The following is a 72089-nucleotide window of genomic DNA, read 5'->3' on the forward strand; positions in this document are numbered from 1 at the left end:
TTCAGTTCCCATTGCTGGAATGAGTTCAGCTTCCTGCTCAGTGAGCCTGCTAGACTGTTTTTCTCTCCTGCGAGGAGAAGGGCTGGGACATGCATGTGATTCTGAATCCACCACGCCCCAAAGTTGCCTGGCTTCTTGGCAAAGAAGGCCTGATCTCCGTGTCTGTTTATGTAATGTGTGTCTGTGCAATGGTCCCTGAGAACTTGGATTGAGGAATCTTTTATGATGGGAAGAAAAGCTTTGCAAGCTAATTTCACCCCAGGGCCCTTAACTAACAAGCTACTTAAAAACCCGTAACAAGTACACTAGCTACTAAATATAAACAAATTAATTACCAGCTATCAGACTAAGTACTAAGTACCCAGATTACTAGATTGTTGGGACTCACTGCCTAAGGAGGTTAGGAGGATTCTGGGTGACAGTTGGGGTGACTGTGAAATGAAATGACAGCTGAGATGATTGTATAGTCTGACTCCAAGAGCTGGAGATTGAAGAAAAAACACCAAAGGTCAAACCCTGGCCCTGCTCAAACCAAACACTTGAGAGGGAATGGCAAGAGCTGGAAACACTAAATCTCCTTCTGCAGAACCAGACTGTTGGCCAACATTTTCCTCAGTTCTTGCTTTTTCTTAGACAAGGCTGAGGCTGGGAGAAGGAGGAAGCCTGAGGCCTTTGACCTAGGGGCAGGGAGAACCCTTCCTCTCCCGCACCCTCCTGTGGGATAAAAGGGTGGGGAGGGGGGAACAGGAGTGAGGAAGGGTGGGTCTTCATTTCCTGCCATCTTCTCAGTAGTTCCTCCCTCTGCCCCACAGAAGAAAGGCAACTTTCAGTACTACTGCTCATTTCCCCTGGGCAACTTGGCTTTCCTGGGAAAGTGGGAGCAGGCAGTGGGGGCAAGTGCTGACAGTTCCCCCCCGGCTGGCAGTGCTGGCCCAGATGCACTTCCTGACTTCAGCGACAGAGAATGGAGACCCAGCTGGTGCCAGTCCCCTTTACTGGGATGAGGGAAGCAGGTGACATCAGAGTTCGGACTAGCTTCCACTCCCACAGCTGTGTGAGGGTGCTGGGGAGGGAAGGGAGGGGATGGTACTCCCAGGGCTGGAGCTCAGGAGTGGCTGTGACTCCCAGATCTTAAGCAAAATTAGGCAGGTGTGATAGAAATCCACTCTGTTGGTTGCCTGCTATCACACACAAGTAGCTGGCTGACAAAGAGGTTTATATACACGAAAATATTAACACTCTATTATGCTGATATTGGCCAACCGAAGATCTAGCCCAAGAAAGTCAATATCTTGGCTATCTGAGGATATACGTCGCATCTCAGGAAATACAGCTCACACCAGAAAGCATGGTCAGGGCAGGTGGTCAAGCCAGTGTTAATTTAATCAAATGTAAGCAAACCAAATGCCCAGCATAACAACCTTCGGCATCTTGGAATATCTGTGCCTCTCTCCTGCATTCACAGAATAAATCCTGGGAAATGTAGGTCAATTGGTTTCCATGCAGAAATTTGTGAAGCAGTAGCAAAATGGAAGCACTACCCTGAGAGGGATTTTAGTCCCATGCTTGAATGATGATGCGGAAACAGTGACAAGTATTTAAGAACATCATAAATACTACACTTTACATGCTGTGCAGACTGTGCTTCACTAGGCACTGGAGAACCTGGGACTGATGTGTCCAGAAAGAAGAAATATTATTGTGGGGCCAGTCTGGGGAAGGCACAAGCATAAAGCCTCCAGTTGCATGGAAATCGATCCATTTCTGCAAATGAAATGGAGCCCAGAATGCTCTGCCAACCCTCCATGGTGGATCATGCAACAGATCAGCGGTTCAGCCCAGTGTTTTCCCTTTTGAACACACCCCACAAAAAACATATTAATTTCTTTAAATCAAGCAACTGAATTCCTTAAAGGGAATAAACATAATCCAGGCAGACGCATGATATCTATGATGCTTATCTGTTCACGCCTAAAATTATTGCAATTGAAAGGAGAGAGAGAGAGAAAGTTATTCCTCTGGGGTTCTCTGTGTGTGTGTGTGTGTGTGTTTATTTACGTTTACTCTGGCAACACTTTGTTGCCTTCAGCTCCATTCTTTCCTCTGTACAGTCTGTTGGGGTCACATTTCCAGAAATACTTCAGGGTGCTGAGGGGCTGACACACCTGAGATTTTCAAAGCAGTCTGGAATTGGGTATCTAAATCCTTGCAGGCAGCTTGGAAAAAAAAATCCCAGCCTAACGCCTTTCACAGAACACTGGCCATGTGAGATGTTTCATCCTCATATTGTGTTAGAGGAAAACTCCTGGTTACAGCAGAGAGGAAAAAATGCCAGAGACTAAGACTAAGACAGACTATATTTTACAAACAGAGGGTCAAAACTCCTGGTCCCATTGAAGTCGGTGTGGAGTTTTGACCTTGATTTCAGTGGGGCCAGGATGTTAGGTGTTCAGAATCGATGCAGGGAGAAAAGCAGGAGCTGACTCCACATTCAAAGAGAGAAATGATCTAGATCTATATAGCTGCGCGTGAGACGGGCCACTGGATTTAAAGCACGGTTCATTTCTACTCTCCCGCCCCCGCATATGCAATTAAAGAAATGGTCAGGGAAAGTCACGAGTTGAATGTCTTAACCAGGCACAGGATCAGACAAAAGAATAGAAAGTGACAGTCAAATCAGTCCTAAAAGAATAATCAGAAGAAACCCACCAGTTACACTGAGATATGTACAACGTCGCCGTGTATTGTTTTCTACATTGAATCCGTTCATAAGGAGCGTGATTGGAAGGATAATCAACTAATTTCAGGGTCATCTAGGAAGGGGTTTTACCCACAGCCATGTGACTCATTTTGTGATAGCGGCTTGCACGCTTTGGGAATTTCCTCTGACACCATCGAAACACGGTGCTGCCTCGCACACCCCAGGACGGTATATAAGAGGGTTGGTTACACAGCTCAGACATCAGAAACCTCCCGAGACAACAGGAGAGATCACTGCTCCTTCCTAGCAAGCAGAGCCAGAAGAATCCAGGAGGGAAGCTCGCCTCGCCTCTCATCATGAACAGCAAGTTGGTTGTTGCTGTCTTGGCTCTTTTCCTAATCTACGCAGCGGTGTCAGAAGGTAAGAAAATCCTTCCTCGGGCTCACAGGACTTTGCTTAGTTCTGCGCATATTATGCCTGGAGAGACAGCTTAGGCTTATTTTTTAAAAAGTTAAGGTCTTGTTAAAACTTTTTCCAGCGATCTTCCTTGGAGACAGAGCTGTAAGTCAGTCACTGCTCTGAAGAGCTGCTGACACCTGGTGGAAAACTTTGAGAAACAGTCTCTTTGCCATAGAAAGTTCAGCTTCTGCCTCATTCTCGCTATCTGCTTTTCCCCTGGTTCTAAAGACAGGCTGTATCGGGCTCGACTCGGTACAATGTTCGTCTGCGCCTCTTGCTTCTTCCCTGCACGAGGTCATCAACCTGTTTGTCACACCACGTTGTCTTGAACACAGGAGGATGCAACTGGAGTAGGGAAAAAGCAATAGGAGCACAGAACAAGATCATAGATAGTCCTCAAAACTGAAGAAAAGCGAGGGGCCAGAGCTTATCCTCAGTTACATGATTTTAAATCTAGGCTCATCATCATTGTAACTAGATCAGAATCTGGCCAAGTCAGAGCAAGTTTAAAAAAAGAGAAAAACTAGTGACTTAGAATTGTCTTTAAAAACAAAACCAAACATTTTGCAGCTGCTTCACTGCTCTCCATTCCTTTTCATAATTAGCTTTTAGAGGTGAGGACCAAGGTAACCTTTTAGACAAGACCCTTGTGAAAAACAGAGAGCAAGCATGTCTGATCAAGCAAAACCAAGCCCTCTGCTTCACATGTATGGTTGGCGAGATACTCAGCTAACCCGACACAACTCTTGTTCTTTTCCAGGGGTGAGTCTGGCAAGGATGGGGAACGAGCTCCGATGCCAGTGCATCGACTTGCATTCCAAGTTCATCCCTCCCAGGAGCATTCGAGATGTGAAGCTGACCCCGAGCGGACCTCACTGCCAGAACACTGAAATCATGTAAGTAGTTTTGCAAAATGCTACCTGCTGCTAAACTAGGAGGAGACTGAAAACTCCTGGACCAGCACAAGGCAAAGAAAAGAGATGAGGAGCACTAGCAGGCCCACAACACTCAGGGAGACTGCCCTTTATGTAAAACGCAATGTCAAATGAGGCAAAGACATTTTATAAATACACACGTACAGAGAGAGAGAGAGAGAGAGAGAGAGACCTTGAATGCATATATATAGGGGGAGGGAGATTTTTTTTGCACACCTGGAACATTTTAGAGCAAACAAATGATGTAGGGCCAGATCCTCAGCTACTGTAAATTGGCGTAGCTCTCTAGTGAAGTCAATGGAACTATATCAATTGACACAAGCCGTGCCTGTATTTTAAGAGGTTGAAAGATACCCTGATGAGAGTCCACAGAGTCCACCAAGTTGATAGATGCCTGACCTTTGTTTTCCTTCTTTGCAGCGCTACTCTCAAGGATGGCAGAGAAGTGTGCTTGGATCCCACTGCTCAATGGGTGAAGATCATCATTAAAGCAATTTTGGACAAGTGAGTCATTCATTCTCAGAAGAATTTCATGAAAAATTTTAGAAGAATAACTAGGTGTTCCTTAGCTCAAACTGCACAAGAGACACCTTCTCAGGGCACAGTAATCTTTCCCCAAATTTGTCTCTCTCAATCCAGTAAATAAATAATCACCATATCCTACCTTAAAAGGTGGCCTAGTGGTTAGATTATGGAACTAGGTTCTTCTTGTTCCCTGCTCTGCCCCAGACTTCCTGTGTGAGCTTGGGGAAAGTCACTGGGAATGGCCACATATACCTGGCAGCTGCAACTCCTTCTGGAGACAATTGGACTCCCAGGTGCTCAGTGCTTCTGAAAAACCAGGGTGTCCCCTGCAGGGCCCCCCCGCCCTGTGGTCTCCCCTGCCTGATTTTCCTTTGGTGTGAACCAAGAGTAACTATGTCCAAGTTAATGACATTTCACTGATCTGGTTCAGAGCAGGCTCAGAGCCCCCAGAGTTCTCATGTTCCAACTAGTGAGAATTGTGCCACAAGCAGGTTTCTAAGCTGTTCCTTTTCTCCTCCTCTTCACAGAGCTCAAGCCAATGCTGAGGCAAAACGCTAAGAGAAACCAAAGAAGAAAAATCTGAGGTTCTCCTCCAGTTTCCCCTTGAAGGAAACATCTCTGTGAAAATGCCAGTCCATCTGCAAGCAGCCCACCTCCTTCTGTTCACATGTTCTCAGGCAGACTGCAGATAGCAGTATCTATTTTCTATTTATGTATTTATTTATTGAGGTGCTTCATTTTAGGAGAGTTTTTTTTTTTTTTTAAAGAAAAGGCTCAGTTGTGCATGGGATATGCCACTTTCTGAAGCTGAAAGCTCTGGATGGGGAAAAGTGATTTGCTGAGGGAAATGAAGACCCTTTGGAAACCACTGAAGCTGAACAGGGCTGTATGAGTGCAATGCACTTGCAGCACAGCTGTATCTATTGTAAGCCTGGCTCTTACCCTGTTAGAGCAGCAAACTGGCACCAGTTACCCCTCCCCTGCACTGGTATGTTGCATCAACAGCACCATGAGTCAGAGCCAGCCTGAGGCTGGCTACTGCCTGGGGTTCTATGGCTTTCCGAAATGAAGCAGCAAAGCGCTGTTATTTGGGGAGCATTATTTATTGTGCTATAGCACATCAATGTTTTTATCTCTCGCGCACTATTTAAAAAAGTAATATTTGAGTAGGAAAACAAACTATTTATTTAAGTGATTTTTGATTCATCTGGATTCTAATATAGAATATTTCACATTCCTGCTGTTGTGTGTTAGGATTTTATGTTAATTTTATGTTAATTTATCTATTTTATTCAATGAATGGAAAAATTGTTGAAACTCATGTTGCAATTTTTTTTATTCCTGTGCACTTTGGAATTCAATCATTTTTACATTAAACTATATGCTTAAAAAATAAAGTGTGTTCTGTTTCATAGTTGTGGGCACTTGGCTTAATCTTTATCCCATGACCTTTTGTGATGACAAAAATATCAAGGTTTTAAAAAAGAACTAGCTTAATTCCTGGAGGATGGGTCCCTCAATGGCTATTAGCCAGGATGGGCAGGGATGGTGTCTCTAGCCTCTGTTTGCCAGAAGCTGGGAATGGGCAACAGGGGATGGATCACTTGATGATTACCTGTTCTGTTGATTCCCTTTGGGGCACCTGGCATTGGTCACTGTTAGAAGGCAGGTACAGGACTAGATGGGCCTGTGGTCTGATGCAGTATGACCGTTCTTATGTATCACTACCCCGTTTTCAGACTCAGGTAGAGCTCAGCTGCAGATTTTCAGTAGGTGGAAGTAACCCAGTTAGGGTTAAATTGGCATTTCTCAAAATGACGGCCAAATGCAAGCTCTGTGAGCAGAGGGTGCAGAACACACTGGACTTGTTCTGGTGGCTCAATACCATGCACACGCCAAACCTCCTTCTCTGGGTGCTCCGTGGGGTTTGGTCTCCACACTTCTGAACGGGATGAATTATGTTAGTGCAGTGAGGATGGTTGCTCCTTATAGCAATGGCTCTCAACCTTTCATGACTTCTGTACCTCTTTCAGGAGTCTCATTCGTCCTGCATTCCCCAAGTTTCAGCTCACTTAAAACTACTTGCTTACAAAAATCGGACATAGAGATCCAAAGGTCACAGCACACCATTACTGACATTGAGAAAATAAGCAATTTACTATATAATTATAAAATAAATCAATTGGACTAGAAATATTGTGCTTACATTTCAGTATTGCATCCAGAGCAGAACAAACAAGTGAGTGTTTGTATGAAATTTTAGTTTGGACTGATGGCACTAGTGCTTTTTAGGTAGCCTGTTGTAAAACTGGGCAAATATCTAGATGAGTTGAAGTACCCCCTGGAAGACCTCTGCATACCCCTGGTTGAGAACCACTGCTCTATAGCATCGTTTCTCCTACTGAACTCATGGGCAAACCTGTGGAGTGCAGATGGGCTCCATTTGTCAGTAAGTAGAGGATCCATTCCTGGCATCAGTGGAGCATTTGTTTTCAGACAGGCATATTGCTAGTAGTCAGAAATATTTTGGCTTTGGACTCTGAAAACTGTAGACTGCATAGCCAAGAAACTTGCCCAGCGTTGGATTCATAGGAACAAAAGGACTATCATGAATTAGTAACATATGGTTTCTAATACTGGTTTTTGAAGGGACATGATTAGAAATATTTCTGAGCAGTGGTGTAGTGGTAATAAAGGGGCTAAATACCTAAAATAACTTAATATTCTCCAAAAGAGAAGTGGGTAAACTCCATTTATCCTAAACTATGCTACTGTTTCTGACTCTGCGTCTCTTCAACTGACCAAACTCAATGTATTCAGAGGGTCTAAGATCATGTTTCTACTTCAGCCAAAAGTAGAATTAAGTAGCAATAAAATTCAGAGATACAAAGGAGTGAACAAATATTTAGTCACAGCAATTCCAAGGCAGTAGCAACAGATGCTCTAAAAGAGTTTTAGTTAAGTATCATACTGATGAGATGGCCAAGCTTTGCAACAATGACTATGCAGAAATGAGCCAGTCCACACTAACACGTTATATCCAAACTCAGGTATAGATCCAAATTTAGTGGCTGGCCCTTCTTACAAAGTGAGACAAACCAAAACCAGAGACTCGAACACCTCTGAATTCTGGAAAAGTCAAAAACCCAGATGTGATTATTACAGCCATGGCTGGAATAGCCTCCTTGGCCTTAGTATGCTGCTACTGCAGCTGTGGGGGGAAACCTGGAAGATTCAGGTAATGCCAGATCCTCTGCTTCTGCCTCCTTCCGTCCCACAGATGCTGTTCCATCAAACTCTAGCCTCTACCTCCCCAGCCTACCCCTACATACCAACACACAAGGGGAACTGTACAGCTGTGCTGCATTAATGGTGCACAAACCCAACACGTCCCTGCTCCAACTTCTGCCACTCTCCCTTGAGAAGCTGCTCCTGATCTGTAGAGCCCTGCCAATCTGTGGATATTCATTTTATATCCATGGATACCTGCATCTGCATATCCATGGACCATACTTGTGGATCAGATGCAGATACAAACTTTGTATCCATGCAGGACTCTACTGATTTGTTGCCCTTGGGAGCAGGCATTGTTCTATAGGGTAGTACGCAGCATTTTTAAACTGCATGGATACTAAAAGTGTGCGAAGAGAAAAAATGATTAGCTTTGTATTTACCTTTTTCTCTGTGTGACAGAGCCTGAGCTGCTGTTAATTGGAGTAGCATCATTCAAATCAATGGAGATAACTGACTCCCACCAGCTGAAGGCCTGGCTTCCACATAGTTGACCTTAACGAATATGAATTGATCAAATCTAATATGAATTGATCAAATCTAACTCAAAAGTGTGTCCTTTATGATTTTTTGGGGGGAATTGTTTGTATTTAAGTCTGTGGCTGGCCAATTAAAAAAGATAAAAGTGTCCTATATGCATGACTGATGGGGAAAACTATTGTTCTTCTACCGCTTGAGTATTTCAGGCATTGTTACCGTGGTTGGTAAACCACAGGTTTTGCCCATCTGGAAACACAGGTGATATTACCACAAGCAGTTGCCATCTCTTCGAGCACCACCACAGTACATTACAGAAAAAGTCACATAGGGTCAACCTTTCAGATGTATTAAAAGGGAATCTGAAGCTAGTGCAGGGGTCGGCAACCTTTCAGAAGTGCTGCGCTGACTCCTCATTTATTCACTCTGATTTAAGGTTTCGTGTGCCGGTAATAATTAAAGTTTTTAGAAGGTCTCTTTCTATAAGTCTATAATATAGAACTAAACTATTGTTGTATGTAAAGTAAATAAAGTTTTTAAAATGTTTAAGAATCTTCATTTAAAATTAAATTAAAATGCAGAGCCCCCTGGACTGGTGGCCAGGACCTGGGCAGTGTGAGTGCCACTGAAAATCAGCTCGCATGCTGCCTTCAGCATGCGTGCCATAGGTTGCCTACCCCTGAGCTAGTGAAACAATGCTCTGTTACCCAATGGATACACCTCATCTGAAGTTTCCTCCTAAGGGCCAGATTCAGCACCAGTATCACACTCTGCAAATAATCCCACTGAAATCAATGCAACAACCTGTGGAGTAAGATACTATTCAGTGTGAGTAATGGTGACAGTATCTGGCCCTAAACGAACACGCCTCCTGATTCACGTGAGGTAGATGAACCAAAACATCTTCACCTGCATAATGCTTGGGAGGAGGTGACAGAGGTTTGTTCTTAATCAAATATTTAACCAAATGCTCACCTGCGTTACATTTCTTTAAGCAAATATTAAGTTTATGAATTTGAAAATTTAATGCATGTCATTCATTTCTCCTACTGCTTGATAGTAAGAGATTTATCTAGTGTAGATGTTAGAGTGACTCAAATATTTGCAACTTGGCTTATTTCTTGGGCAAAGTAAATTATCACTATTTTTAATGCAGCGTCTCAGGCATTAATCAGTTCTGAGGTATAGCCATATAAATAAACTGGAGGCATGGTAAGCTGCTGTTCTTTTATCTGCTAAAAAGGTCTGGACTAGTTGAAGTGATTATACATTGATGCAAAAAAAAAAAACAAACCACCTTTCTACATGACACATATGTTTAAAAGTCAGGTGACAGAGTGGAGGAGGGGGCTGCTGAATGGAGCACTCTGGAATCTGATTAGACTGCTGTTTAAGTAAACCTAACAGAGTGCTTTGAAATTCCTGATTCATGATATTTAGTTTAAAAAACTGTTTTAATAAACAAGATATTATTAAGTATCAGAGGGGTCGCCATGTTAGTCTGGATCTGTAAAAGCAGCAAAGAGTCCTGTGGCACCTTATAGACTAACAGACGTATTGGAGCATGAACTTTTGTGGGATGCATGTGTTTGAGATTATTAGTATTATGGTTTTACTTCCTCTTCCTGTTTAATCTCCCATTTCTTCCCCCCACCTCCGCCTACAAGCTCTGCTTGCTTTCCCTATTTAAGAAAGCCCTGGACAGCGTAGCATGCAAAATTATTATATAGGGAATCAAGTAACATTTTCATCCATTATCAATAACAATGAGATTTTTACTAGAGAGGCACAAATTGAAAAATTAGGATCTGAACATCTCCACATTTGGGGATATTGAGATCTGGGATTTTTGGTTCAGACCCAACTCTGATCAGGGCTGGATTAACCCATAGGCTCATAAGGCAATAGCCTTAGGGCCTCCTATTTTTAGGCCCTTCTGGTCAGGCTGGGGGCATGGCTGGGGCCGGGGAGGGAGCTGCTGGAGTGCTCCTGCCAGCAGGAAAGGCAAAGCAGGCCCCATGGCTTGGAAGGAACTCAGCCAGAAGCCTGCTGCATCTCCCAGCGCTCCAGGAACATACTGCCAGGGATCCAGTTAACACAGGTGACCGGACACTAAAAATCCAGTTATCACAGAAACTCATGCCAGCCATGGGGGTAGTTTGAGCAGGCACTGTCATCCCCCCTCGCCCCGCCACTCCCCTCATCCCTGATTTCTCCGGAGCTCTGCTTAGCTGTCCCTCTCCTCAGCTGAGGCTGGCAGGGCACTGCCTCCTCAGTCCTAGTGCCATCACTGTCATCTTCTAGGTATGCTGGGTCCCATTTCTGGACAGCTGGTGAGTGCCTGTGGGGGCGGGGGCAAGGGAAGAGGGAGTACCAGAACGGTAGGGTGGGAAGCTTGCACAGTACCTGCACACACTCTATCCAGCTCCAGCCAGAATGACTGGCACTCCCATGTTTAAGGAACCAACTCCTGCACATTTGTAGGCAAAAAGCCAAACCTCCCATTCTGGATATCAGTCCTTTAACTTTTACAGAACCTTCCATAGAGGGGCTTCAGGTTTATGATGCACTGTGTTCCATATTGCATTGCACTCTACTCAAAATCAAAGACATCCGAATGTTTCTTTGATGAATTTTTCTATACTGGGATGCACAGGCAACCAAGTTCTTTCCTTATGCTCAGCCTAGTTCCACAGGCCAACGCAGCTTTGTACTTTTATGGGGTTGCAAAAGCACTGGAGGAAGCTTAGCACACAATGTGGTAGGTTTCTCCCTTAAGGATTTTAAATCCACTTAGCAGGCTATGGTAGGAAGACTGGCTGAATAGGCTAAAGGCCGGTTATGCTGGTTCTCTAGCCGTTCAATCCATCATAAAAGTACCTCATTTGATTTCTTTGAGTTTCATTCCAAAAAAAACTAAATAAACCTGAAGTTAGTCCTCATTTGTCTGCCCCCAATTCAAACTAACTTCTTTCCCAAGTGGAAAATGCTGGGTAAGCATGGAATCAGATTATTAGGGTTGGAAGGGACCTCAAGAGATCATCTAGTCCAACCTCTGCTCAAAGCAGAACCAATCCCCAAATGGCCCCCTCAAGGATTGAATTCACAACCCTGGGTTTAGCAGGCTAATGCTCAAACCACTGAGCTATCCCTCCCTCCCCCCCCCCCGCGCCCAAAAAAAAATCTCAGTGGACAGCTTGAAAAATCAGACAGCCTTTGGACTCTGAGCTGCCCTTGTATCTCTAAAGGAGGTTCTACTAGGCCAAGTTTATGGCCCATCATGTCCACACTGTGCCTTGTACCTGTTCTGTGGATAGACAACTTTTTATTTCCCAGTTCCACACTTCTCTTGTTTACCAGGCATGATCGGAACACCAGCCTGGAGGCCTTTTTGTTAGTTTTCATCTCAAATCACATGTGTGTGATTTGAGAAGAGAATGAGATCACAGCCAATTCCCACTGACAGTTACACCTGTGTAGTCTTATTGACTTCTTGTGCGAAAGTCTGTTCTCCCTGAATAGATTTTGGTCCCATCTTTTCCACACTTGGTATAAGCAGAATCTCTGAGCACTTTAAGGGAAAAAAAAATAAGCAAGGTCTGCTTGATTTACACATGCAAACAAAACAGGAAGCTTTCCCTTCATTCTACACCAGCCTTGTAAACAAACCCCAGGCCTGATGTAAGAAGGGTGTCACTACAACAGCCTTGGTTGGATTGCTCTTTTGAAAGATACTTAATGGTTCTTTTAAGATGCTGGTTTTCAAAGAAGTCTTTTTGTTCAGGGGGACAGAGAACACAACAGGGAATAGCTTTCTTTTGTAAACTCTAGTCATTCAAAAGCTGAAAGGCTTTAGATTAAGTTTGTTTAATGTTTTTACAGTGATTTTTGAAAAGTTAATATAGTACAGAAAAGTGCTAAATATTCTGACTGGGCAACCATCTAAAGATCTGTGTCCCTTCTAGCGGTTACCTTTTTCTTACAGAAAGCTTAAAACAAACAGATGCAAACCTTAGGGGGCTGGCACACACAGAACTCATGCTTAAAAAACCTCATGTCAGAGCTGCTGATCACACATTCTAGAACAGACAATCCAATGCTGCCCAATGTAATTTTCCCACTACTACTTCCCCTACTCCAGTGGAGTTTACACCAGAGTAGTTTTCTTTTACATAATAAAAAGTTAGCTGCCTCCCAGATTGCAGTCAGAGTGAGATAGGGTATATGGTATAGAGTCCAAGCTTGGGGAAAAACACCTGCAGGGCTTGGATTTGCACTGTGCCATGTGGAGAGATGAAGGGAGAAGCACAAGGTTGAAAGAGGTGAGCAGGATGGGGGATGTTGCAGTGTTCATCCTCATACAGATGAGCACTCCACTACCTAGGAGGAAGGAGGCCTAAGAGAAGGACAGCGTAGCATCATTCATGCTACCTCTTACTCAGAAGTATCTGTTTGGAGAATTGAGTGTCATGAGACTAGAATAAACTTGTTAATTCTACATAAATAAAAAATATGTAGAATGTGTGTGGAAAAAATGTTTGATGACTTCATAAATTTTTTTTGCAATATGTCATTCATCCTTAGGCCCTACCCTCCCATTAGCCTTAGGCCCCTCAGCCTTCATCCGGCCCTGACTCTGATATTTGAAATTGGATTAGTTCAGCTCTTCAGCTTCCTGAACCTTGCTTTGATAGTAGTCACTGCTGCACTTATGTGGAAATCTGGTAATTCCTTTAGACACATGGGCTGGGTCTCCAAAATAACCTCTCTTTCTCTCTCTTCTTTTAACTGGCTAGATGGACTTGACCTCACTCCAGATATCAGTTATTTGTCCTGCAGGCAGAGATAGCCAAGGTGCTTGACTCTTGTTATCTTGCTAATGCTCTGCATTGCAATGTTGGAAATCCAATGTTTTCTCCCTCTGACAATAATCCCCTTGAAAAACCAAGTAACTGGCCTGAGTCACAAAACCAATTTGTAAAGTGTTTTGTTCTCTCCAGTTATTTTTTGTTTGCTTTTTAAAGAGCCCAGTAGCTCAAGAAGAGGAAACTGATTCAGATCTCAACTATACTGATATCAATCAGGAGCGTACCTCAACTGAGCCAGGTGCACTCAAGGTGAGATTTACAGGAGTATTGAGGCTTTAAATGAGATTTTCACATGCACCTAAGCAGGTTAGGTGCCTAATTCTGTTGGTTTCAAGGAGAGTTAGTCATTTAGCCTGATTAGGCACTGTTGAAAATCCAGCTAGTCTCCTACCGTCATTTTTAGGCTCCTAGACACATTTGTGCTGTGTCTCTCCCTGGGGATGAGGCATCTGGGTGCTTTTAAAAATTCCATTAGGCGCCTAACGCTTAGTTGTCTTTAAAAAGCTGGCCCTGAGTGCTGCTGTGTAGGGAGAGTGGAAAAGTCAGCTTCACTCACTTTTATGTCATCCCCCCCGCTGCCAATCTGGAAGCAGCTCTGAACTTAGCTGGTTCCCGCCGCAAATAAAAGCAGCCTAAAATTCACAGGCAGTGGCAGAAACCCTCCCTAGAGCTGCCAGGAGGCTTTACATGGGCCACTTAGCAATTCCCCAGTGATGGAATGATCTTGCTGGGAGGCCAGGCTTATAGGGCAGGTGCACACCGCTGGAGTGGCACACAGCTGCCCCAGCACAGGAGAAGATGAAGGCCACAAACTGGTGTAGGAATCAGATTCACTATGATGTGCTTGCCTTAGTTCTGCTATTCGTTCCATCATGGACCGTCTTTGTTCAATTAAACACCGTGGTTCAGATCATTACTATGACAGGTTTCAGAGTAGCAGCCGTGTTAGTCTGTATCCGCAAAAAGAACAGGAGTACTTGTGGCGTTCCTTTCTATGCATTCGAAGAAGTGAGCTGTAGCTCACGAAAGAGCATGCTGAAATAAATTTGTTAGTCTCTAAGGTGCCACAAGTACTCCTATCATTACTATGGTTCACCAGCCACATTCCGAGAGGAAAAAATAGCTATTTTCTAAGTTATGCTTTATAGACTTCAGCTCCCAGTACACTACATGCACAAAAATAGTTGACATTTCTTGTCCCTTGATCAGGATAGAATATACAATTGAGATAAAATAAGATCTACCATTCTTTTCTAAATGAACTGCCGTAAAGGGACAGCTGTGACTCCTAATTGTTCGTTGCCAGCAATAAGAAAGACACGCAGAACTATGGTAATTCCTTAAGTAAATACACTACAAAGGGATATAACAAACAGAGAACTGATACGTATTGCAATCTAAAATGCACCCTGACTAACAGCTGACACATACTGGCATAAAATAAACCAGAAAAAGGTATAATCCAAAAGGCAGCTGTTCAATGTACAGATCCCTATCAGTTAGGGGTGTTTGGTTGTACCTGCTTACCTCAGTTATCCTAAAGGTGGGATTACTTGTGCTCCTGAGAATAAGTCATAAGAGTGGATCTTATGAGCTTGATTGGCATTGGGAATAAATGTAAGATTAAAAGCCAGGTCTACACTAGAAACTAAAGTCCCTTAGGGGAATAAATTTTTTACAACATTTCTAAACTGACAAAAGCCCTAAAGAAACTACAACATCTTCTCAAGAAACTCCCTAACAAATCTACACTGACATACCCCTAGAGCCCTGACCAGGGGTATTCTATCTGCTACCCAAAACCGTAGATGCCCTATCATCTCAGGTATTGGCACTCTGATACCAGTATTATCTGGCTATGTGGACTCTCTCCTCAGGCCCTAAGCTACCAGCACTCCCAGCTATCTTCGAGACACCACTGACTTCCTTGGGAAACTACAATCTGTCAGTGATCTTCTAGAAAACACCATCCTGGACACTATGGATGTGGAAGCCCTCTACACCAACATCCCACACGAAGATGGACTACAACCCATCAGGAATAGCATCCCCGATATCGTCATGGCAAACCTGGAGGCTGAAATTTGAGACTATCCTCACCCACAACCATTTCACATTTGGGAACAATGTATACCTTCAAGTCAGCAGGACTGCTATGGGTACCTGCATAGTCCCACAGTATGACACCATTTTTATGGCTGACTTAGAATAATGCTTCCTCAGCTTTTGTCCCCTTACGCCCTACATTGATGACATCTTCATCATCTGGACCCATGGGAAGGAGGCCCTTGATGAATTCCACCAAGATTTCAACAATTTCCACCCCACCATCAACCTCAGCCTGGACCAGTACACACAAGAGGTCCACTTGCTAGACACTACAGTGCTAATAAGCGATGGTCACATAATCATCACCCTATACCGGAAACCTATTGGCTGCTATACTTACCTACATGACTCCAGCTTTCATCCGGACCACATCACATGATCCACTGTCTACAGCCAACCTCTAAGATACAACTGCATTTGCTTCGATCCCTCAGACAGAGACAGACACCTACAGGATCTCTATCAAGCATTCTTAAAAGTAAAATACCCACTTGGTGAAGTGAAGAAACAGGTTGACGGAGCCAGAAGGGTACCCAGAAGTTACCTACTACAGGACAGGCCCAATAAAGAAAGTAACAGAATGCCACTAGCCGTCACCTATAGCCCCCAACTGAAATCTCTCCCGCGCATCATTAAGGATCTACAACCTATCCTGAAGGACAGTCTCTCACTCTCACAGACCTTGGGGGACAGGCCAGTCCTCTTACAGACAGCCCCCCAACCTGAAGCAAATACTCACCAGCAACTACACACTGCTCAACAAAAACACCAACCAAAGAACAAAACCCTGCAACAAACCCTGGTGCCAATTCTGTTCACATATCTATTCAAGGGACACTATCATAGGACCTAACCACATCAGCCACACCATCAGGGGCTCGTTCACCTGCACATCTACAAATGTGATATATGCCATCATGTGCCAGCAATGCCCCTCTGCCATGTACATTGGCCAAACTGGACAGTCTCTACACAAAAGAATAAATGGACACAGATCTTACATCAGGAATCACAACATTCCAAACCAGTAGGAGTGCACTTCAGTCTCCCTGGTCACTCAACAGATCTAAAAGTGGCAATTCTTCAACAAAAACTTCAGAAAACAGACTCCAACATGAAACTGCAGGACTGGAATTAATTTGCAAACTGGACACCATCAAATTAGGCCTGAATAAAGACTGGGAGTGGTTGGGTCATTACAAAATCTAAACCTAATTTCCCCAATACTAAATTCCCTCACTGTTACTCACACCTTATTGCCAACTGTCTGAAATGGGCCACACATTACCACTTCAAAAGTTATTTTTCCTTCCTTGGTATCCTGCTGTCAATTGAATTGCCTCATTAGACTGAGCTCACACTTCGTAAAGCAACTCACATCTTTTCATGTATTTATACCTGGTCCTGTATTTTCCACTCCATGCATCTGATGAAGTGGGATCTAGCCCATAAAAGCTTGTGTCCAAATACATTTGTTAGTCTCTAAGGTGCCACAAGGACTCATTGTTTTTGCTGATACAGATGAACATGGCTACCACTCTGAAAAGTGTATATTCAGTTGTCCTGGCAAACAAGTCCTCATGTCAGCATAGCTAATTTTGTTCAGGGAACCAGTATAAGCTACACTGACAAGAGCCCTCTTTTGCCAGTATGAGGTGCATCTACACTAGAATCGTTTGGTAGTGTAGCATTGCCAGTTCAGCTATACTGGCAAATCTTTTCTAGGGCAGCCTAGGTCTAAGTTTGTAGGCCTGAGCATACTCCTGTCAGAGTACTAGCTGTGAGATGATAGAAATGGAGGGAACTCAGGGGTGGTGTGGCCGTGTAGAACACCTTGCTGCAGGCCATACAGAGTCATCCAGGGGCAGATGCTTTCCACTTAACCCACTAACTGTCTCATTCTCTCCATTACTTCTCACACTCTTCATAACTTGGCCTCCGGGTGGCTGGGAACAAGTCTGTCCATCTGATAACTGTCCACCATACCAGTAACTTTTAGACAAAGTTTACAAAACAAGAGTAACAGGATTTTGCTTTTGACCAAGCCCCGAACATACCTTAGTATGCATGAGGAGATCCAATAGACATTGAGGACACTATATAGCACTATTGTGTTAGAGGAAAACTCCTGGTTAGGGTGTGGAGGAAAAAATGCCAGAGAATAAGACTATATCCTACAGACAGAGGGTCAAAACTCCCAGCCCCATTGAAGTCGGTTTGGAGTTTTCACCTTGATTTCAGTGGGGCCAGGATTTCAGGTGTTTAAAAATCAGTGTAAGCAGAAAAGTAGGAGCTAACTCTGCATTCAGAAAGAAAATTATATATATATAGCTGTGTGTGAGACAGGCCACTGGATTTAAATCATAGTTCATTTCTACTAAACCTCCCAGAATATCCAATCAAAGAAATGCTCAGGGAAACTCACGAGTTGAATGTCTTCTTAACCAGCCACATCTGACAAAAGAATATAAAGATATAGTCATATTAATAATGAAAGAATAATAATGAGTTATAGAAACCCACCAGATACACTGATCTAACTACACGGCGATGTTGTACTTTTTATATTTAATCCATTCATAAGAAGAGTGATTGGAAGGATAACGAACTAATTTCAGGGTCATCTAGGAAGGGGTTTTACTCACAGCCATGTGACTCATTTTGCAATAACGTCTTGCACACTTTTGGAGTTTTCTGACAATCTAAACACAGTGCTGCCTCACACACTTCAGGACGGTATATAAGAGAGTTGATTACACAGCTCAGACATCAGAAACCTCCCGAGACAACAAAAGAGATCACTGCTCCTTCCTAGCAAGCAGAGCCAGAAGAATCCAGGAGGGAAGCTCGCCTCGCCTCTCATCATGAACGGCAAGTTGGTTGTTGCTATCTTGGCTCTTTTCCTAATCTACGCAGTGGTGTCAGAAGGTAAGAAAATCCTTCCTCGGGCTCACAGGACTTTGCTTAGTTATGCGCATATTATGCCTGGAGAGACATTTTAGGCTTATTATTAAAAAAGTTGAGGTCTTGTTAAAACTTTCAACCAATCTTTATTTGAGAGTAGGGTGACAGGTGTCCTGATTTTATAGGGACAGTCCCGATTTTGGGTCTTTTTCTTCTATAGGCTCCTATTACCATCCACGTCCATCCCGATTTTTCATGTTTGCTGTCTAGTCACCCTATTTGAGAGAGCTGTAAATCAGCAGCTCTTCAGAGCAGTGACTGACACCTGGTGGAAAATTTTGAGAAACCGTCTCTGCCATAGAAAGTTCTGCTTCTGCCTCATTCTCACTATTTGCTTTTCCCCTGGTTCTAAAGACAGGCTGAAGGCGGGCTCGTCTCATTACCATGTTCATCTGCGCCTCTTGCTTGTCTCAAACACAGGAGGGTTTAACTTGGAGTGGGAATAAGCAATAGGAGCACAGAACAAGACCATAGATAGTCTTCAAAACTGAAGAAAAGCGAGGGGCCAGAGCTTATCCTCAGTTACATGATTTTAAATCTAGGCTCATCATCACTGTAACTAGATCAGAATCTGGCCAAGTCATAGCAAGTTTAAAAAGAGAAAAACTGGTGACTTAGAATTGCCTTTAAAAACAAAACCAAACATTTTGCAGCTGCTTCACTGCTCTCCATACCTTTTCATAATTAGCTTTTAGAGGTGAGGATCAAGGTAACCTTTTAGACAAGACCCTTGTGAAAAAACAGAGAGCAAGCATGTCTGATCAAGCAAAACCAAGTGCTCTGCCTCACATGTATGGTTCATGAGATACTCAGCTAACCCAACACAACTCTTGTTCTTTTCCAGGGATGAGTCTGGCAAGGATGGGGAACGAGCTCCGATGCCAGTGCATCGACTTGCATTCCAAGTTCATCCCTCCCAGGAACATTCGAGATGTGAAGCTGACCCAGAGCGGACCTCACTGCCAGAACACTGAAATCATGTAAGTAGTTTTGCAAAATGCTACCTGCTGCTAAACTAGGAAGAGACTGCTTTGCCTTGTGCGGGTCCAGGAGTTTTCAAAGGGGTGGAAAGCACTAACAGGCCCACACCACCCAGGGAGACTCCCTAAAGAGTGATTTTTAGCCTTTCTAAAGATGTAATTTTAGGTATTGCACTTTGCTGTTCATAGTGTCCAGGATCTCTGGGGTGGAAATACAAATGCCCATGGGGAATAATGGGCATTATCTATAGAGTGCTAGAACCCACTTAGAAGGACAGGAAAAATTATTAATACCCAATACAATCTTTCAGCCCAATTCCTCCAGTCCTTCTGCAGGCAAAACTCCCACTGAAAATTCTCCACTGAATACATAAGTGGTTTCCCTGACAGAAGAATGCAGGATTCAGCCCTTTATGTAAAAAGCAATACCAGTGAAGACAAAGACATTTTATATATACACACATCTAGAGAGAGATATACCAGGCAATGTTAAAAAAATTGAATGCATATATATATTTTATATATAGGGGGAGGGAGATTTTTTTTTGCACACCTGGAACATTTTAAAGCAAACAAATGATGTAGGGCCAGATCCTCAGCTACTGTAAATTGGCGTAGCTCTCTAGTGAAGTCAATGGAACTATATCAATTGACACAAGCCGTGCCTGTATTTTAAGAGGTTGAAAGATACCCTGATGAGAGTCCACAGAGTCCACCAAGTTGATAGATGCCTGACCTTTGTTTTCCTTCTTTGCAGCGCTACTCTCAAGGATGGCAGAGAAGTGTGCTTGGATCCCACTGCTCAATGGGTGAAGATCATCATTAAAGCAATTTTGGACAAGTGAGTCATTCATTCTCAGAAGGATTTCATGAAAAATTTTAGAAGAATAACTAGGTGTTCCTTAGCTCAAACTGCACAAGAGACACCTTCTCAGGGCACAGTAATCTTTCCCCAAACTTGTCTCTCTCAATCCAGTACATAAATAATCATCATATCCTACCTTAAAGGTGGCCTAGTGGTTCGATTATGGAACTAGGTTCTTCTTGTTCCCTGCTCTGCCCCCGACGTCCTGTGTGAGCTTGGGGAAAGTCACTGGGAATGGCCACATATACCTGGCAGCTGCAACTCCTTCTGGAGACAATTGGACTCCCAGGTGCTCAGTGCTTCTGAAAAACCAGGGTGTCCCCCAGCGTCCCCCGCCGTGTGGTCTCCCATGCCTGATTTTCCTTTGGTGTGAACCAAGAGTAACTATGTCCAAGTTAATGACGTTTCACTGATACAGTTCAGAGCAGGCTCAGAACCCCCAGAGTTCTCATGTTCCAACTAGTGAGAATTGTGCCACAAGCAGGTTTCTAAGCTGTTCCTTTTCTCCTCCTCTTCACAGAGCTCAAGCCAATGCTGAGGCAAAACGCTAAGAGAAACCAAAGAAGAAAAGTCTCTGATGTTCTCCTCCAGTTTCCCCTTGAAGGAAACATCTCTGTGAAAATGCCAGTCCATCTGCAAGCAGCCCACCTCCTTCTGTTCACATGTTCTCAGGCAGACTGCAGCTAGCAGTATTTATTATTTGAGGTGCTTCATTTTAAGAGTTCTTTAAAAAAAAAAAGGCTCAGTTGTGCATGGGATATGCCACTTTCTGAAGCTGAAAGCACTGGATGGGGAAAAGTGATTTGCTGAAGGAAATCAAGACCCTTTGGAAACCACTGAAGCTGAACAGGGCTGTATGAGTGCAATGCACTTGCAGCACAGCTGTATCTATTGTAAGCCTGGCTCTTACCCTGTTAGAGCAGCAAACTGGCACCAGTTACCCCTCCCCTGCACTGGTATGTTGCATCAACAGCACCATGAGTCAGAGCCAGCCTGAGGCTGGCTACTGCCTGGGGTTCTGTGGCTTTCCGAAATGAAGCAGCCAAAGCGCTGTTATTTGGGGAGCATTATTTATTGTGCTATAGCACATCAATGTTTTTATCTCTCGCGCACTATTTAAAAAGGTAATATTTGAGTAGGAAAACAAACAAACTATTTATTTAAGTGATTTTTGATTTATCTGGATTCTAATATAGAATATTTCACATTCCTGCTGTTGTGTGTTAGCATTTTATGTTAATTTTATGTTAATTTATCTATTTTATTCAATGAATGGAAAAATTGTTGAAACTCATGTTGCAATTTTTTTTATTCCTGTGCACTTTGGAATTCAATCATTTGTACATTAAACTATATGCTTAAAAAATAAGGTGTGTTCTGTTTCATAGTTGTGGGCACTTGGCTCAATCTTTGTCATCAGAAAAGGTCATGGGATAAAAATATCAAGGTTTTAAAAAAGAACTCGCTTAATTCCTGGAGGATGGGTCCCTCAATGGCTATTAGCCAGGATGGGCAGGGATGGTGTCTCTAGCCTCTGTTTGCCAGAAGCTGGGAATGGGCAACAGGGGATGGATCACTTGATGATTACCTGTTCTGTTGATTCCCTTTGGGGCACCTGGCATTGGTCACTGTTAGAAGGCAGGTACAGGGCTAGATGGACCTGTGGTCTGATGCAGTATGACCGTTCTTATGTATCACTACCCAGTTTTCAGGCTCAGGTAGAGCTCAGCTGCAGATTTGCAGTAGGTGGAAGTAACCCAGTTAGGGTTCAATTGGCATTTCTCAAAATGATGGCCAAATGCAAGCTCCGTGAGCAGAGGGTGCAGAACACTCTGGACCTGTTCTGGTGGCTCAATGCCATGCACACGCCAAACCTTCTTCTCTGGGTGCTCCATGGGGTTTGGTCTCCACACTTCTGAACGGGATGAATTATGTTAGTGCAGTGAGGATGGCTGCTCCTTATAGCAATGGCTCTCAACCTTTCATGACTTCTGTACTTCTTTCAGGAGTCTGATTCATCCTGCATTCCCCAAGTTTCACCTCACTTAAACTACCTGCTTACAGAATCAGACAAATATCCAAGGGTCACAGCCACACTGTTACTGACACAGTGCTTATTTTCTCATTTTACTACACAATTATAAAATCAATTGGACTAGAAATATTGTGCTTACATTTCAGTATCGCATCCAGAGCAGAACAAACAAGTGAGTGTCTGTATGAAATTTTAGTTTGGACTGTTGTAAAACTAGGCAAATATCTAGATGAGTTGAAGTACCCCCTGGAAGACCTCTGCATACCCCTGGTTGAGAACTACTGCTTTATAGCATCATTTCTCCTACTGAACTCATGGGCAAACCTGTGGAGTGCAGATGGGCTCCATGAGTCAGTAAGTAGAGGATCCATTCCTGGCATCAGTGGAGCATTTGTTTTCAGACAGGCATATTGTTAGTAGTCAGAAATATTTTAGCTTTGGACTTTATAAAACTGCAGTCTGAATATCCAAGAAGCTTGCCCAGCGTTGGATTCATAGGAACAAAAGGACTATCATGAATTAGTAACAGATGGTTTCTAATATTGTTTTTTGAGGGAACATGACTAGAATTATTTCTGAGCAGTGGTGTAGTGGTAATAAAGGGGCTAAATACCTAAAATAACTTAATATTCTCCAAAAGAGAAGTGGGTAAACTCCATTTACCTTAAACTACGCTACTGTTTCTGACTGACTCCTCAACTGAGCGAACTCAATGTATTCAGAGGGTCTATGATCATTTTTGCTCTTTCTCCAAAAGTAGTATTAAGTGGCAATGAAATTCAGATACACAAAGGAGTGAACAAATAATATGTAGTCACAGCAATTCCAAGGCAGTAGCAACAGATGCTCTAAAAGAGTTTTAGTTAAGCATCATACTGGTGAGAGGACCAAGCTTTGCAACAATGACTGTGCAGAAACGAGCCAGTCCACACTTACGCCTTGTATCCAAACTCAGGTATAGATCCAAATTTAGTGGCTGGCCCTACTTACAAAGTGAGACAAACCAAAACCAGAGACTCGAACACCTCTGAATTCCGGAAAAGTCAAAAACCCAGATGTGATTATTACAGCCATGGCTGGAATAGCCTCCATGGCCTTAGTATCCTGCTGCTGCAGCTGTGGGGGGAAACCTGGAAGATCTAGGTAATGCCAGATCCTCTGCTTCTTGCTCCTTCCCTCCCGCAGATGCTGTTCCATCAAACTCTAGCCTCCACCTCCCCAGCCTACCCCCACATACCAACACACAAGGGGAATTGTGCAGCTGTGCTGCATTAATGGTGCACAAACCCAACATGTCCCTGCTCCAACTTCTGCCACTCCCCCTTGAGAAGCCGCTCCTGATCTGTAGAGCCCTTTGTAAAGTGTTTTGTTCTCTCCAGTTATTTGTTGTTTGCTTTTTAAAGAACTCAGTAGCTCAAAAAGAGGAGACTGATTCAGATCTCAACTATACTGATATCAATCAGGAGCGTACCTCAACTGAGCCAGGTGCACTCAAGGTGAGATTTACAGGGGTATTGAGGCTTCTAATGGAATTTTCACATGCACCTAAGCAGGTTAAGTGCCCAGTTCTGTTGGTTTCAAGGAGAGGTAGGCATTTAGCCTGATTAGGCGCTGTTGAAAATCCAACTAGGCACCTGTCCTCATCTTTAGGCCTCTAAAGACCTATGTGCTGCACCTCTCCCCAGGGATATAGGCCTCTGGGTGCTTTTGAAAAATGTTATTAGCACCTAACTGCAAAGTTAGGTGCTTAGATGCCTTTAAAAAGCTGATCCTGAGTGCTGCTGTGTAGGGAGAGTGGAAAAGTCAGCTTCACTCACTTTTATGTCATCATGCCCCTCTCTCCCAATCTGGAAGAAGCTCTGAACTGAGCTGGTGTCCCATCACAAGTAAAAGCAGCCTAAAATTCACAGGCAGTGGCAGAAACCCTCCCTAGAGCTGCCAGGAGGCTTTACATGGGCCACTTAGCAATTCCCCAGTGATGGAATGATCTTGCTGGGAAGCCAGGCTTTTAAGGCAGGTGCACACTGCTGGAGTGGCACACAGCTGCCCCAGCACAGGAGAAGATGAAGGCCACAAACTAGTGTAGGAATCAGATTCACGATGATGCCCTTGCTCTTAGTCCCACTATTCTAAATGCGTCCTGACTAACAGCTGACACATACTGGCATAAAATAAATTAGAAAAAGATATAATCCAAAAGGCAGCTGTTCAACATACAGACTCCTATCAGTTAGGGGTGTTTGGTTGTACCTGCTTACCTCAATTATCCTAGAGGTGGGATTATTTATGTTCCTAGGAATAGGTCATCGAGTTGAGCTTGCTTGGCATTGGGAATAAATGTAAAATTAAGGCCAGGTCTACACTAGAAACTAAAGTCACTTAGGGGAATGAATTTTTTACAACATTTCTAAACTGGCAAAAGCCCTAGTGTAGATTCAGTTGTCCTGGCAAACAAAGTCCTCATGTCAGCATAGCTGATTTTGTTCAGGGATCCAGTATAAGCTACACTGACAACAGCCCTCCTTTGCCGGTATAAGGTGTTTCTACACTAGGACTGTTTTGCAGTGTAGCATTGCCAGTTCAGCTATACTGGCAAACCTTTCCTAGGGCAGCTTAGGCCGTTGCTTGCAGGCCTGAGCATACTCAAAAATGGAGGGAACCCAGGGGTGGTGTGGCCCTGTAAAGCACCTTGCCGCAGGACAAGCAGAGTCATCGAGGGGCAGATGCTTTCCACTTGCCACCTACTGTCTCATTCTTTCCATTACTCCTCACACTCCTCAGAACCTGGCCTCAGGGTGGCCAGGGAACAAGTCTGTCCATCTGATAACCGTCCACCATACCAGTAACTTTTAGACAAAGTTTACAAAACAAGAGTAATAGGCTTTTGCTTTTGACCAAGCCCTGAATATACCTTAGTATGCATGAGGAGATCCAATAGACATTGAGGACACTACAGAGCAACAGCTCCTGGGAGCACCTCCATCCAAAAATTCACTTCAACACTCAGAAAAGGAATTACTTTGGGAATTACAGTCCACAGGCCAGATTCCACCTGGCATTTACATGGGTCCATAAGGAGCTTTACAGGGACTGCTGCTTCCCCAGCTCCCTGAAGATGTTTGGCACCTCAAAGGGAGTGAGATGGGGCAGGCAGGAGGCTATGGCTCCAACCTATCACAATGCAGCAACCTCAGGAACTGGTAGGCCACAGCAGCACCTTATGAAGGGGATTTATAAAGCATACATAGCCTTTGGATGATGGGAACTCTGGGAAGTTTTCTGCCTTTTATTATGAGCTGTACCCAGGGCCGGCGCTATCATTTAGGCAGCCTAGGCAATCGCCTAGGGCGCCAGGATTATTGAGGGGGCAGCAGGCTGCTCTGGTTGACCTGCCGCAGTCGTGCCTGCAGAGGGTCCGTTGATCCGTGGCTCCGGTGGACCTCCCGCAGGCATGACCGCGGCAGCTCCACTGGAGCCACGGTCCAACGGACGCTCGGCAGAAATGCCTTCAGCAGCTCCACCAGAGCCGCGGGATCAGCATGGGGGGTGGCGAAATGGCCGTGCGCCTAGGGCGTGAGAAACCCTGGTGCTGGTCCTGGCTGTACCTCATGGATAAAGAATCCTCTTTGAGATAAGAATGTGTTCCCTTGTTATGCCAGGTCTGTGGTTACGAAACAATGGATTCTTTTTGTCTTTCCCCAAAAAAAACAACAACATCCACCTCCATAAAGGAAGAGACACAGTGAAACCCTCAGCATGGGAAAATCCAACCCAGAAACTCAAAGCAGAGAGTATAAAAACTATTTCAGTGTTGACTCTGGCATGTCTCCAAGTCTAATTCATAGCACAGATTAAGAGGCTGGTTGCATAAATAAATATTGAAGCAGGAAACGACTGTTCTGTTGTTCAATTTGTGCTCTAATTTAGCCTTATACAAACCAAAATAGCGAAAAGTTATAAAGCCTCAAATGTTTAGTTCCATTCCTTTCTGCGAGAGGGTGAGCATAACTAGCTCCATTTTACATGTGGTGAAACGGAATCATATGAAAGTGAAATAACTCGTCCTAGGTTGCACAATTAGTCTGTGGAAAAATAGCTCCCATTTCTTCACTCACTGTTCTTCGCCCTCTTGATTTTGCATACACCCCTGCCCCAAAACCTCTGGTCAATAATGTCCCCCATTCGAGCAGTCTTGTTCTCGAGACTGTCCCTCTTTTCCCCTGATGGCAATCTGTTTCCTTGTGGCCCCCTTTGCTGGCAGTAAAAGGCCTCTGATTTATTGTTTGAACTGTAGCCTGTACACAACAAAGTTTTGCTAGCATAACTATGTTGGTCAGATATGTGTGTGTGGGGGGGAAACCAGCAACCCCCCTAAACTGATATAACTATGCCAGCAAAACTGTCAGTGTAGATGCAACTAAGTGGTTAGAAGAGTGGTTTTGTCAGCATCGCTAATGTCATTAGGAAGGTGGTGTTATTATACCACCAGAAAAACTCCTTCTATTGGCTCCAGCTATGTCTGTAGTAAGGAATTCTACTAGTGCTAGTATAAGTCTGTGATTTTTCCTTCTGTTTCTGCCTTCTTTTATGTCAGGAAACAGGAGGCCATCTCCTCTGCTCTGGCTGAGCTGTGCTTGCCACTTAAGCCACTTCAGTGTTCCCCAGCTTGGCCAGATGGAGGTGGCATAAAGTCACCAGTTAGTATCTTTAAATTGCAATATATTTAATTAAGTTCCTGATCCAAAACCTGTTGTTCTTTTCCCCCTAATTTCATGAGAAATGAAGTGTAACCAACTCTCATAATTTTATTGCAAGTCTCCCAGTATTTTGGTGTTTTCCTTAAAGCCTCAGCTCCTGGAGTCATGTGATTACATGAGACTTTCAACTTTCATTTAAAAAATGTCCTCATGACTGCAGAGAAAAAAAAACTTGAAAATGTGACCTCTAAAGGCTGAAAGACTTGAAGGTAACTAATAACCCCCTGAATTTATTATTTTTAAATCTCATGCTTTTTAAAGCCAATCTCATGAAATTTTGGGGCCCAACTTCACATTTGAAGGCATGAGGTTGTAATGTGTATTAAGGCCCATTGAATACACCAAAAGACATTTGCCCATTTTAAAGAATTCTTTTGTTCACAAACACCTTGTTTGCATCATAACCCACAATGAAATCCCATCCTGCTTACTACTAACACCTGCTGGATGCTCTTTCTTCAAAGGCCTCTTTTTAGGAGAGTCTTTGATGATGATAAATGAGGTCTTCCCTCGAGGAGGTTACTGCTTCCCTTGCAGAATAGGCAGAAAGCACAGGGAATGAGCTGCAAGGAATGTGGGAGGGGAGGGAAGAATCCTTCTCCTGGCCTCAGAGTAGCAACAGAACTGCTTTGCAGTCACATTAGCCTGAAGACTGGCCTGGCTGCCACAGCTCCTCCACCAGTCCCAGGATTGCTAGTGTATCTGTAGCTATGTGGATCTCCCAAGCCTCATCCCTGATCCTCCTCTTGGCCAGCCCCAACCCTCTTGCATGCTGGAGTGCAGGAAGCTCCTGATTAGCTCCATAGCAGGCTAGGGGTGGAGGTCAGAACCTTTGACCAGGATCACAGTCTTCTTCCCTTCCTCACCAGTTCTACTGGATCCAGGGACCTCTATGACCACAAAGGATTGGAAATAGGATTTGACCCTAAATCTTTAAATTGCTTCAGTTTGGGAAGTGGTACTGAGCTTATGAGGTCTTCAGCAGTTGCTAGTCAGGGTGGCAGGTGCCATGGAGTCCTTGGAAACAGCTTCATTTCTTTACAAACAAACAATCTTCCTAGCCATGATTAGCATCTAAAGAAGAATGAGTCTTGTCTTGCGTAGGGTTGCTTACATAGTATATTATGTGCTTCCTCCAGAGCAAGGAATTTCCTCCACTTACAAGCCTATTGTAACTGGCTTTGGAAACAAGTGAAATTTGATCATGATGCCCTCCACAAAAAACTAATTTGCATGTAAAGGAAATGGCCTGGTGCTCTATTATAATTGATAGTTGGACTCTCCCCGAGTTCCAGGTTGAATAACCTAAGCCTGATCATTTTTGTTTGCTGAATGAAAGCCAAGACCCACAGAGTTCAGAGAAACACCCAACTGTAACCGCCATACAGATAACCATTTCCAATTAGCTGACTGACTATCTCTTATATTAGAAATACTGACAAGAGCACAATAACCGCATGCAAGCCAACAGTCTCGTTTGAGCTTTGAACTTAACCTTATTGGCACAGAGGAGGAAGTCATAGTAGAGGTACACGGTCAGTGAACGTTAGTGCCAAGCAGCCAATTTTGTGCTTAAAGCTCTGGCTGACATTGGCAGGAGCTTGTATTGTGCAAATTGGTGGTTTGGGTGTCCTACAGTATCCCCACTTAGGGTGACCAGATGTCCCAATTTTATAGGGAGAGTCCTGATTTTGGAGTCAATGAGGGTCCACACCCTGAGGGTCAGGTCAGCATGGGTTATCCGTTACAGTTCACAAAGCAGCCCTTCAGTGCAGGGCCACGTGGCCTAGCAGCCAGAGTCTATAGCACCCCCTCTGATGTAGGGTGGCATGGCCTAATGGCCAGAGTCTACAAAACAACCCTTTGGCACCAGGTAGTGTAGCCTAGTGGCCAGAGTCTATGGCATTGGGGTTTGATAGCTCCTCTAGGGGGACTCGACCTGACTCTACCAGGCCCCAACCCAGGGCCCTAACAGTGGCATAGCGGCTTGCCATTGACTCAGTGGGGATCCTACTGAAACACACTGAGTTTCCCCAGGTGGCAGGTACCACTCTGCCACTCTCCCTGGGTCACTTCCTACCAGAGTCTGTGTTGGGGTTTCCCATGAGACGTCAGATCCTCTGTGTTCAGCAGGTCCAGTCATCTCCAGGGTCTCCTCCAGTCACCGGGGTGCAGGCAGGCCGTGAACAGCTTCAGTGCCTAGCACAGTCAGAGGTTGTGGCTAACCCTCCACAGGAGCTTTCCAGGCAGGTCCTTCCCCTGCAACCTCCAGGCCAGAATGAGTGGGTCTCTCTCCCTTTATACTAGAGCACTTGGAGCATGCCCAGTCTTGCCAGGGAGGCGGGACTTCCGCTGTCAGTACCTGGGGCTTAACGCTGTCTGGGCTAGTGCCGGGTAACCGGACCCCGTCAGGGGGTCTTTTTTTTATATAGGTTCTTATTACCCCCAGCCCCCATCCTGATTTTTCACATTTGCTGTCTGGTCACCCTATTCCCACACTCAGCTCCTTTAGGTGCTCAAGGCATTTTCAACAGCACATAAGTCCTTGTCAAGCCCCTGAGTACTGTGCACTCTGTCTGAGGGCGGGGCTAGGGCATGGTTAAGTGCCCATTGGCCCGCATACACACTGCAAGGACCTTTCGAGATAATTGTGCCTAATGCGCAGCTACCTGAGGAGTCACAAGATGATTCCTTGTGGTAGTCAACTACCATGCCCTCTCCTCTGCCAGGGCTGCCCCACAAGTACATGAAGCAGGACATATGATGTCTTGGCTCAACATTTCCCTAAGCACCACGCAGCCATGCTGGGCAAACGGGTAACAGAAAGCAGCAGTTTTACTACGAATGTCAGTGTAAAACATGTATGCCTTCTGGCTGGGTCAAGACTGAATTCACACTTACTGAGACTGACCATCTTTTGTTCTTCTTGTGGTGGTCAGCTCCATTGCCATGTGCAACGTCATCATTAACGTCCTGTGCCTGATGCATCATCCATGCCATGTATATATTTTGGGACGCCAAGCGCCTTCCTGAAAGTCTCTCATCTTTTCCCAAGAACTTCCTTGATTGCACAGACCTCATTAGCATATAGTGATGAGTGATTTGCACATGATGATGAGATTCAGGTACGTGAGGATGTGCAGGGATGTGCATCTCAGTCATTTTCTTCTTCTCTTTGGATAGTTTTCCCTGCCTCAGTGAGCGTTTCCAACAGTGCTGAAATCCTAGCACCCCCATCATCCAAGCAACCTCCTCCAGGGGCTTCAGCGCCTTATAGTTTCCTGTTGCATCCAGGGCAAAGCCTGTCTGGACAATCAGTGCTGCAACTGAGAGGATCTGCATACCCATGTCAGCCACATTCTCAAATCCTTTATCCTATTTGGTGGTAGCCTACATACATAAGGTTACAGCCAGGACTGCCGAGGAACATTTGGAGAGCTAGTCTGTAATGCATGTCTTAGATATTGGCTTATTACTCTGTCATAGGGCATGACTATCCCATAGTACCCCCTTCTGCTTAAGCATGACACTGCCAGCATTCCCTGCCTCACTTTCCTTCCCCAGGATGGGTCTCCTCAGCGTTCCACATACAGGTCAGTGCTGGAGATGTGTCTCAACCCTCTGGCTAAGAGCATGTCTACACTTCTATCACTCGCGGGTGTGAATATTCCACCCCCCAAGCAACATACGTGCTAGCGTGCACAGCACTTTGTTGGTAGGAGAGCTTCTGCTGCTTGCAGGGGTGTTTTTTTAATGCTCCGGGAGAGCTCTCGCCCGTCGGCGTAGAGTGTCTTCACCACATGCACCGCAGCAGCGTAGCTGTACTGGTACTGGTACAGCTGCACTGCTACAGCATTGCAAATGTAGACATGCCCTAAGTCCCAACACACAGAAGGTTCTCCTACTCTTCATGGGCTTCTCAGTCCCTTTCTGAGCTCTCTTTGACTCTTTCCTCTGCTCCTCTATAGAGTACTTGGCCCCCAGGCTGGTGTACCATTCTCAGTGTCTTTCAGCCACCTGGCCTTCTTCCTGGGCTCCGTCACTCGTATCCTTCCTTGCTCCCATATAGAACGCTGGTTCCTAGGCTGGTTCCTCTGGAAAACCCCATCTCTTGCAGAACTTGGGTCAGGGCCTTCCACGGGAGTCTGCCTGCCTGCCTGCCTGCTCCTTATGGTTCTGTAGCCCAGACAGCTCTCTCACTCTCAGCCCTTTTATGAGACCCAGGTGTCCATTACCACCTGACTCTCCTTTCTGCCAGTCCCTCAGGCTGTGAAGCAGCTACTTAATTATGATACAGGTGGGGCTAACCCCTATCTCCCCTTAAAGGGGGCAGTCACCCAGTGACAACAACCTCACACCATGACACAAACATAAGCAAACTGAGAAACAGCCCCAGCCAGGGTGGGTAACTTACAACTGGTATTTTCAGAGACTGCTCCACCGTCAAAGCATGAAACCTTTGATAAATCTAGTGTGTCCAAAACTAAGCACTCTGTTCCACTGCTACACAACCATTCTCATCACCGTGAACATTCAAGGATTGTATATATTTAATGTTTGTCCTTCCTGAGATTGGTGTGGGTTTTTGATGACCCAGACAATTTTGCCAAAGCCTCCTTAATAACTGACCTGGTGGAGCTTTCTCCGGAAAGTAGGCTCCTTGGTCTGGTCTGATATGGGAAGGCAGAGAACTGAAAGCAGATGCAAAGCAGTGGTGCCTCTTAATAGTGTGGCTTTTCCTCAGGGATATGCTTATTACTGGTCTCTTCTGGGTCTTCTAGAGCTTCTCCCCTTTGTAATAGAGCTGCTGCAAATTAGTCATGTGACCACCTTACATCTGGAAAGCCTTCCCCATCCCGTTTCACCAGCCACCATCCTATCCTTTGTTAAGTCCCTCTGAAAGATGCACTTCTTACATGACACCCATAAAAAGTAAGTTAATTAAAAATTAACCAATCAACCCGGTGATGTCCTCTGCAGAGTTTCCCAGTTTGCTTGGCCTTTTTCGCCTCTATCTGTTTTTGAAGGCCAGCGTCTCCCTTGCCCTAGAGTTTGAGAGAAGGTACAAAGAACTTCCCTCCCCCACCTCTCCTTCCCTACCATGGGCTTTGCTTAGAAGTGGGACCATAGCTGTCCCTTCCCTGTAACAGCCTGCAGAGAGTGGAGCAGGCTGCTCCATCCTGTGTGTTGCTCCGTCCCTTTGTACTGCCTGAAACACTGAGATTGTGGACAATCGCCACCCCGCAGGACTTGCCCCACAGGAGCTGCTCCGGCCTGTGGATAAATGACACAACTAGTTTTAATTGATTTATCCAAGGCCATAGGGGGTGAAAATACAGCCATTCTTTGTGTTTTTAAAAACTCCAAATGTCATACTGAGAATTGCATTGGCCTAGTTTCATGCTCTGCTGACAAGGATAAGTAACCCACAATATTTACTTTCTGTGGTTTTATTTTGAAGACGGAAACCAGATTGAAGTAGAATGGTAGTCCCTTGTAAATACAATTGTAGTGACTCAGACAGTAAGCTTGATTTTCCTCTGGCAATGCGAAGTGATTCAAACAATGTAGAGTTGAAAGTAGGAAGGCTAATGGGGGTTTCACAAACGCAGGGAAGAATATTTATTTAAAAATAAACAACAACAGTCTTTTTTTCTTGTCTGTTTCTCTTTCTAGCTCTCTTTCCTATCTGTTCCTCGTGCCTTTCCTTGTACCGGCATTTCTCTTTCCTTTTGAGTTCACGGAGAGTCGATGGCAACAAGTCTAGCCAGCCCAAGCCTCAAGAATTAGGATTGAGCCAGAACATCTCCACCTGCAGGATAGTCGTACTGGCCTCATTGCAGCCCTGCCACAGCTCCATCCAAAATGCACAGAGGCATCATGTGTGAGGCCTAAACTGACTCTATGGTTACCCTTCAAAGAATCAAAAGTATATCCTTAATAATGTTAGAAATATTTGGGCGAAGGCTTCAGTAATACAGCACTAACCGCCACAGGAAAGCTGCAGCTCATTCACTAAAGTGATTCCTAGAAAAGAGAAGGATTACTGAAAAGCTCCATATGGCAACTATGTCTTTTATCCTCTATCATTTAGATATTTTTAAATGTTTATTTCTTCTGTAATTATCAGTTTCTCTCTCATTTTTTTTCTTCCTTGTTAATATCTCCTTGTGGCAGGGCAACGACTCACTGGCGTGGCACCTCCTGCTGGCTGTCTTGGGAATTAGCTCTTTCCAGCCCAGTGTGCCCTCTGCAGGCCAATGTCTTACCTACTACTGGCCCCCATGTCCCTCCCGGACCCCAGTGCCCCTCTACTTCAGGGTTCTGCCCCCAGCAGTAACCTACAATTTGGGTCTCCCCACCCAAGGGAACCCCCAAACCTCTATCCCCACCTTGCCTTAGTGGCTACTGCCAGTCACCATTTAGCCCCAGATCACTGGGGAAAGCTGCAGTCTATAAACCACTCATCATTAGCAAAGGGGTTTGGACCAGCTGCCTCTGCCTATTCCTGGGCCGCCCCTCTGCATCTCTAGTACCCTTTTGTGGGCCCTCACCTCAACCTGCAGTCTGGGGCTTAGCTAGGCCGGAGCTTCCCGGGTCCCTGGCCCTTCCCCAGCCCTGCTCCACCCTTCTCAGTTTCCCAGGCAGCCAGGTCCTTCTCTCTCAGGGAAGCTAGAGAGTGTGTCTTTCCCATCTCTGGGCCTCAGCCCTCTTATAGGACCAGCTGCCTTCCCCCTCAGCCTACCTTTTCCAGCTGCAACCCTCTTCAGGGACGGAGTGGGGTGACCTCCCCCCGTTACATTGCTGTTTATTCTTTGTCTCACTTTCTTCCATCCACTGATAAACAATGGCCGATCATCTCACTTCTACCAATTCCATTCCTCACTAGCCACCGGGGTGAGCCATTCATTTCCCAAACTGGTGCTGACAAACACAAAGTGGAGGGAATCACAAACCTTTTACAGCATCTTCCCACCCAGCCGCTCAACTGCACAGGGAGAGAAAATGAAACTTCGCAAGCTTCCACAGACTTAGTGCCAATTGCAGCTGGCACCACTAGATCCTATAATTAGCTTCCATCTGTTTACCATTCCTTTTTTCCTCATGCTGGCGTGTTCCACAGCCTCAGAAACAAGTAGCCCACCTAAGAGTTTCCTCCACTTCCAAACGTGGTACTTGACTAAACCCTGTAGAAGCCATTTGGAGAGTGTCAAAGGCAATCTCCCTCCTCCCCTTGTAGTAGCCCCTAGCCTCTCCTGGTGATTGAAGGTGCCACACACCTCAGACCAAGATGATAGCAGCTGCACAAGGACCCAGGGAGCTTAACTTCTCCCTATGAGTTGCTTAGGCCTGGTCTTTGCTGCAGTAGGTCCAGGCAAGGAAGCTTATGCTGACCTAGTTGTGCTTGTGTCTACACTTAAATTTGGCTCCTGCTGACATAAGCGTCCTGTCACACCAAGTTAATAACACCACCTTGCCGAGCAGCATATAGCCACAGTCAATGTACTTAGGTTGATGCAGTGTGAATGTTGACACTGCATAACTTATGTCAGTCTTAACTGTCCTGCAGCAGTTGCTTCACAATGCCCCAGATCAGTGGTTCCCAAATTTTAACAACCTGTGAACCCATTTCACTAAAATATTAAGTCTCAGAAACCCCCTCCTAAAAGTGAATATTTCCAGGGATTTCCTCCTTTACCTGAATATAAATTATAAAAAACAATGATCTTGGAAATATAAAATTTGTTTTTATGACACATTTATTACACACTATTATTATTAATCATTACAGTATTTTCATTACATTATGAAAACGGCAACACTCTTCTGTCGGAGAAAAACTCAGTTCTCACTTTTTCTTTGGGTGCAGCAAAATCAAATACTTCATTATTTCTCAAGCAATTGCAATAGAGGGAGGGAGTGCCCTAGGACACAGGATAGCCCCAGTCCCAGACAGGTCTCTCAACAGGTAAACAATTACAACAAGCATTTATACCTTTGTTACAGACAATAAAAAGCAATAATACAGACAATAATAAGCAACAGCTGCATTTTGTTTATATGTAGACCATCCTGCTATCTTATTTTCTCACTTCTAGAAGACGCCAGTCTACATATTTGGTTATCAGTGAGAGGTCGTGACAACTTCTCACACAGTTCTTTCCCACTCCCCTCACACCATCTTCGCTTCTACAAGTCTCGCGTCGTTAGGGTTACAGCTGGCCTAACTCTTGTTAACTGCTAGCCTGACTCTTGCTAACAGACTGACATGCATTAAGATCCCCTACAAATCCTTGTCAATTCTTTCCCTACTTCCACACTTCCAAGATCTCACCTTCGTAGCTTGTATCACTTTGAATAAGCCTGTTATAAGACAAGGCTCCTATGTTTCATCAAGGAGTATCTTATGTGAAACAGCATGAAGGTATTCAAGAAGCCAACTCAAATTGTTCCTCTTACACGAGTATTCAGGTCTTGAGCAGTCCAGGCAAACCACACATTACAACAAAACTTCAACTTGTTCTTCATAATAATTTAAAAACAGCACTAGCAGCCTATTTAATTTTAAAAACAGAAAAAAATGTCCACCTCTCTTTCCATTTCTTATAAGGAGTCTTGAAGTTTGAATCTCCTCAGTGTGATAGACATGCTTGCTTTGATCTGCTTAGCTCTTGGAAGTCCAGGGGCTCCGGGTTGCTGGCCCCCTGCTGCCCGGGGTCCCTAGGGACAGCTCTGTCTGCAATGAGGAAATTTTTCCCAAGAACCCCCTGTAACATTTCATGAACCCCTAGGGGTTCATGAACCCCAGTTTGGGAACCACTGCCCCAGACTGACTGCTCTGGTCACCATTGTGAACTCCCTGCCCTTTAAAGCCCCACCTATTTTTGAAATTCCTTTTCCTGATTGCCAGCTTGCTGAACACATCTAGCAGCTCTCCAGTGCTCTGCTGACCATGCTGGTTGCCCACTCAGCAAATGCACTCCTGCCTGGAGTGCACAGGAGGCACTGGATCTCCTGGGCCTGTGGGGAGAGGAGGCTGTGCAGGCACTGCTCTGAACCAGCTGAAGAAACAGGGGTGGCTCCAGGCACCAGCACGCCAAGCGTGTGCCTGGGGCAGCAAGCCGTGGGGGGCGCTCTGCTGATCACCACAATAGCAACAGGCAGGTTGCCTTCGGCTGCTTGCCTGCGGAGGGTTCGCTGGTCCCGCAGCTTCGGCGGACCTCCCACAGGCTGCTGCCGAATCCAAGGACCGGGGACCTCCTGCAGGCAAGCCACCGAAGGCAGCCTGCCTGCCGTGCTCGGGGGGGCAAAATACCTAAAGCCGTCCCTGTGTAGAAACATTGACACCTATGAGCACATTGCTTGGGGGGCGCAGGAGAAGGGGTACGACATGCAGCCCACACTGCTGGTATGTTCTATAATTAGATTTCACCAGCCCAATAACAGATGTGAACTCCTGCTTCACTGTATCAGTTTTATCACAGAATCACAGACAGCCTCTTAGGGTCTCCAGTCTACTTTGCCAAGCTGGACTTAGTGATAAAAGGACACATACCAAAATTTACAAAATATTCAGTTTGCTTCCAGTCCCAAGAGACCAGCCACTTACCCCAGATCAACTGGTATCTTAGATCTCACACCAAACACAATGCTTGTAGCCAATTCTGTAATAACTAACTGAAGTTTATTAACTAAGAAAAAGAAATGAGTTATTTACACATTAAAGCAAGCAAGCATATAACACAAATGAGTTGCAATCTAAATCTTAAGAGTGACAGAGTGGTAGTGATCTGTGACTGCAAAATGTCTTTCTTCAGGGCTAACCCGTGCCAAGCAGCATGGGAATCTCTATGCTTATGTTTAGGAATCCTTGTATCTCAGAGTCCAGACAGCATAAGAGATATTCAATTTCTCCTTGTGAGGGATTTTTATCCCTTCCTTTCCAGTGTTCAGAACTGATGGGATGAGTTCTTACGTAGGTCTCTTCTTCCTGGAGGGAGTTAGGAATGCAGTCAACAACATCTCTATCCTTTGATGTTACACAATATGTCAATTGCCTTAAACTGGCCATTCTTGTATGCAGGGCAAGCACTTTACCTCAATCAGAGCTTCTTTTTCTGTTTGTGCTATTTACACAATTACAGAGGTTTACAATGCAAACAATATAAAACTTTATACCATGCGGGCTATGGAGATTATAAGTAAGCGTAATACTTTCAGGATTCTACAAACATTTTATAAAGTCTAAAACTAAACACATTCTTAACAACGTCACCTATAATATCTTTTTTGATGATGCTAACACACAGGTAATAAAAGTTTGTTCCCAGCTATGCATTTGTAAGTGTTCAGGGAGGCCTGGGACCTTGACATGAGCCAGCACCTGGTCTGCCAGCATCACAAATGCATGGCAAGAGCCCCTGTGGTGGATTTCCTGGGCCCAAATTGATTCCCAGCTGACCAGTAGCAATATGGTGCTGCAAGTTTCCACAGTCTGATCACCACATTTCTCCACTGTCAGAGTGGCTCTCATTTTAGTGAGGCACCGTTTGATCAGATCATATTCTTTAAGCCAGTGTTTTGGCTGAAGGTACACCTATAAAGTCTGACAAAGATGTGTGCAGACTGCATGGTCAGATATGTGGTGATCCTCTCTGGGGAGTTCACCAGCCCAGAAGACAGCACCTTGCACTGAAAATGGTCTCTTCCAAAACTGATCCTGAAGTACTTCCTTTGTCTTTTCATTGTCAAGATGTAGAATCACACATGGCAAGGATTAAGAGATGGGCAAAGTGCTCACTTGGTTCTAGGGTGGATTCAAACTCTCTAAAATCCTTGAAACCATAAGGGAGGTTCGGATAGGGTGCTGAAAAAAAATGTAATTCCTGGGAAAAAAATTAAACCCCTTCTCTAGATGGGTGAAAGAATTCTGCCTTACGAGGGACAGAGGGTAGTTAAACAGAATGACCCCATTCTCTCCCTCAGGTTCCAAAAATATTGATATAGAGGGTTACTAATAAATTACACAAGTGGAAAGCTCATCAGGACGATCCACCACAGTTGCCTCCCTCACCAGGCAATACAGCTTCAACTTCTCTTTTGTTACACAAACTTGTTTAGAACTTGTTATCTTTTCTTATACATGTTAATTAGCCTCTCATTCCTATGTTAACTTTCCTCCCCCAGTCACTACAGGTTTAGCGTTCGTCCAGACTGGTACCTTCTAGGTTTTCAGTTACTTTATTTTGTTTTCATAAAGATGATGAATCTTCAGTTTTACACCCACACAACATGAAATATGATTACTCAGCAATTTCTTATCCATACACTGCTCTACTTAGGCTTACACTGTTAGAGGTTATCAGAAGAGACTCTTAACATCTACTGCAGGCTTCTGTCAGGCCTAACCATGCTTTCGCTCCCAACATTGGGCTTTAAGAAAAATTATGAAATATCTTGAGATTCACAATACAATCGTGAGAATTGTAAATTCTCTAGTTATATTAGTTCATATTAAAAATCAAACCTTTCTTTTCGGGTTGAGTATCCAAAGGAGTTTATCTGCCGTTCAGATACATTTAATCCAATGATATTACAGACTTTCAGAAACATTCATGAACTGTGAAAACAGTACAGCCTCATGGAGGGTGTACTGGACCCCTCGAGACTTAGGTTTTATTCCCAAATTGGCCTCTTCGGTGACCTTGAATGAGTCACCTTTCCTCTCCATGTGATGAGTTTCCCCCACTTCTTTGAGGTGCTGACTGGGATACCCCTGGGCTCCCTTTACGCTGTATTGCTGAGCCAAGCCCTCCCTCAGGCTTCAGACTGCACTTAAGCAGCACAGACACAGGTAGGGACACACTCTGCTGCAGCTTTACACACAGATGCTGTGAACAGCTCTGCCTGGGAGGGCTCGACTAAGGAACTGCCCAGTACTCAAGTGACCCCCCCCCTCTGGAGTGCAAACCCAAAATTGTACCGTCTTGCACTTTGCACAGAGAATTGTCCAGCATAAGATCATGAAATTCACTCCCTTCCTCAATGTGGAGAGAGACATGCAACTGCTTTTTACACCCCCTCTCCCCCCAGTTATGGATTCCACACACTGGGTTTTAGCCAAAACAAAAAGAAGATTATTAACTACAAAAGATGGATTTTAAGTGATTATAAGGGATAGCAAACAGATCAAAGCAGATTACCCAGCCAGTAAAACAAAACACAATCTAAGATTAATATACTCAAGAAATTGGTCACAAATAGCAAATTCTCACCCTGAATGGTGTTTTAGGCAGACTGCAGAGACTTGCTTGTGGCTGAAAACTTCAGATAATCCATGCACAGGCTAGACAATCTTCTAGCCTGGGTTCAGCCCTTCCACCCCACCCTGCCCAGTGTCTTTGTTTCTCAGCTGTTTCCAGCAGCCTTCTTTCTTGGGTTGGGAGTTAGTGAAGAACGAACCACAATGATGTCATTCCTCTGACTAACATAGTTTTTGCATATGGCGGAAATCCTTTGTCTCCCAGTGTGATTCCCACGCTCGGTCAGTGGGAAAGATACAAAAATGATACATGCATACAAATAAGATAATCATAACCTTTTCAGTGATACCTCACATGGTCTATCTGGTACAAAATACATCATAGTGATGCCATAATCATATCAGAACAATATTTCTTTGAAGAATATGGGGGTGTAGTGTCACACTCAGTAACTCACTCTCCCCATATGTAAAATGAGGGAGGTAGTGATGTTTATCTGCTTTGAGATCTACTGATGAAAAGCACTAGCAAAAGCTAGGGATCATCAATGGAGCTATGAGAATTTGCTTCAGCTAAAGATCTGAATCCCAGACCTTTATAGTCCTGTGTACCTTTATACTTGAATTCATAAATTGTACACACAGATTCCCCCAAAACATCAAAAAGTCCTACTGGAATTGGCTACCTGGTTCTTCCCTTCAGGAGCTGTGACCAGTGGTGAATAGAAAGATTCCAAGCAGCCTTCTTAAATTTAATCTTAACAGTAGGAACACAGCATAACAAGAGAAAAGGATTTTTTTAAAAATAATGAACAGTCTTTATGCAGATCTGAGCTGGGGACTTAGGCAGGCCTATCTTACCCCAGACTATGGAGTCTGGGTGTCAGGTTGCTTCTCCAGCAGCCTCTGCCTCAGTCTCCCCATTAACCATTTGACCCCTTCTCAAGAGAGTACCTGTGTCTTTATACCCTCCTGAGGCTTTTGATCCTTCCTCTACCTCCTCACAAGGACGATCTCTCCTGGTGAGACTGTCTCCAACCCAGGCCCAACAGGATGGCTAAGCCAAGGCTCAATGTGAATGGCTCTGAGATGTCCTACAGGTTTTTACAGAGAAGGACATATCAGGATTCATTCATATTCCTAGGTTCCAAGGCTAGAAGGGATTACTCTGATCATTCAGCCTGACCTCCTGTGTATGACACAACCTGTAGAACTTCCCCCAAATAATTCCTGGAGCATATCTAGAGGATTCATCCCTCCCTTCCTGGGTGCATTTCCTGACAAACCCACTAGTGAATTAACACAATAGCTGCCCACAGTAAACAACACATTGATGTGGTATTCATAAATGATTATAGGCAGCTCCAAATCTGTCACAGCACCTTTAGTTATTAATTATTATTATTGGTATTACAGTAGCAGCCACAATCAGGACCCCACAGTGCACTGTACAAACATAGTGAGAGGCAGTCCCTGGTCCAAAGAGCTCACAATCTACATAGACAAGATACGGTCTATCCACATGGGTCACCAGACAGGAACATGGTCTAAGGTCCTAACTAGTTAGCCGTTGTTCCGCAGCCCTGATCTAGTGGGACAAACTGCTAGAGATGAGTAGGTGGCTCAGTTTCTGTCCCAAACCATCCTCTAGCCCAGAGTAGACAATAGGTGGACCATGGGCCAAATCCGGGCCACAAGATGCTTTTGAACAGATCTTGAAATCTTTTTATTTACTTATCATAATTGTTATTATTTTTGATTATTTTCTCTGGAGTCTGGACCTTGACTATACCTTGACCAAGTAATTTGGACGTTGACAAAAAATAAATTGATTACCCCTGATCAGGTCAGTTTGACACAATTTGTTCTTGAGAAATCCATGCTGATGTTTGGATTTGGTTCATTACAGAAATAGGGGTAAGCTACCAGCCAAACTCTGGGCATGTCTACACTTACCTCTGAAGCGATCGATCCAGCAGGGGTCGATTTATTGCGTCTAGTGAAGACGCAATAAATCGACCACCAAGTGCTCGCCAGTTGACTCCAGTACTCCACTGGAGCAAGAGGTACAGGCGGAGTCAACGGAGGAGCATCAGCAGTCGACCAACCACAGTGAAGACATCACGGTAAGTAGAGCTAAGTACATCAACTTCAGCTACATTATTCATGTAGCTGAAGTTGTGTAACTTCGATCCATCCCCCCGCAGTGTAGACCAGGCCTCAGATCTGGATGGGGAGAAAGAATGGGAGTTGGATGAGGCCAATGTGAACTTCATATCATTTAAATGACAACGGCTAGTAGTTGCAGTTGTTCTCAAAGAATATTCACCTAGCCTAAAAGCAAACCTTACAGAAACAAGCGTGGTTATTATGAGCACATTAAAGAGTAGATTCTATCCATGATAAATCCAAAGCAGAGATTGCAGAAATACCACCCACTTCTTATCCTTGACTCCCACTCAATACGCAGCAGTCACACCCATCTGTTTCCTGCACACACATCAGGTGCTAAAATTAAAATGTCCCTTTTCTCATTTGCTCGGAAAATGTGGCTCTGAGGCAATTGAACACCTCGATTGACTCATCGAGCTTGTTTGCGAAAACCAGGCGCAACTGAAGTTCAGCCAGTCATGCAGGTCTTTTCCTTTTGTTTCTTATTCCTTGAAGCCTTCTTTCCAAAATTGCTCACTGTTGTCCTGCTGGCTGGCTAGTCATACTACGTAAGTGCCTTTTCTAACTCAGGTTGGAAATTTAATTTTTCACATAGCTTCCCTGAGTAAAAACATCAGCCTTCAGGGAAGTTATGTCCCAGAGTTCCTTCTGTGACTGATTTATCTTCATTAATCAAACTTTTGCAGAGCCCTGCTTTGTTTAACTCCACAGGCTTTTTTCTTACATAAACTATGAACACAATATTACTCTCCAGATAAACCACTGCCTTCCTGAAATGGGACAGTCTTTATGGCTTTTCAGTCCTTAACTTTTCCTGAGACTGGCAATAAAGATTTCTGTTACTTCCAAACATGCAAATGGTTTTTGTGATGGATGCCTGCCCACTGGGAAAAAGTTTGAGGCCACTAAACAGTCAGTCAATGGTGTAACAATGGCTGCCAAGGATCTCATGCCATTTCCCCGGTGAGCAATTCCTGCTTCCAGGGGCGGGAGAACTCTGAGCTGCAATCCTGCTGCTTCAGACAGCCATGCTGCATGGAGCAAGGATCCTCCCATCTCCTGTGACAGGCTCTCCCCCACCATGTACCTTTCTTCCCAAGATGGCGCTCGGGATTCCATTGGCTGAGCCTGACTCTCCCCCTTTCCACAAAAGGAAGTTTACTTTGCTGTGTTTCTTTCCTGTGCGGTGTTATACAGCCAGAAAGTTGAAGGCCAGAATAGACCAACAGATCGTCTGACTTCCTGTGGATCACAGGCCACCAGCACCATCCAGCCCCCGCACGCTAAACCTAACCATCGAAATTAGACCAACATATTACAGTCTGCAGCAGACTCGATATGTACCTCGGCAAGAAAATGGGAGAGGCCAAGCTCCACCAGTGCCTCAGGCCCCCACAATGGCAGGGAAATAATGAACTGAGATATACCCAGATAATCCTGGCAATTATGGACTATTTACCTGACAGTGCTTCCTTTTTGATCACACAAAAGGGCTTTTCTGCAGGGAACAGCTTTTGCCTCAAGGCACGTCTTCACTGGCAATGTGCAGCCACAGCCGCACTTTAATGTGGCTTGTGTGGTAGCGGCAGAGCGCCAGGAGAGAGCTCTCCCAGTGCATTAAAAAAACAAACGCTCCCACAAGGGAAGTAGCTACCAGCGCTAGTGCCCTGTCTACACTGACGCTTTACAGCACTGAAACTTGCTGCACTCAGGGGGGTGTTTTTTCACACTCCTGAGTGAGAAAGTTGCAGCGCTGTAAAGTGCCAGTGTAGACAAGCCCACAGGACTGGGTGTTTTTTGCTATTCACCTCTCATGGAAGTACCGACCCCAGGCCTATATCAGTGGCGTCTGTCTGCAAAGTAAACGCTTGAAAAATCTGGATGAAGAGGACAGGCTCTGACTTCTGTGTGTGTTAAACTAGGTGAAAAAAAACCATTCACTATGTGCATCTACTGTCTTAAAAGTGATAAGGCATAATACATAATTCATGTAAACTTGTCATCAGTTGTTTGTCTTGGCTGGGAGGATGATAAGGGACTGGCTGTTACTTTTGGTTTCCTGTCACTCCAGTATTGTTGTCAGCTGATCTCTCAGTGTTTATAAATAACAACACTGTTGCGCTTTTCCCCACAAGTCAGAGTCCATTTCTTCCTAAGGGAAGGGCAGTGCGGCCAATTAAAATCCATGACAGATTTCCTTCCCAGCAGGCCTCCAAAATCAAGTTCTTCAAGTTACACTGAGAAACATTTCCTGTATATTCCACCCTCAGAATGCCCCCGAGTTTGAGGCTAGAGAAGAGTGCACAGAATAATATTGCTGTTGAATGTCATGAGTCCTAGTGCCGTGCGGCCACCTGAATATAAACTAAATATCAATCGGATCCTTTTGAGCTATCCTGGCCCCCTTTCCCCAAATTCAAGTACTTCTCCTGAGACTTCAACAACTCACCTTCCAAAAACAGTCCTCGGAGAAACCTTTCCAGACCTTTCAAATCTTCTGTGTAGGCAGAGTGGCCATCAGTCCTCCTGCTCAGACATTTTTCGGGGGGAGATCAGCTGTTCCAGTCCCACTGATCCTCAGGTAACCTCATGGGTGGTGGGTGAAGCTTCCCCTGGGGGAGGTGAGCTCCTTGTCCTGCCTTTTCCACCCATAGCCCCGCCCACACTTCACACCTGCTCTGCCCCAGGCCCTGCACCCCCCACTGACTCACCACCCACCTCTTCACCCCCCCATATCCACCCCTCTGCTCACCTCCTTCCCCCACTTGCCACTGCCCACCTGCTACTCACCTCCTAATTCCCACACCAGACCCTTTCCCTGCCCTCCACGAGACACCTCCCACCTGCTATGCAGCTGGCTCGCCACTCATCTGCGTTCAGGCACCTTCTTTACACAGAATTCCCGGCCAGGCTCGTTTACTTAAACTGGGTTTGGAGAAAACAACTAGGTCAAGAGATAAACTCACTGGCTATATCAGCTCCTCTTTGAGCCAGGTTTGCAGTTCCTTCTGCTGGGTACAGCGAATAACTGACGGGTCATTTGGAAACTGCTTTTAACCCCAATAACACATTTTCTGACAATAGAAAAGCCAGCAAATGTGGCCAAAGGCTTCCTGTCCAATGGCTTTATAACCATTTAAAGGCTCTTAACAGTTGCAGTGATCTCTGCTATTAGGTCTCTGGGAGGTTTTTCACGGTGTACAGTTACTCAGGGATCCCCTTTGCTCACTTCCTCCCTCCCCTACATCTGCCACTGACTCCCCCCTGGCATTCACACACACACAGAGTGCCCCAGGGGGATGGGGTGGAGGGATGAGGAGAGATGCCACCGGCAGCTGCAGGGACCTCTGAAGGAGGAAAGGGAGGGGGTGGAGGAGAGGAAAGGAGGAATACTCCAGGCAGCAGCAGCAAGCCCTGGGAGCTCAGGGAAAGGTCAGAGCGGGGAGGGGAAGAAGTGGGAATGCTGCAATCCAGGTGTCAGGAATACAGACATTCACATAGAACAATTGCACCATTTAAGGGCAATTGGTGAAGTATTAGCCTCAGATCCATAAAGAGTTAGTAAGGAAGTAGGATATGCATGCTGTGCCCCAGGTGAATTTTACAGTTTTGCTTTCTTTGTTCCTTTGTCTGATTCCCGCTCTTTTATCTGTATAAATAAGACTGTTTTGGCCTTGCATGGCCGCTCACATATTTTGAATGTTATTGGCAGAGCGCTGTGCTAATAAAACAGAGTGGTCTGACAAATTGTGAGTCCTGATTCTAACTTTGACAATTTGGAGGTTCCACCGAGATGGCAACCGTCTTCACTGGGGCTGTGTGATTCCTGACTGTTTTTGTGGGATGACCGTGGCAGCCGGCACCTGGGCATTTGGCCCAAGCGGTCCCCCACTAGAGCGGAAAGGCGCACAGCCACAGTGAGGTCTACGCCATCGAACCTGTTGGTTCCCATTCTGTTCTGGTAGGGATCCCGGGATCTGACATCAGGAATCTGGTCAGGTAATTATTTCTGTGTTTTGTCCGGACTGAGGACTGTCCTGTCTCTGTGTCTATCTGTCCTCTTGTGGAGTGTTTGAGTCTGGGTGCCGTCTCTGTCTGGGGATCGGCCGACCAAGGGGTTCCTGTCCCCGCGGTCTGAGTGAGTGAAATCTGCACAATTGCAGCCGCACCACACCTTGGGTAAAACCCTTAGTGTGAAAGCAAGGGCAATTGAGGCAGTGGCCTGTGGGCTCCTTTTATGTGTTGCAGCAGGCATCGCTCTGACGAACCTGAATTTCCTTCTTGTGTGATTGGTGTGTGAAAGTCCTCCTGTACTGGTAACCAGACGTCTAAGTCGGGACAGTTCCCTAAATGAACGCCGGCTCATTTTATGTATTTAGGATGGGTGCAGACTCCTGTAAAAAGGGTCAAGACTCCTGTAAATTTCTGGGAAAATGGTCTAGGCTAACTCAGGAGGATCCCAAAACTCAGTGGCCACTGTTAAAATCTTGGAACAAAGACTGAGTGGACATCTTAAAGGACAAACTCGGCCAACCTAAAACTAAATTGGCTAAAGGAGAGGTTAATTGTTTCATGCAGTGGTGGGAAGAGGCAAATCATAGGTGGTGTGAAAGTAGAATGAATTATATAGTAAGAATAGAAAGGATTAAAGAAATGCTGTCTGTACCTTTAAGCAAAACTGTTGGAATGCTGCAATCCAGGTGTCAGGAATACAGACATTAACATAGAACAATTGCACCTTAAATCGATAACAGTTAGTAAGGAAATAGGATATGCATGCTGTGCCCCAGGTGAATTTTCCTGTTTTGCTTTCTTTGTCCCTTTGTCTAATTCCCGCTCTTTTATCTGTATAAATAAGACTGTTTGGGCCTTGCATGGCCACTCACATATTCTGAATGTTATTGGCGGAGCGCTGCGCTAATAAACAGAGTGGTCTGACAAATTGTGAGTCCTGATTCTAACTTTGACAATTTGGAGGTTCTACCGAGATGGCAACCGTCTTCACTGGGGCTGTGTGATTCCTGACTGTTTTTGTAGGATGACCGTGGCAGCCGGCACCTGGGCATTTGGCCCAAGCGGTCCTCCACTAGAGCGGAAAGGCGCACAGCCACAGTGAGGTCTACGCCATCGAACCTATTGGTTCCCACTCTGTTCTGGTAGGGATCCCGGGATCTGACATCAGGAATCTGGTCAGGTAATTATTTCTGTGTTTTGTCCGGACTGAGGACTGTCCTGTCTCTGTGTCTATCTGTCCTCTTGTGGAGTGTTTGAGTCTGGGTGCCGTCTCTGTCTGGGGATCGGCCGACCAAGGGGTTCCTGTCCCCGCGGTCTGAGTGAGTGAAATCTGCACAATTGCAGCCGCACCACACCTTGGGTAAAACCCTTAGTGTGAAAGCAAGGGCAATTGAGGCAGTAGCCTGTGGGCTCCTTTTGTGTGTTGCAGCAGGCATCGCTCTGACGAACCTGAATTTCCTTCTTGTGTGATTGGTGTGTGAAAGTCCTCCTGTACTGGTAACCAGACGTCTAAGTCGGGACAGTTCCCTAAATGAACGCCGGCTCATTTTATGTATTTAGGATGGGTCCAGACTCCTGTAAAAAGGGTCCAGACTCCTGTAAATTTCTGGGAAAATGGTCTAGGCTAACTCAGGGGGGTCCCAAAACTCAGTGGCCACTGTTAAAATCTTGGAACAAAGACTGAGTGGACGTCTTAAAAGACAAACTCGGCCAACCTAAAACTAAATTTGCTAAAGGAGAGGTTAATTGTTTCATGCAGTGGTGGCAAGAACAAATCATAGGTGGACAAAATCAAAACTGGCCTCTCTCAGTTATTCAAATAATAAGTTAAAAGCTTTATTAAAAGCCTCCTCTCCCACCACTAGACCGAGCGCTCCCCTTTACCCCGTTCTCCAAACCCCGGATCGATCCAAACCCCTTCATACTCCCATCTCATTGTAAAAAGGACAAAAAGTCCCTTGTTCTGTTCCCCTTTGTTGTCTGCCTCAGAAACTGATTCTTTATAGTGTCCCACTACCAATTCAGCAAGGCTGGGGGCGGGGGGAGCTCCTCAACTAGCCCCCACCCTTCCTGGTCCCTTTCCTTGAACATTTCTTTCAAAATTGTGAAGTGACCACAATAGCACTCACAAACGGTTCATTGGGAAAAAAAAAAAAAAGCAGGATCGGGCCCAGAAAAGCAGGCAAGCAACAGATAAAAAAACTGAAAAACAGGTTGAAAGCCCTAAGGGAATAGTGTTAGAAGTAAGAAAAGCAGTAAGTGCAGGCATGAACCCCTGGAACAATACCTAAAATGGTGAAATCTGAGGTGATAAAGGTGTCATTTTGGGACATAAACAAGTGATTTAAGTAAAGAGAGTGAAAAGTTAACTCTACAGAGGCTGGAGAGAATTAAGCAGTTAAACTTTGTGAAAATGTTAAAAAAGGACCATGTTAATGAGAGAGAATTCTTGGTTTCTTTGCAGCCATTCTGAAGGGAAATGGGCCCTTTTCCAGAAGAGTGCCTGTAAATAATCCTTATATATATACAACTATGTAAAAACAAAACAGTGTAAAGGAATGTTAAGGAAAAGAAAATGTGTATGTATCTATGTCTGTGAAAATATGTAAAGTTCTAAGAATCTAAACCAGCACATCTGGTTTGTAAAACTACTGTTTTGTAGGTGTAAGATAAATTGATTTTGTTTTTGTTTTTAATGCCACTAAAAATTCATTTGACTCTTTAATTCAAAGTTGCAAAACTGACAGACCTTTTTGCAAGACACAGGTAATTAGTGTTGTTTGGCTTTGGGATTTAGCATTTAACCCTTAAGGGGTAACTTGATTCTTTACAAAAATTAAAATGTTTTCAAATAAAGACCTGCAATAGGGCAGTCAAAATCAGGAGAATAGGTAAAGATTCTGGAGTCTGTTTGTTTGTTTTGTTTTTTTGTAACAATAGCAGATAAGAGTTGTAGTGAAAGAATAAGAAATTAACAGTGACCCTCTGAAGCAACAGCAGAGGTGAGGTGCACAAAACAAAAAGAAGCAATGTTAAAAACACTGAGCCTTAAAATGACTATGTGTAATCAGACTGTCACTTTAATAAAAGTACATGAAAACTCTGAAAAAAACAAATCAAAGTTATACCTTATGTAAAAATTAATATGGCTACTGTTTTTGAAAAGTTATAGTATAGAAAGAATGTGCATTTTCCGTAGGACATGTGCAGCGTATATTGTAGAAAGGGATGTAAAAAAAAATGCAAATGAAACATGCTGCTGAATTAAAATCCTATTAGAGCTCCAAAAAGAGCCGCAATAGGCTGTGTTTTCTTTTTCAGATCCCTGTGTGTTAAGACAGAGTCTCTGAGCTCTGCTGATGGCTTTGAATCCAAAAGCCTAGCCTGTGTTGATGCAAATTACCTAACTGATAAAGAAAGGTGAGAACTACCAGCACAAAAGAAGCTGCAAATAAAGAACATACCTGGTCAGCACACAAACTGCCTACATAAAAGGCATGGTATAACAAGATACCTTTTATAAATTTGATGCTAATGTTACTGTTAATATTAAACATTAAAATAACTTTAATGTTAGTAAGTACCCCTGTAACAACTTGTAGTGTGTATGATTTTTGAAAAAAATCCTTTAAAGTAATATGGTAATGATGCTTCCCAGCTATTACCTGTAAATAAACTTAAAGCTTAACACAGCAGGAAAAACATTACAAACTTGGTCTGCTATATAAGAGGCAAAAGTGGGGGAAACCACCTCATGAATTTAATAACTAAACAGTGGAATAATGTTTGCATAACCCTTAAAAAGTAGAACCCATTAAAACTTGGCCTGCCTATAGAACAAAAAACCACAAGAAAATAAGGGGGTAATTCCTCTGTTTTGCCTGCAGTCAGGAAGGGTATTTGTAAAAGAATGGAATCTTTAAGCAATAATCAATGCCACCCCAAAAGGGGTAGAAAAATGTTCTTTTTGTCTTTCAGATAATCCAAAGTACTGTATAATGGACTATGTGTATGTGTTAATTCTTGGGGAAAAGTGTTTAAAAAGTGCTAGCAACCCACCAGAAGACAAATATAAATGTAATGTAAGTACTGTGTTTACCAATACTCACATTTACTATTTGCCACAACAACAACAACAACACCAAAAGAGTCTCAGCTTACTGTAAGCACTGATTTAGTTGAGTTCTCTATCAACCTTGGCATTAAATGGCAAACAGTTACCAATCATCTGTTAAAAGGTAAAAAGGTAACATGGCTCCTAAAATAAAATAAAATAAAATAAAATAAAATAAAATAAAATAAAATAAAAACAAAAATGTGGAAAACTGGACTATTCATATTATACACGCAAATGGGGACATGTTAAGAATTGCCACTGCAGAAAAGCATAACAGCTTACCATTGGTATAACATATTTTCTGGATGGTCTCCCACAACTACTGGCATACTAATGTTACTACCCCTAATTGTTTTTGGTTTTAAATTGTATGTGTTTAATTGAAATGTTTAAAATGTGCTGGTGGATAAAACAAATGTATGTAAAGCTAAAGCCACAGGCCCAAATCATCTCCCAGTATTTTCTATTACATGGACTAAATAAGAAGTGACACTGGCGATTAATAATCTTGGTGATTAATAATCTTAGTATCAAAAGGGGGATATGTAGGAGCAGGATTTTATAATGTCCCATAAGAATTACAGTATAATTTGATTTCATCCTGCAAGCCATCTTTTTTAAATACCAGAAAGAAATGAGCCTCTGGGACTATAAGATTCTGTTTTCCCATATGCATTACAAATTGGGCCCTCTCTAACTTTTTGTTTTAAGATTTAGGTAGTAAGAGACAGGATTCTCTATTGCGTCTGTGTTAAGTAAATTAGAGAAACATTGAAGGCCTGGGTCTCAATGTAAATTGTCTTAATTATCAATTGTAAAACTTAGCAAGGTTTAATTTGCAATGATTTTATTGTTCTATATAAAATACTACTGTTTGTATTCTCAATCTGTTTGTGTGAATGAGGAATGTATGCATCAGGAAAAGACAAGGTGTGAAGGCCATTGTTACAGCCAGAGTCAAGGGACAGCTGTTAAACTGTCTGGCATCTCAGAGTGGATACATGCTTCGCAGTGTAAGAATGCACCACCCCCAGTGAACCAACCACCATCTCAGGACCACGCAGAGTCAATTTTTTTTTGACTCCAGAAGAAGACGTAGAGGAACAGCCTGCAATACCTTACAATCTACGCTCTCGTAAGGGTTGCCAGAAGCAGATGACTACATAAAGCAAGGCCCAAGAAGAAGCAGTAGTGAGCTTAGCTCCCGCTGCCTGGTGGACATAAAACTGTGACTGCAGTTCCCTCAGTTGAGGTTGTCAGAACCAGAAGGGCCCTGCCTCCAACCTGCGCCTCTGGTGGTGCCTGTTCTTCAGCTGCTGGTATCTTAAGGTCTGGGGAGTCCACAATGACAATTCTTTTATCCAGCAGCAAGTGTGGATAGCTCAGACCCTTATTATTTCTAAATGCTGGGTCTGCAGCCACATCCCAGCCCACTCTCAAACTGGTGTTCCTGTCCTGGCTATCCCACTCAATTCCCCAGACCTCACTGGAGGACCTTGTCCGTTTAACACAATATGGAACAGTCATGACACCTGGAAGAGGCTATTGGCAGTTCCTTTATCCCACTTGGGGGAGCAATACACCAGGCACAAAAAGGCTCCTAAGTAGTTAAATAATGGCAAATAAAACCAGAGAAAGTTTAAGAGCCCTGGCCAAAGAAACAGGGGCGATCGGACAGGTGGCCCTCCAGAACCGTCAGGCATTGGACATAGTGCTGGCGGCCAAAGGAGGGACCTGTGTTCTCACTGGAAAACAATGTTGTATGTTTATACAATACCAATGAGGTAATAGATCGCTATAGCCACTTAGAACAAATCACATATCTTCCCCATGAAGAGTCGAGTTCTTTATGGAAGTGGCTAAGTAACCTGTTCAATTTCTCTGGCATAGGAAACTGGTTGTTTCAGGGAGCCCTAACTATCCTGTTTGGAATCTTAGTGATTTTTGTATGCTTTCAGTTAATCTCCTGTTGTATACAGAATTGTGTCACCCAGATGACTGCCCCAAAACAGAGTGCTAATATGATGATTTTGAATATCGCTGATGAACTAAGAGATAAGGAACGGTTAATTTGTGGAACTCAGTAAGGGTTGGTCATGGCGTACGCCTGACCAAAAGGAGGGATTGTGAAAGTAGAATGAATTATATAGTAAGAATAGAAAGGATTAAAGAAATGCTGTCTGTACCTTTAAGCAAAACTGTTGGAATGCTGCAATCCAGGTGTCAGGAATACAGACATTAACATAGAACAATTGCACCTTAAATCGATAACAGTTAGTAAGGAAGTAGGATATGCATGCTGTGCCCCAGATGAATTTTCCTGTTTTGCTTTCTTTGTCCCTTTGTCTAATTCCCGCTCTTTTATCTGTATAAATAAGACTGTTTGGGCCTTGCATGGCCACTCACATATTCTGAATGTTATTGGCGGAGCGCTGCGCTAATAAACAGAGTGGTCTGACAAATTGTGAGTCCTGATTCTAACTTTGACAGTGGACAAAATCAAAACTGGCCTCTCTCACTTATTCAAATAATAAGTTAAAAGCTTTATTAAAAGCCTCCTCTCCCACCACTAGACCGAGCGCTCCCCTTTACCCCGTTCTCCAAACCCCGGATCGATCCAAACCCCTTCATACTCCCATCTCATTGTAAAAAGGACAAAAAGTCCCTTGTTCTGTTCCCCTTTGTTGTCTGCCTCAGAAACTGATTCTTTATAGTGTCCCACTACCAATTCAGCAAGGTTGGGGGCGGGGGGGGGGCTCCTCAACTAGCCCCCACCCTTTCTGGTCCCTTTCCTTGAACATTTCTTTCAAAATTGTGAAATGACCACAATATCATTCACAAACGGTTCATTGAAAAAAGCAGGATCGGGCCCAGACAAGCAGGCAAGCAACAGAAAAGAAACAGGTTGAAAGCCCTAAGGGAATAGTGTCAGGAGTAAAAAAACGTAAGTGCAGGCATGAACCCCTGGAACAATACTTAAAAGGGTGAAATCTAAGGTGATAAAGGTGTCATTTTGGAACATAAACAAGTGATTTAAGAAAAGAGAGTGAAAAGTTAACTATAGAGGCTGGAGAGAATTAAACAGTTAAACTTTGTGGAAAATGTTAAAAAGGACCATGTTAAAGAGAGAGAATTCTTGGTTTCTTTGCAGACATTCTGAAGGGAAAATGGGCCCTTTTCCAGAAGAGTGCCTGTAAATAATCCTTATATATATACAGCTATGCAAAAACAAAGCAGTGTAAAAAAAAAATGTTAAGGAAAAGAAAATGTGTATGTATCTATTTGTCTGTGTATGTAAAGTTCTAAGAATCTAAACCAACACATCTGGTTTGTAAAACTACTGTTTTGTAGGTGTAAGATAAATTGATTTTGTTTTTGTTTTTAATGCCACTAAAAATTCATTTGACTCTTTGATTCAAAGTTGTAAAACTGACAGACCTTTTTGCAAGACACAGGTAATTAGTGTTGTTTGGCTTTGGTATTTAGCATTTAACCCTTAAGGGGTAACTTGATTCTTTACAAAAATTAAAATGTTTTTAAATAAAGACCAAGTCATGGCTGCAATAGGGCAGTCAGAATCAGGAGAATAGGTAGAGATTCTGGAGTCTTTTTGTTTGGTTGGTTTGTTTTTTGTAACAATAGCAGATAAGAGCTGTAATGACAGAATAAGAAGTTAACAGTGACCCTCTGAAGCAACAGCAGAGGTGAGGTGCACAAAACAAAAAGAAGCAATGTTAAAAACACTGAGCCTTAAAATGACTATGTGTAATCAGACTGTCACTTTAATAAAAGTACATGAAAACTCTGAAAAAAACAAAACAAAGTTATACCTTATGTAAAAATTAATATGGCTACTGTTTTTGAAAAGTTATAGTATAGAAAGAATGTGCATTTTCCGTAGGACATGTGCAGCGTATATTGTAGAAAGGGATGTAAAAAAAAATGCAAATGAAACATGCTGCTGAATTAAAATCCTATTAGAGCTCCAAAAAGAGCCGCAATAGGCTGTGTTTTCTTTTTCAGATCCCTGTGTGTTAAGACAGAGTCTCTGAGCTCTGCTGATGGCTTTGAATCCAAAAGCCTAGCCTGTGTTGATGCAAATTACCTAACTGATAAAGAAAGGTGAGAACTACCAGCACAAAAGAAGCTGCAAATAAAGAACATACCTGGTCAGCACACAAACTGCCTACATAAAAGGCATGGTATAACAAGATACCTTTTATAAATTTGATGCTAATGTTACTGTTAATATTAAACATTAAAATAACTTTAATGTTAGTAAGTACCCCTGTAACAACTTGTAGTGTGTATGATTTTTGAAAAAAATCCTTTAAAGTAATATGGTAATGATGCTTCCCAGCTATTACCTGTAAATAAACTTAAAGCTTAACACAGCAGGAAAAACATTACAAACTTGGTCTGCTATATAAGAGGCAAAAGTGGGGGAAACCACCTCATGAATTTAATAACTAAACAGTGAAATAATTTTTGCATAACCCATAAAATGTAGAAGCCATTAAAACCTGGCCTGCCTATTAATAATAAAAAAAAAAACACACAGGAAAATATGGGGGTAATTCCTCTGTTTTGCCTGCAGTCAGGAAGGGTATTTGTAAAAGAATGAAATCTTTAAGCAATAATCAATGCCACCCCAAAAGGGGTAGAAAAATGTTCTTTTTGTCTTTCAGATAATCCAAGTACTGTATAATGGACTATGTGTATGTGTTAATTCTTGGGGAAAAGTGTTTAAAAAGTGCTAGCAACCCACCAGAAGACAAATGTAAATGTAATGTAAGTACTGTGTTTACCAATAATCACATTTACTATTTGCCACAACAACAACACCAAAAGAGTCTCAGCTTACTGTAAGCACTGATTTAGCTGAGTTCTCTATCAACCTTGGCATTAAATGGCAAACAGTTACCAATCATCTGTTAAAAGGTAAAAAGGTAACATGGCTCCTAAAAAAATAAAAACAAAAATGTGGAAAACTGGACTATTCATATTATACACGCAAATGGGGACATGTTAAGAATTGCCACTGCAGAAAAGCATAACAGCTTACCATTGGTATAACATTTTCTGGATGGTCTCCCACAACTACTGGCATACTAATGTTACTACCCTAATTGTTTTTGGTTTTACATTGTATGTGTTTAATTGAAATGTTTAAAATGTGCTGGTGGATAAAACAAATGTATGTAAAGCTAAAGCCACAGGCTCAAATCACCTCCCAGTATTTTCTATTACGTGGACTAAATAAGAAGTGACACTGGCGATTAATAATCTTAGTGTCAAAAGGGGGATATGTAGGAGCAGGATTTTATAATATCCCATAAGAATTAAAGTATAATTTGATTTCATCCTGCTAGTCACTATTTTTAAATAGCAGAAAGAAATGACCCCCTGGGACTATAGGATTCTGTTTTCCCATATGCATTACAAATTGGGCCCTCTCTAACTCTTTGTTTTAAGATTTAGGTAGTAAGAGACAGGATTCTCTATTGTGTCTGTGTTAAGTAAATTAGAGAAACATTGAAGGCCTGGGTCTCAATGTAAATTGTCTTAGTTATCAATTGTAAAACTTAGCAAGGTTTAATTTGCAATGTTTTTTTTGTTCAATATAAAATAGTACTGTTTGTATTCTCAAATCTATTTGTGTGAATGAGGAATGTATGCATCAGGAAAAGATAAGGTGTGAAGGCCATTGTTACAGCCAGAGTCAAGGGACGGCTGTTAAACTGTCTGGCATCTCAGAGTGGATACATGCTTCGCAGTGTAAGAATGCACAGACCCCAGTGAACCAACCACCACCTCAGGACCACGCAGAGTCAATTTTTTTTTACTCCAGAAGAAGACGTAGAGGAACAGCCTGCAATACCTTACAATCTACGCTCTCCTAAGGGTTGCCAGAAGCAGATGACTACATAAAGCAAGGCCCAAGAAGAAGCAGTAGTGAGCCGAGCGCCTGCTGCCTGGTGGACATAAAACTGTGAGTGCAGTTCCCTCAGCTGAGGTTGTCAGAACCAGAAGGGCCTTGCCTCCAACATGCAGCTCTGGTAGCGCCTGTTCCTCGGCTGCTGGTATCTTAAGGTCTCGGGTGCACACAATGACAATTCTTTTATCCAGCAGCAAGTGTGGATAGCTCAGACCCTTATTATTTCTAAATGCTGGGTCTGCAGCCACATCCCAGCCCACTCTCAAACTGGTGTTCCTGTCCTGGCTATCCCACTCAATTACCCAGACCTCACTGGAGGACCTTGTCTGTTTAACACAATATGGAACAGTCATGACACCTGGGAAGAGGCTATTGGCAGTTCCTTTACCTCACTTGGGGGAGCACTACACCAGGCAAAAAGGCTCCTAAGTAGTTAAATAATGGCAAATAAAACCAGAGAAAGTTTAAGAGCCCTGGCCAAGGAAACAGAGGCGATCGGACAGGTGGCCCTCCAGAACTGTCAGGCATTGGACATAGTGCTCGCGGCCAAAGGAGGGACCTGTGCTCTCACTGGAAAACAATGTTGTATGTTTATACAATACCAATAATGTAATAGATCGCTATAGCCACTTAGAACAAATCGCATATGAAGAGCTGAGTTTTCATGAAGAGCTGAGTTCTTTATGGAAGTGGCTAAGTAACCTGTTCAATTTCTCTGGCATAGGAAACTGGTTGTTTCAGGGAGCCCTAACTATCCTGTTTGAAATCTTAGTGATTTTTGTATGCTTTCAGTTAATCTGTTGTATCCAGAATTGTGTCACCCAGATGGCTGCCCCAAAACAGAGTGCTAATATAATGATTTTGAATATCACTGATGAACAAAAAGATAAGAAACGGTTAATTTGTGGAACCCAGTAATTGTTGGTCATGGCGTGCGCTTGACCAAAAGGAGGGATTGTGAAAGTAGAATGAATTATATTGTGAAAATAGAAAGGATTAAAGAAATGCTGTCTGTACCTTTAAGCAAAACTGTTGGAATGCTACAATCCAGGTGTCAGGAATACAGACATTCACATAGAACAATTGCACCATTTAAGGGCAATTGGTGAAGTATTAGCCTCAGATCCATAAAGAGTTAGTAAGGAAGTAGGATATGCATGCTGTGCCCCAGGTGAATTTTACAGTTTTGCTTTCTTTGTTCCTTTGTCTGATTCCCGCTCTTTTATCTGTATAAATAAGACTGTTTTGGCCTTGCATGGCTGCTCACATATTCTGAATGTTATTGGCAGAGCGCTGTGCTAATAAAACAGAGTGGTCTGATAAATTGTGAGTCCTGATTCTAACTTTGACACTGGGGAAACCAAGAAGGTGCCTTGCCACACATTATTTAATACCAGTCCACCCAATGCGGGTGCACAGGTCAATTTCTTGATACATTTTGGTTATTCTTAAAATTAAAAAGTTTTCTACAAGCTTAGAGGAAATGAAATTTTTTATTTGCTTATAAATGGCATGAAGAAATATAGAGTTACAGATCCTAGTATGCAAATGTATCATCTTATATGATTGGGATAAATCTTGCATTTAAATTGTGCATCAAAATTGTGAAATGGACAACAAATGCAATAAGAAATAAGCATGGCTGGTGGGTGAACCACTGTTTGGGGGAGGCTAGCCCCTGGCTGGCCCCACTCCTGTACAAGGACCCTCCCCTGCTGGAGCCCCCCCTCCTTGTGACCACCAGATCCCCCCCCCCCCACTCCAGCTCCAGAGTGCCAGGTGGGCAGGCAACATGCACCCTCCCGGCCCCTGAGCACAGGGCAGCCAGGTGGTGGGTGCCCCCTCCAGACCCAGTGTCCCCAGCCCTCCCAAGTACAGGGAGGGCAGTCTTACTGCCTCCATCACCTCCGCCCAAACCTGGGAGGCACAGTCCCAGCCTCCTGAAGTCCCAGCAGCCCTAGCCTTAGCCCCAGCATGCTTCCCAGAAGAGGAGCAGCCTCCCTGGGTTGGGGCCAAGGGGAAGGGCAAGCAGGAGGGGACTTTGGGGAAAAGCAGGGCCTTTGGGCAGGGCCATGCCACGCTGTTTAGTTTAGTTACCATTTATTGAATAATCCACTAAAGGACACTCCTCAGATCAAAGTACTTAACCTCCTTTTAACTACTACATTGGGCAAAAGTAGAAGTACAGCTGACTTGATGATGACCCTGCAGAATATATGATAATATACCACTGTAGCTCAAATACTACAATATAATACTGTAACATTTTTATAACCTGAAATACACATGCATCTTCTGTCCACAAAGCAAGCAGAGACAATAAAGGTCATTTCCCGCTATTTACATGAGTTTACTGCAATACACTGTGCACTTTTATGGGATGTACCTAACAAGTACGTGATGGTATACTGCATTTTAGAAACCCCATGCAAATGAAGACTGTATCATGATGCTTATACACAGGGGAGCAGAGCTTGGGTGGTGGCTGCATCATCCCTGCTTCAGTCTTTTGACCTCTGTATTTATTATTCTTCGTTATTAATACTCAGGCATCAGCAGCACCCAGATCCATGCATTGCAGAGAAAGTTCTGTTAGCATTTTTATGGCAACCACTCTTTTTTTTTTCCTGACTTTACTAAATCTGGTTTCCAGATGCAGTTGCCTGAAACTTGGCTCTAAGATTGTCAGCCCAGATGGGGATCTCTAGCAAGGAAACTATTACATAAAGAGATTCAGCTTTTTGATTTAGAGATTGCCAAAGAAAACAGTTCTTGTGGATTCAGATGGTTCTTGAAGAGCTCTGGGTTATTGTGACCCAAGGTATCCCTATGTTCACACCTAATTGCAATAATATTTGTACAAAATATGGCTGTGATGATTGTGACACTTCACCCCATATTCTTCACAGTGATATTATGATATGATTATGGCATAATTATGATGCATTTTGTACAAGACGGGACATGAGAAGTGTCATTGGAAAATTTATGATTTGCTGAATATGATTATCCTATGTGTATGCATGTGTCATTTTTGTATCTAAGGTTAGGAATATTGACTATGTATCTGTATTTCAAATGTGCTTACTCTGGGTGACAGCCACAACTAGCCTTTCCGGTAAAACAATGAGGAAGCCAGACAGTGCCGATGGCCCATCAGCAAAGACAATGGACCTTGGAAGAACTTAACCTTCCCATGAACATTCCAGACAGCATGTAAGTAATGGCTGCTATGACTCAGCAAGGTATGCAAGGGCATGTAACCAGGCCACATGACTCTGGACTCCATCTTGGGATGTCTGTTTTTCCACAAACTGAGTTTGTGACGAAGGGTTCCTGCCCTATGTTAAAGCTATATAAAGGCAGGGAGTGACATCATCTGTTGTTCTTCATTCCCCACACGAGAAAACTCCTGAAAACACCTAAGAAATGGGAGACCAAACTGGGGAGAAGTGTTGGACCCAGGCTAAAGGGATTTCTAGCCTGTGTTTTAAAACCTGGGGAAACCCAAGCTACAAAGCAAAGCCTGCTTTTACCATCACTTAGGGTGAGAAACTGCTAATTTATATCTAAGCTATGTAGTAAGTTAAGCTTAGTTTGTGTTTTTGTTTATTTGCTAGGCAATCTGCTTTGATCTGTTTGCTATCCCTTCTAATCACTTAACATCTCTTTTTAGGTAGTTAATAAACTTATTTAATGTCTTAATTTAAACCCAGTGTGCCTTTAAGTGAAGTGCCTGACGGGAAATCTCAGCTTGGTTTAACACAGGCTTGTTGCATTTCTTCTGCACATTGAGGGGGAGGTGAACTGGATAATAAATTCCTACTGGCTGGGGTTTGGGCCAGGGCAGGATGGTTCAGCTCTGGGGTCCTAGGATGGGAAGCTGATGTTATTTTGGCTGTAGCCTCTCTATTGTTGGTTTATGCAGTGGCTGGTAACTGCATAGCTGTAACTGCAGCTGCGTGTGTCTATCTGTGTGAATGCTGGAGGAAGTGAAGAACCGGGAGTGGGTCTGTAGCCTGTCACAGCAGCACAGTGTGAGTGGGAGCCCAGGCTGGTGGATCAGGGGGCTCAGTGGTACCCCACTTCCAGGTGGTACCCCAGAGGGAAAGCCATCCCTATGGTGGTACCCCAGAGGGAAAGCCATAACTTCTCTCATAGTAGACATTGCCTTGGAGGGTGAGGGGAGGTTGGTAGGGGAGCCCGAGCCCTACTATTGCACCAGACCCCAGCCCAGGGTCCTGTGGGGGTTATCAGAGGTCTGGCAGCCAGGGACACCTTAAGGCTGCCATTCCTGGGCCTCTTCCTACCACTCCACAATTGCTCAAAGCTCGCTGTTTGCAATGAGATGTGCAGGGGGTCAGCTCGCCACTTGGCACCTCCTTGTGGCGGTGTGTGGTGTCGTAGCTCCCTCTTTCTTGTAAATTAATCATCAAGTTGTTTTCTGAAAAATGTGAAGGGACCATTATTATTCCACAGCCTCCGTGAGGATGTGTGAGAGATTTGAATCCTGCATTACTGACCCCGACCAGTCCTCTAGCCCAAACAGCTGCTTGGTGTTTTGTGCTCTCTCTCTCCTGTTGGAAGGAATTTGCATATTAGACATGAGACTTTTGTTCAATTTCAGAATTTTTTGTTGTCCATTCAGGGAGCAGAACAGTATCATGTGAGGTAGGGGTAGGGTGACCAGATAGCAACTGTGAAAAAACAGGACGGGGTGTTTGTGTGTGTGTGTGTGGGGGGGGGGAGTAATAGATGCCTATATGAGAAAAAGTCCCCAAAACAGGACTGTCCCTTTAAAAACAGGACATCTGGTCACCCTAGGTAGTGGCTCAGTCACACAACAGAAATGCTGAACAGTGACCAGCTTGCAAAGAATTTCAAAAACCTCTCAAATTCTGAAAGTTACACATTTAAATTATCCATTTGACATTTACAAAGAATAAATACAGTCAAAGAAATCTGGATTGGTCCATTAATTAGTAACCACTGCTATGATCAGGCCTGCCCAGATAATAATGCTCTCAACCATAAGACTCTCCTCCCTCTCCCCAACATGGACATTTAAAATGCCAAAGAAAATGTAATAATTGACTCTGCCTTTCTACTTAGGGGTTATTATAAATATTTATCCATTGAATTCAGGTTCCTGAAGTCTGGGGAATGTCCATGTACTCTAAGCTCCTGTTAGAGGTGCAGTACTCAATACTTTGGATTTAATCTTGACCTACTTAGGGATTAGCCCTGGCACCATTCCTACACTGTTAGTATCTCTTTCTTTTTGTTTTTCCTCTCTTGTCTTCCTCTGCGGTGCTTCCCCTCTGTTAACGAAGGACCTGATTCTGTAACCAATGGGGCTACTTGCTGCTCATCCTGAGCAAGGTTTGCAGAACAGGAGCTAACAAACCTGCCTGCGTACATCACAGCCGCATTGAATGCTGTAACGCGGCAGCCTTCTGGATAAGACCGAGGACCTGATAATGCATTTCCTACATACCCCAATCTCCCACGGAAGTCAGCAGAGGTTTGGGTTAAATACAGAATACAAGACAGAGCCATAAATGTATTAGTTTAATATATTATGAATTATATTACAGGAATACCTAGAGGCCCCAACCCAGGCTGTGGTTCCATTGTGCTAAAAGCTGTGCAAATACATGTTAAGAGACAGTCCCTGCCCCACAGAGATAACACTCAATAGATAAATCAAATAAAGAAGAAACAAAGGTGGGGTGATTTTGCCCAAAGACAGAAAGGAGATCACTGAGAAGACCAGGAATAGGTTCCCCAATTCCCAGTCCTACCCACTAGACCCAGATCGGTCTTTGCTTCTCCAGAAGGGTGCTGCCTATCTCAGAGAGCTGTGTCCTGCCTTTGCAGAAGTATGGATTCCAGGATTTCCATCACTCATGAACTCAACCACTCTCCAGCTCTATTCTTTTTTCCTAGTGAAACTGTTTCACGCTCACTAAAGGAGAAACACACTGATGCGGATTCTGGGGTGAAAGGAAAGAGGGAGGAATAAAGGGCAAACAAACCCACATCTACAGATCTATTTTAGAAGATCCAAATGCAGTGCTGATTAGCTGAATGACCTGTGTTCGTGATTTTCCACGGCAATGATAATGTGCCCAAAAGCCAGAGAGAGGAACCCTTGAATTCCTCTGTGCTCCGTTTCTGAGTACGCTCATTGGACAGGGACAAAGCATGGGGAAATTGTATCAGGTAGTGTACAGGGCTTAAAGTGTCTCAGTGCACTTAATCTGACACACCCTAATGATGGACTTCTATGAATTTGGAAGTTTGTAGGCTGGATCCGCTTTTTTAAAAACACTTCTAATGCCACTTCTTCCCTGAAGGGATCGGCGAAGTGCTTTTTAATACTAGAGAGAAGCAGAGTGGATACCATTCAGTCAGCCAGTCAGGCTGCAGGGCTTGATTAGAGAAGCGGTGTCTGCACTGCATAGTAAACATGTGTCTGTGCACCCAGATCTATGAACCCGCACTTTCCAGGCTCACCTTTGGTCGCCTACGCTGCATTGCCACACATGCCTTGTATCTGCCCTTGACCCAGGCTAGCGTGTCCGTACTGTGATATGCAGACATGTGTCTTGTTCTGTGATTTCTAGGGACAGATCCTAGCGTTCTTAGCACCCTTGGTAGCTGCAGCTGTTCTAGGCCTTGGTTCATGGTGTATTGTGGGACAACTTGTCTGTCCATCCTGCAACGCTTGCTCCTAGCCCACCAATACATCCAGCTGAGTCACTTTGGGGTCTGCATGCTCCCGGCAACCAATTTCAGCAACATTGATCCAGCGCAGATGGAAGATCTTCTCCTGCTTGTGGTTTCATTGCTACTTCCGGATTCAGGCACAGCATCCGTGAGATGTTGTTGGACATTTCAGTGGTAGTCTCTGTCCTTTCAAAGGCTGCTCTGAGGGGATACCACCATAGCATCCGCCACCCAGCTGATGCCTGCTGCCACCATCGCAGATTCCCCATATGTAGATTGGCACTTCTGGAGCTGGGCTTCTGGCACAGACTGATGGGGCCACATTATTGTGCAGACCTGGGATGCCCAGCAGTGGTGCCAGAGCTTACACAGAAGAAACAGACATTCCTGACCCTATGTGAGGAGCTTGCCCACACCAAAAAGCAAAAAAGAGCGCAAAACAGGCAAACTATCTACAATGGCACAGGTAGTCTCACTGGTAATGGAACTGGATGAATTGTTCAGCGCATGGCTCATTGACCAGCCAAGCCCAGAATAGTGTCAAATGACTGCATAGGTTGCAGGACATGATGACTTGGTGGGGACTCAATGAACACCTCAGATGGATCTTGGCTGGGTACTGAAGCTGCAGCTAGGAGTGGAGCTGGCTCTGGGGCTTGTAGCCTGGTGACCACAAGGACAAACAACCTCTCGAAAAGGTCCTTCTGCTGCACTTTGTCCCCTCCCTCAGCCTCCAGCCAATTAAACCCTTTGATTCCACCTAACTAAGCCTCATCTAAACTCATCCCTGTAGCAGTCCGAAAGGAATTTTTCACTCTCTTTGTCAAGGCACCACTTTGCTTAATGAACAGAGCTTATTAGAGGGAACTTTTTCTTCCTCTGAAGCATGTGTCATCAGTTGTTGGCGGAGGCAGGTTGCCACACTAGATGGGCTGATGGTCCAATGCAAATGAACCTTCACTACATTCCAGAGGGTGATCTCACACACTCAATTTACAGTAACTACTTTACCTTTTCCAAAAATGGCAACTTCTTTTTTTTTTTTTTTATGTATGAGTCAAAGTAAAGGTATGCTTCCATGAGGCAACTCAACTGTTCCTTCCTATAGCAAACCACACTCAATGACATGAACATTGTTAAAGGATGAGGGTCAAAACGACTAAGAATTCCCAGAGTTTCTAGGATTTGAAGGATTCCAATGCCCTTTTGGTTTCGTGTTCCACTGCCACTGGTTTCTCAAGGAGAGTCATTGTTCAAAACAGAGACAGTAACTATCTGGAACAGTTTCTCAAGGTATAGTCCGTGCCACTGGATTGGAGTTCCTATAGGGAGTTGGCTCATGTGTTTATGTCCAATATTCCACTCTTCCCCAAAGTTATCCTGTAACAGCCCAGAGTGTTGGTTCCGGCAGACTCTGTGTGTGTGTGTGTGTGTGTGTGGGGTGTGTGTGTGTGTGTGTGTGTGTGTGTGTGTGTGTGTGTGTGTGTGAGAGAGAGAGAGAGAGAGAGAGAGAGAGAGAGAGAGAGGTGGGGAGAATTTTGTGCTGGTGCTGTTGGTTCAGGATCTTTTCTTTCAAGCTTAGCCAAAGCAGATAGAGGAAACTTGAAATTGTATAGGCTATGCTGTGGCTTGCATCTCACAGGGCCATCGGTAAATAGGAAGTTCAGTTGTGATAGTTTAGTACCTCACATGAAGTGCTGAGCACCTCTCAGGATCCAGCCGTACATGAGCTACAGTGTAGACACAGCTCAATGCAATTACATGCAGTCACTTATTCAAAGAGGATATTTGTGTCACAGGTTCTCCTGTCAAGCCTACGCCACAGAATGAGAGATGTGTCACTACAATCACTAACCTGTCTTCCTCTGACACACAAACTACCACTCTTTCCCCCACCTCCACACAGCTAGAACTCTTGCCTAAGCGCTCATCTTCTGACATCTCGTTTACTGCAATGTTCTTCTTTTTGGCCTTGAGAAATGCAGTCTTGTCTCCACTCCTGTCCATTCAGAATGCTGCTGCAGTGGTTGTTTTCCTAGCCCGTTGTTTTGATCTTGTCACTCTTCTCTTCGAATCTCTCCTTTGGATCTCCCTTCTCCATCCCATCGAAAATAAGCAGCTTGTATTCACTTTCAGGGCTGTTCAAAATCAATCCCCACCTTACCTCTCATTTGCTATTGAGCTCTCAAAGGTTGCCTTCCATCAGCCCATGAAGCCTGTCGCCATCACCCACTGGTTATAATTTCCAGCAAGCCCCTTCCTGCTGTCTCCCATGCTGCCCCTCATGCTTGGGAGGTGCACTCCATCCATATCTGCAAAGCTGCTTCATTATCCACCTTCAAATCCCTCCTCAAAACTCTTCTTTGCCATGAAGCCTACAAAACAAAAAATCTTGACAAGAAGTGAAGCGGCTGCTGTGCTGAGACCACAAGCATCTCATCAGTTACTTCTACGCCCCACCTGTCTGTAACCTGCTGTTGCCGCTTGTCTTATACTTCAAATGTAGGCTCCTTGGGGCAGGGACTGGCTTTTTGTTCTGTGTTTGTACAGCTCCTAGCACAAATGGGATCCTGGTCCATGACCGGATCTCCTATACAGCATAGTAATAGAAATAAATGACAATACAGTTCAAACTCTGACCCGTGGCAGCCTGCACAATGAGGGCCTCTCAGCAGCTTCGTGATGGAGACAGGCACTGCTACCACGGATGTTTTCACAGAACCTGAGGGGAGGATGTTTAATCCCTTGGGGCTCAAACCTGCAAGGTGATGTGGGACTCCTGAAGGTGCTGAGTACCCTCAGTGCTCATTAGAGTCCCTGAGGGCACTCAGCTTCTTGCAGGAGTGCTGAGGACCATGGAAGTTTGAAGCTTATGTAGCTGTGCAGCACATACATGATCACCAACCTCTTCCCCTCACCGGGGGCTGAGTTTATGACTGTCCAGCCTGACTGCGACATGTGGGGTCACTGCTGTAGCTCTAGTAGGGAGGAGTGAGAAGGTTAAGCTGCACAGAGACTTTGGCAGGGTGGAGGGGAATTGCTCATTTAAATGAATTCCTCCCAAGCCAAGCAACTCTACACCATCTGCCTGGAAAATGGATATGAATTCCCTCCTCCCCTTTACCCATCATGCCCAAATACAGCCAGTCAGTCCTCCATGGAGCCTGTGTGTGCAGCCATTGGAGGTTGTTATACCCCTAAGCAGCCACAGAAAGCAGGATTAGGATTTGGCTTAATGGGATTTTGCCAAAGCCAAATCCTAATACTAGCCATTCTGAGAGGTACTAACTCGCCTTCTTGGAGAGAATACCAGTGGGCAACAGTGACTGCAAAGAAAAGAACACCACTAGAAACAGAAAGGTGTAAGATGAGGGTGACCAAAGGAATTTTAGTAGTAGCCTTTGCTAAGGAAACACTAGAGTAATGTTAGCATAAGGTTTGCGCTGGTATTAGAAGCACTTGGGTGTGTTCTGCTTTGCATGTTTGCTCAGACTGTCATTCACACTCCAAAGCACTGATGTTATTTGGGGTTTCTGCTAAATCCCTGTTCCAAGGGCAGTCATAAACTCTAGGATTTCCCATGTGTTGAAAATCTAGGAAGATATGAGGAAACAGCCAGTACCGTCAAGGGAAATTTCAGAACTCACCACCATTCACAATTGCCCAGACATTAGCCTTAACTTCACAAAACAGATAAGAGAAAAATGGGCACAAAAAGCTTTGCAATATGTGAGAAAGTATTTGACAAAACTGAGCCAAGATCCTTTGCAATATACGTTAGACAGATGGGAAATTAGTATTTTCTTACAATTAAGGTGTTATTTACAAAACAATAAGAGTTTGGGACAGATCACACTAGATTTGTCACCAGTATGTAAGGGAATTGCAAAGTAGTCAGATTTCTGGTTAAAAATACAACAAATAGTCACATTGCATGTGCTTTCTCTTACAGAACTGCAGCGCAACATTGACGCTAGGTTGGAAAAAGGAAAAGAACCAACAAATCTCTCCAGCTGAGGGGAATGAGACAATGCCAGCTCTTTGGGTCAGGGACTGGCTTCTTGCTGTGTGTTTGTATGACGCTTAGTGAAATGGGGTCCTGATCCATGATGATGGCTCATAGGTGGTAGGTGCTGCCACAGTACAGATCAATATAATAAAATAATACTAGCCATTCTGAGAGGTACTAACTCGCCTTCTTGGAGAGAATACCAGTGGGCAACAGTGACTGGATATTTTTGTAGGCAAAACTAAACAGACACAAAATTCACATCAAAGTGGTAGAAGGGATTCCTGGCTATCAGGAATCATCTTTGTATCTTCTAGGACCATCCCAAATTGAAAGTGTTTTCATCTGATTTTAGAAGACTGCCATAAGAGTTATTTCAGGGATATTTCCCTCAAACTCTTCTGATTAAGTTGTTAGGAAAATGTCCTGATTTGGTGAAATTAAAGAACAGATACCTCTTTAGTGGTCCCATGACTGCAGCCAATAAATGTATATCACTATGGATGAAAAAACACATCATCTTTAGACACCTGATTGATCAAAATAAAAAAATGAAGTCAATCTTACAGGCAGTAGGTCATTCCATTTAACAGCTGAACAACTTGAAGTAGTTACCTAACCAGGGGGCTGATGAGCTAAGGAGCTAATAATCCCATTACCTGAGAGGGTAGGTCAAAAGGAAGGAAGTGCAATGGGGAAGCCAGCAGAGCCCAGAGGAAGTAAGATCTCAGGGTGATGAGATCTTCCCCTCTTCCTTGAGGGAGCACTGAGGACAATTGAAAACTGTATAGTTGCTGCACAGGATTGTGATAGTGGTTCGGTGGAGGTAATTAAATAAAGCTCATGGAGGTGCTAACAAACAGAACACATCCAAGGTTGTTTGAGTGGGATCTCAGGACAGGAGTGGAGCCTGACCTGTTATGCTAGGGCTCCTAGGTGCTCTGGTAATACAATTAATTAAAAAAAGTGGTGGTCCTGACGAAAAGCAGGGTACTGGTCCTCCAGGTTAGGGGTTGAGCGATATCCTCACAAAAAAAGCTAAGTTACAGAAACACAAGGCAGCCATTCCAGCAAACAGCACGATAGACAGGGATGGCAGAGCATCTTTCATGCCCTAAGGGTACATCTACACTGCAATTCAAAACTTGTGGCTGGCCCGTGCCAGCTGACTCGGGCTTGTGGGGCTCAGGCTAAGGGACTGTTTAACTCCAGTGTAGATGTTTGGATTAGGGCCTGAGCTCTGCAAGTCTTCAAGCCCAGTTTCCAGCCTGAGCATGAATGTCTACACAGCAGTTAAACAGCCCCTTACCCTGAGCCCCAAGACCAAGTCAACCTGCAAAGGCCAGCCAGGGATTTTTAATTGCAGTGTGGACATACCCTGAATGGCATCTGATGGAGCAGGAAGAATCCAGATTCAAATCTCACAGTTTACTGTAAACTATGCTATATTCCCATACCATTTGCATGTGCCACTGTTTTAATACTAATGTAAGAAAAACATGTGTATTACACCGTGAATAGTTCTGTTTACTTTCCATAAAGTTACTAATTCAAAAGTGCATGATGCAGCCACTTATGAGTAACTTATCTGACATCTATTTACCTTTACTCAGCCTGAAAGAGAACTACACTACTAATTGCATATTTTCTTTTCTGTTATTTTACAGATGGAGGGTTTTTAATATTGCAAATGCAAATTAATACCTAGTGGGATTAGTCTTGGTTAAGGATCTGCTCCCATCCCCATCGATGTCAATAGCATAACTCCCATCAGGTGAGATTTTGTCCAAGTGCTAGATGCTGACCTAAGCTGTTAACCTCAGTGAGACCACTATCACACCCTAGACTGAGGAGACCAACGCCTTCAAAAGCAAATATTTAAACTGAAAAAAACAAAGCTAAAATACGCAGATATTTGAATGCCTAATATCTGACTGTAGAAATTACAGTGTACTAGGACATCATGGTCAGGATGAATGCAAGACTGTCTTTATTTCTTGTTTACACAGATTGACCTACTTATTATAAGCCCACTAGCAACCAGCCTGAGTAGCATCTCTGAATATTCACAGCTAATACCACGCTGGTCTAGCTGACAGAATAATGGCAATGAGCCAGGTGAGTATGAGAATTCTGACTAAGAAAATGAGTAAGTACAAAAAAATTCATCGCAATGAGGAAAGGGAAGAAATAACCAAATTTATGTGGAAAATAAAAGATGACTTTAATTGCTGAGAGCCTGGCCACTAAAGAACAGAACTGGGCTTGGGCAAGTGGACTTGGGCAAATCTTAGGGTTTTGGATGCTGCTAATTTTGGCTGCCCTGTTCTTGGTGTCCAAACTGTGACATGCTAGGCCTAGTTTCCAGAAATGCTGAGCAGTCCCAACTCGAGTTAAAGTCAGTGGGCTGATTCTCAGCTAATGCAGCTTCAAGTCATGTCTGTGGTGCAGAGAGGCCTTAAAACTGGTGTAGATTTACGCTCAGTGGAGGATTTATGCTGCACTGGGGCACTCTCCACTGACCTAAATCTGGCTGAGGTGATTCCAGCTCCTTCTGCACCATGAGCTACCACCCCTGGGTAAGGTGGAAGACCGGACATGTTGAGGGTGTTGTAAGGGTTGGGAATGCAGGGAACATGGACAAAAAGGTAACTCTGCTACACCTACTACTCCACTGCTACTATGGCAGTGAGGAAAGTTAGAGCGGCCTCAGGGCCACCCAAATTTGCACCAGGACCAGGGATCCATAACCAATTCGCCATCCAGGCAGAGTTTGGATGGAGTGGAGAATCAAGGCTGATGGGAATACTTGGTCTTACTGTGCCAAGTCAAAGATTGCTATACCACTGTCATCAGACATTATCATGAGATACCCAGAGTGCCTCTGAGGAGGTCAAAGGGTTATTTTTACTAATGGACAAATTTGAGGTCAGATCTAATGGTACAGACTTAACATTCTGGCAAATGTGATGTGGCTGGGCTGCCCCTTTCCCCTACTTCTCTTTCCTACAGTCGCCCACTTCCAGGCAGCCTCCGTCTGAAATACTGCCCAGCGCTGAAGAGATTTTAAATGGGAAGAGAAGAGAAAGTAGCCCTAAGTGCAGGCCATATGCTGCTTTGCAATGCCTCCCCTATCGGCTCCATTTGCAACAAGCTCTCAGGATACAAAATTAACTGTAGGGAATGAGAAGCCATCTAAATGCTTATGCAAATACAAGAATAATCAGAGTAATGATTTTTTTTCGAGTGATTTTCTCTGACTCTCACAAAAACACTAGAAGCACCTGGGCCTTGACTTAATTTTCATCCCAGAATTTTTATTCATGCTCTAAGAGCTGTCTTCACTACAGTCGATGTAAGTTACGCTGAGTCAGTTACATAAACTACGCAACTGAAGTCAACGTAACCTACACTGACTTACTGCGGTGTCTACACCGCGATGTTGACGGGAGATGCTCTCTCATCAACTTAGCATGTCTTAACCAAACTCGCTAAATCGATGCCACTACATCGATCGCAGCCTCACTGATTTAGCTGGTAGTGAAGACAAGCCCTAAGTGTGTATTGCACCTGTCTAAAATAAGACTGGGAACACTTGCCATAGCAACGATAACATTGGTGGTGTGTGGTGGAGACAAGGATTGTGTTATGTGATGATCACAGTGCTAAATGTTCTAATCTATAGATGTGGACACAGTTAAAGACACCTAATATCCTTCTTGCCTTGTCTCATTTGAATGAAGATTACTTACCCACATTCTCCATATGTAGGATAGCTATTTGGGTCCCCAATCCTCCCCACCTTTACTCACTCAAGTAGTCTTTACTCATGTGAGTCATCCCATTGATGTCAGCTGGGGATTTCACACATGCAAGGTGTATTCACATGAGTAAGAACTTGAAGAATGAAGGCCTGTTATGGGGCATCCCCTGCTCCCGCCTTCTTTGCTCTCACTCAGACCATTCAGAGACCTTCCTTTTGTAGCTACCCCAATGCTTCGCCTCACCACCTTTTACATACTTCTGCAGCCATGCTATCTACAGCATCACTCAGCTTAACTGCCCCTTCTTCCAAGGACTAAGGGTGGGAAAGGTCTCTCCACACAGACCTCGGTAGCCTATTTATTTCCCCCACTTGTAATGCCTTCCAGGGCTTTTTTAAATCCAGTCTCCTTTTTAATGGGCTAATTATCCATTAACCACCCAGCCTCAACCTGGTCTGGTAACCAGGAACTCATCTTCTTATTCAGGTCCTGCACCAGGGTCAAATAGGTTCAATGGTGAGCAGAATGCTGATTCAGTTGCTGTCTGTGCACTCTGTCACAAGCCCATATTCCGATTAGCCACTCCTTATCACTGATCTAAATTGCAGCACGATTATGGAACTGACTGACGCTTGTTTCTGTGTGATGCACCTCCCTATAGTGCTGAGCAGGCTACAAAGTCTTTGAGATCAGGCTGCTCTGTTTCCAAAACACCAGCCTCGTGCCTTAAATCCTGAGAGATTGTTGAGGAAATTCCAGAAACAGTAACAGCTAAGGAATGACTGTGTTTGTTCAGACATCATGAATGGTCAGCCAAGCATGAAACACAGCATAGTAGTCCTTACTCGTGTGGGCAGTCCATAAGCAACTTTTAAAATTGTGGTTGTACTCCAGAAAGTGATAATGTAAAAAAATGACAACTTCTTGTGCAACTTGTCTGCTCTCTGTGTTTATTCAGAGTCCTATCTTGGGATGTTAGTGACAAAGGCTCATGGACGATTTGTGAGGGGGTAGCAACCTGCTTACAGCTACCCAGCTGCGGGATTAGGGCCTAAACACTGTTAGTGTTTGTCAGTTTGTTTTTAACTATGTTAGCTCTGCAGAGGCAACATAGCTAAGAGGGCGGGAAGCGGAATCTAGTTCTTCCTGGGCATCATAGAGAGCTAGGACTGGGAGGGCCCTCAAGAGACTAGCTAGTCTACGGAGAGGCAGACTATAATATACCTAGACCATCCTTTTCAGATGTTTGTCTAACCCTCTAACCCGTCCTTAAAAACCTCCAGTGACAAGGATTCCACAAAATCCTTTGATAATCTGTTCCAGTGCTTATCTATCTATCCTTAGAGTTTAATAGGGTGACCAGACAGCAATTGTGAAAAATCGGGACAGGGTGGGGGAGCCTATATAAGAAAAACACCCAAAAATCAAGACTGTCCCTATAAAATCAGGACATCTGGTCATCCTATAGTTTAAGGATTTCCTGATATCCAACCTAAATCTCCCTTGCTGCAAAATGAGCTTTTTCCCTCTTGTCCCACCCTCAGTGGAAATTAATTGTTCCCCATCACCATCCCCTTTGTAATAATCTTTTACATATTTGAGGAGAGTTATCAAGTCCCGTCCCCCCCCCCGCCCCCAGCCATCTCTTTTCAAGACAAAACATACCCAAATAGTTTAACTACCTTTCCTCATAGGTCACTTTTTATCATTTTTGTTGCTGTCCTCTGGACACTGATATGTCGGCATCTTCCTTAAAATGGGATGCCCAGAACTGGACACAGAAAGGCCTCACCAGTGCCCAATACTTTGGAACCATCCCCTCCTGTGTCCTACCCATGACACTCCTATTAATACAACTGAGAATGGCATTTGCCAGGCATTTGACATCATCATCACTATTGATGACGCACCACTCAGTTACACCTGTGCAAACTTGCTGTAGGCAGCAGGGCTGCATGTATGTTACTGGGAGCACGTAGCTTGGCCTGCAGCACCTTTCTGACAGGTGATGATGCACAGAGCTGTGTTATTGCTGTACCTCATTTACAGTGTGCATAACATTGCTAACCACAAGTTAGCCTAACCACTGTTTTACACAGGTAAAAATCAACAAAC

General features: G+C 44.0%; 2 protein-coding genes across 3 annotated transcripts; both read left to right on the forward strand.

Annotated features, from left to right (window-relative positions):
* The first annotated feature begins 2842 nt into the window (after nt 1–2842).
* LOC115652790 (interleukin-8-like) lies at nt 2843–18399 on the forward strand. 2 transcript variants are annotated; one of them, XR_004000743.1, is made up of 5 exons: nt 2843–3121; nt 3921–4056; nt 4516–4599; nt 5148–5893; nt 18390–18399. XR_004000743.1 is itself a non-coding variant. In XM_030565235.1 (4 exons), exons 1-4 carry the CDS (start codon nt 3058–3060, stop codon nt 5176–5178), a joined length of 315 nt encoding a protein of 104 aa, XP_030421095.1. In that variant the 5' UTR covers nt 2843–3057; the 3' UTR covers nt 5179–6001. The 2 variants fall into 2 exon arrangements, 1 of the variants encoding a protein (XP_030421095.1); XM_030565235.1 differs by lacking the exon at nt 18390–18399 and having other exon boundaries at nt 5148–6001.
* Nucleotides 18133–21499, forward strand: LOC115652791 (interleukin-8-like). The gene is made up of 4 exons (XM_030565236.1): nt 18133–18293; nt 19174–19309; nt 20067–20150; nt 20695–21499. Exons 1-4 carry the CDS (start codon nt 18230–18232, stop codon nt 20723–20725), a joined length of 315 nt encoding a protein of 104 aa, XP_030421096.1. The 5' UTR covers nt 18133–18229; the 3' UTR covers nt 20726–21499.
* The last annotated feature ends 50590 nt before the right edge of the window (nt 21500–72089 follow it).

This window comes from Gopherus evgoodei, chromosome 5, assembly GCF_007399415.2.
Source record: "Gopherus evgoodei ecotype Sinaloan lineage chromosome 5, rGopEvg1_v1.p, whole genome shotgun sequence".
In the NCBI taxonomy this organism is placed as follows: domain Eukaryota; kingdom Metazoa; phylum Chordata; order Testudines; family Testudinidae; genus Gopherus; species Gopherus evgoodei.

Bases quoted from the DNA above. Each gene is read 5' to 3' on its own strand.
- LOC115652790 (XM_030565235.1), top strand. From the start codon at position 3,058: ATGAACAGCAAGTTGGTTGTTGCTGTCTTGGCTCTTTTCCTAATCTAC. The intron at 3,122-3,920 runs GTAAGAAAATCC...GTTCTTTTCCAG, and splicing joins CTACGCAGCGGTGTCAGAAG to GGGTGAGTCTGGCAAGGATG. The intron at 4,600-5,147 runs GTGAGTCATTCA...TCCTCTTCACAG, and splicing joins ATTAAAGCAATTTTGGACAA to AGCTCAAGCCAATGCTGAGG.
- LOC115652791 (XM_030565236.1), top strand. From the start codon at position 18,230: ATGAACGGCAAGTTGGTTGTTGCTATCTTGGCTCTTTTCCTAATCTAC. The intron at 18,294-19,173 runs GTAAGAAAATCC...GTTCTTTTCCAG, and splicing joins CTACGCAGTGGTGTCAGAAG to GGATGAGTCTGGCAAGGATG. The intron at 19,310-20,066 runs GTAAGTAGTTTT...CCTTCTTTGCAG, and splicing joins TGCCAGAACACTGAAATCAT to CGCTACTCTCAAGGATGGCA.